Below are 71,031 nucleotides of genomic sequence, written 5' to 3'. Positions count from 1 at the left end.
ACTCGAAAAAAGGAATTTGGTAATTCAGGGTAAGGACCCGGAATTCAAGGTAGGAAATGATAATATCCTGCGGTGTAAGGATAGAGTTTGCGTACCTAACAACCCTGATTTGAGGAGGTTGATTATGGACGAAGGTCACAAGAGCAAGTTAAGCATTCATCCTGGAATGAAAAAGATGTACCAAGACTTGAAGATGAATTTTTGGTGGCCAGGAATGAAGAGACAAGTGGCTGAGTATGTAGCTGCGTGTTTAACATGTCAGAAGGCTAAAGTGGAACATCAGAAACCTTCGGGTATGTTACAAAGTTTGGATGTACCAGAATGGAAATGGGACAGCATATCGATGGATTTTGTCGTAGCTTTGCCCAGAACTAGGAAGGGTTATGATTCGATTTGGGTAATAGTGGATCGATTAACCAAGTCGGCTCATTTTATACCTGTGAGAACTACCTTCAACGTGGAGAAACTGTCGGAGATTTACATAGCTGAGATTGTACGCCTTCATGGGGTACCGACTAGTATTGTTTCTGACCGAGACCCAAAATTTACTTCACATTTTTGGGGAGCTCTTCAGGAGGCATTGGGAACGAGGCTGAGATTAAGTTCTGCTTATCACCCACAGACTGATGGACAGACTGAGAGAACTATCCAATCATTGGAAGACTTACTACGAGCTTGCGTTTTGGACAACAAGGGTAGTTGGGATAATCCATTGTCGTTGATTGAGTTCACTTACAACAACAGTTTTCATACGAGCATAGGTATGGCACCATATGAAGCTTTGTATGGCTGCAAGTGTTGAACACCTTTGTGTTGGTATCAAGATGGGGAGAATTTGTTAGTTGGACCAGAACTTCTGCAACAGACAACCGAGAAGATCAAACAGATCAGAGAGAAAATGAAGACTTCTCAAAGTAGACAGAAAAGTTATGTCGATCAGAGGCGCAGAACTCTAGAATTTGAAGAAGGAGATCATGTGTTTCTGCGAGTTACACAGACTACAGGAGTTGGACGAGCGATTAAGTCAAGGAAACTTACGCCAAAGTTTATTGGACCTTACCAGATTACTCGTCGTATAGGACCTGCTGCTTACCAGATTGCTCTACCACCATTTTTATCAAACATTCACGATGTGTTTCATGTGTCGCAACTGAGGAAGTATATTGCGGATCCGACCCATGTTTTCGAACTTGATGACATCGAGTTGAAGGATGACCTGTCATTTGAGACGCCGCCAATTAGCATTGGTGACACAAGGATAAAACAGTTGAGGGGAAAAGAGATTGTGTTGGTGAAAGTTATTTGGTACAAGGACACTGGTGATGCGACATGGGAGCTTAAGGAAAAGATCAAGGAACAATATCCGGAACTTTTTGCTGAACCTTAAGTTTCGAGGACGAAACTTTCTTTTTGGAGGGTAGTAATGTGAGACCCAAGTTTTTAAGTTTGGAAGAAACCGAATAAAATTCCTTTTCACAATTAATTTGATGTAACGTGGAGGAAAACCTGAACAAGTGTTTATTGAATGGAATAAATTTGTGAAGGAGAAAGTTCAGGAAAAAGCTAAGGATTGTATCAAAGTCGATAAAAGTTATAGCACGATTAGTATTCGCTTAAACCTAGGTCAAAAACGCTAGTAAATAGCTAATTTATATTTTAAGACACGATGGAAACTAATTCCAAAAATCTTCAGAGAAATGTTAGAACTTCACTTATTCGTCTATAAACAAGCGTTTCGATACGAAACCCTGGAATGTACGAACGTCAAATTTCAATACTCGGAAGTTTGCCGAAACTAAAACCCTGATAGTTCAAGAAGCCTAAAATCAATGGACGATGAAGACTTTTTATATTCGGAGCTTCAAAAGAAGATTCCACACGCGTTCGCCTATTTCTCTTGATATTTCTAATCTTTCTTCAGAACGAAGTTTTCTCATCCGACATCAACTGCAAAAAGTAACTTTTCGGGTAAAACCGATTTACACAGACTTTGGATCGTTTGATTAAATTCCAAGAAACCTGTTTTGAGTTCTGGAATTCTGTCGCCAGAACCTATCTTAGAATTCTCCGAGGAATACGCAGGAAAAATCGGAGTCGCGAAATTTTCATTTTTCCGCATTTTCCAAAACCTATAAATAGCAAGAAAATGAAAATTTTTCAAAAACTCACCCCATTTGAACCCAAAACCCGCGAGCATAGGAGGAAGAGGAGGAAGTGATTTTCGCCGTTTCTTGCCCGATTGCTGCACCGTTCGTTGCTAATCAAAGACTTCGAGGTATAGATACTATATCTCACTTCTGATCGTCAATTCTGTCGTCTTTCTCTATGTCTTTCTGTGCTCAAAGTTTTGAGCTTTTTGTAAAACTGTCCAAATAACTCGATTTCTCTGTCTAAACTTATTCCCTGCATGCCCATGAGCGTGTTTAGCGGATTACATTTTGCCGAATGTCGCTGAAATGCCGCCGGAATTCATTTCTGTTGTAAAAACCCATTTCTAGACAAAGTTTCGTTCTTTAAGCTGAAAATTCACGACTTAGCTTAGCGCTAGTAGGATTAGTCGTCATAAACGTCGTTGGTGACGTCCCCATCCAATTTGTTTTTCGAAAATCCAGTTTTGAAATTCTGAGCTGAAAATAATGACCAAAATACCCCTGCGACAGTTTTCGATCCGAAAATTTTTCTGAGCTTAGATTCGTCTTAGTTACGACTAATGATAACCTAGGAACCAAGTTTGATCGAAGAAAAATTGGCGCACACAATTATGATGTGTGGCCGAGAGCTCCTCATTAGGGGGGGAAATTTTCGTTTTCGAAAACTTGTCTTAACGCGTTAGATTATCGTACTTCGAAGTTTATAATGCTTCGTGTAACCCTAGTACGTATTGTTTGCTGAGTTTCTAACTCATTGTGACTGATTTCTTTGAATTTGCTCTAAGGTTCGTTTGAGGAACTTTGTGGAGTTGGAGAGGAAGATTGTGAAGGAAAATTTGAGGAGCGAGCTGGAGAACCTACAGGTGAGGGCTACTCACTAAATACTAGATAATGAATAAGGTGTCGACGATTTCGACTTGATTTACTGTTTATGCACTTGATTGTGTTTGACTGGGAAAAACGTTTTCTGAGGCTACGGCTGACAATTGATAATCATTTATCGCTTGAATTGTTTTTGAGATTGATTCACATGCTATGTGCTAAATGGTTAATCTAGGATGTGTGATATTTTCCCTATATGCTAAGTGCTACGTGGTTATCCTTCAATGTGTTGATATATGTGCCATGACTGTTGGATTGTATTGCTTTGATTATGCAAATACACATATATCTGTTGTTCGTCAGAGTGAGGATAACGGGCAGTTATGCCATAATTTATCGTGAGATTTTGAGAAAGTTTGACGGGACGAACAGAGGTTCGGGCCTTGTTGTTGTTTTGATGGATCGAGACCTTCTCCGGGAATTACTTGGGATTATGGGATCTTTTAAACTCATAAGTTTAGAGACAAAACTAAATGGAAACTATTTTACAAGAAAAATTCATAAGACATTAAACAACCTCTGAATCTTTAAATAATGATCACAATCGCAAATAAGAGCTTAGGACTTGAATAATAGTTTTGGAAAAATGAGAAGTGTCGCCGAGTCCAAGTTTTTGAGGAAACTAATGAGTTTCCGAGTATGTTGATACTCTTTGCTCGATGAGCAGTTTGTTGTTTGACTATCTAAAAGATAAGTCGGGAAAATTAATAAGTTTCCGAGTATGTTGATACTCTTTCGCTCGATGAGCAAATTTGTTGTTGGGCTATCTGAAAGATAAGCCGAGAAACGGGTAGTTTCCAAGTACCTTGGTACTTTTCGCTCGCTGAGCAGTTTTTGACCATCGGATGGAGATGAGTCGGATGATTCGAGAAATCATCATGAGATACTTTTTATAATTAATTGTCTTTTGTCGCAGAATCGACATTTACCTTAGGGTATTCTTTTTAGAGACAATGAGTTAGCTAGAACACGTGACGACGTGACGAGTGAGGTCGGAGATGTTGTTTGGCTAATCACTTTGCATTCATGCACTCATTTTGAGGTTAATACACAGTGGGATGCCGGACCTCGGTGGATTCTAAAATGGTCATAAGACCCAGATTTCCACATAAGAACACTGCGGTGATTCTTAGTAGCAGACGGAAATGGCAGGCCTGCGGGTTTACTGCTGATCTGACTACATTTTGTTTGGTGTAAGAGACGTCCGAGCATAAATGGTCCCACCGTGGCTGGTGTTAGGGCTGACTCGTTGGTGCCCATCCCTCCGGATTGCATCTTGTTCCTTTGCATTTGCATTTCATGCACCATTCATGCTGAATTAGTTGCTGATTGTATTTGTTACCTGTTAACACTGTTTGAGATATGTTAATTGCCAGCAAATGTTATTTATTCTTATTTGGCAGGATATACAATTTATAATGTGTCATTCATATCTAAGCCTATGTGGCTACTATTTAAACTTTGCCTATTGGATGTACTATTATGTAATTCTTTGAGTTGACCCTTGCGCGTGCTACCTGTGTATGGGGGGCTATGTATGCCCTTTTTGTCAGATGTCGATGGCCGATTGATTCGAGATGGTCGTCCCTTCGGGGAGGACCAGGTTTGAGTTGTTGGATACGGACACCCCGGGCTCTTGGGTGGTCGACCCCGCCGGTCACCGAGCTATTTACACGGGGCGAATAATGGAGGACCGCGTTGACAGAATGGGAAACCTGACGCACGGAGTCTTGAGACGCCACACCGTTAGCTTCAACCTACCATCGGGCGTGTACTGTGGCCTTGGAGTTGTAGTACCACCACCATCGCCTGAGGACGAGGAGGACCCTTCGGAGGAGTTGCCTGTAGGAGGGGTTTCATCTGATTCTAGCTCACCCACCGTCGCGGCTGCTGTTGATTTGGGATCGGGTACAGTACCCGTAGGACCCGCTGTGAGGACTGATGCAGTCATTGACCTGATCGTCTTGGATTCAGATTCAGACGACGATCATGGTGATGCGTAGCTGGGAGTGGTGTGTAGTACTCCTCTAGTCAGGATTAGGGTAGGAGTAGCGTCGTGGCTCTGATCTTCAGTTTTTCTCATTTTGGGGCAGGGTAGGTCCCCGACCTTTAGCTTTTTGTGTGGTTCTCTTTACGGGAGTCACAGGGAGTTGGTCGGACTAGGAGGTCTTCGAGCTGTTTTGAGCTGACCTACTTTCGTTTGGAGGACTGTATTCAGAATACTGACCTTATATTTTGTCTCTGTACATATTTGCCGACAGGCACTACTTTCCGTCACTGGAGGATTACTCGTGACGTAGCATGTTTACTGTGGGGATTGTATATATATTTGTATATTAGTCTTGGTTATCTTTCGTCGATACGTCTTTAAATTCGACAAGTCTTTTATTTACTTAAAACAAATATCGAAAAAAAAAATATTCACGTTTTTTCCGCCTTTATTTTCTTTATGGTTACTAAAGTGACGCCACCGAAATCGGGGTGTTACACTCCTCGCCAAGGGGCCATTTTCAGCCCGCATGGATTCTCAACAGAGATGCCTTGTCGCCTTTCAAATTTATTCGAGGGGGAAAGGAGACGTTATTCTTCTTCTTAAAGGCCGCCAAAAGCTCCCCTTCGGCGCGGTGAGTTTGTCCTAAAAATACACAAAAAAGGGTAAGCCGGCCGAAAATAAAAGAGCGAGAAGGGTGAAAGAGGAAGATTTACCAATCACTCGAGAGCAGTCTGAAACGTCAAGACGAGCCAGAAAGTCGATGACAGCTTTGTGTTCAGGAGTGAGGGAGTCCTCAGATGGGTTAACTATTTGGCGCGCGTTCTGAGTCCAGTAGAAAGGAAATCGAGCGGCGTCATCTCTGTGTGTAAAATATAACACCCCGATTTCGGTGGCGTCACTTTAGTAACCAAAAGTAAACTTAATGCGGAAAAACGTGAATATTTTTTTTTGATAATAACTAAGACGAGACTGAATTAAATAAAACCCAACAATAACAAAATCAGAACTAATATATAATACATAAACAGCCCCCGCTGTAGTACTAACCTCGTCACGAGTAAACCTCCAGTGACGGAAAGAAAAGTGTAGCGCCCGAAGGCAATATGTACAGACTGAAAATAAAGGTGAAGTGTCCGCAACACCATCCCTCAAAACTGAAAATCAGCTGGCCCATCGGCCTGAAGCAAGACCTCCTAAGTCCAACCAACTCTCTGTGATTCCTGTTAAGAAACCACACAAAAGCTATAGGTGGGAAGCTACCCTGTCCCAAAAGAAACAAATGATGTTCAGAGCTAAGACTCTACTCCTACACTAATCCCATCTTGAGGAGCTCACACCAGCACCAAAACCTACATGCTAGCGTGATCGTCGTCCGAATCTGAATCCAGAACGACCAAGTCTAGGTACATCCTCCGTCCTCCGCTCGCTATCGCGATGCGCTCCTGTTCCAGCATCCCAACTCTAGTTCTCCCCGAAGGGTAAACCATGGTGAACCAGTCCGCAATACTCATCTGACAAAAGGCGTTGTCCGCCAAAACACACACAGAAGACGCGAGGGTCAACTCTAAAGAACTATGTAGATAATAAACCCAATAGGTACAAATAATATATAGCCACTTAGGCTTATAACTAGAGATATCATTCCTAGGGTTGCATGTTCCACCAAATCATAATGACAATAATAACATTTAGCATGTTCCAAGTAAGTTTATCAAATAGCAACCACACTCATCAACTAAGTCAGTATGCATGTTGCGTGATATGTATGCAGGTTAACCCAGTCAACCAATATGCAATCCGGAAACGGATGGGCATCAAAACGGATCAATCCTAGCACCAGCAACGGTGGGACCATTTCTGCCCGCGTGCCTCTTACACCAAGCAAAGGTATGGACAACAACGAGTCAATCCTAGCACCAGCAACGGTGGGACCATTTCCGCTCGCGTGCCTCTGGGATGGACATCAACGGATCAATCCTAGCATCAGCAACGGTGGGACCATTTCCGCCCGCGTGTCTCTTACACCAAACCAAGGTAGCCAGATCAGCCGTAACCCGTAGGTCTGCCATTTCGGTCTGCTACAAGAGACGTCTACAAACGCTCTTTCACGGCATTCCGGGTCTTATGACCATTTTGGAAACCGACGAGGTCCAGAGTACGTCCTGTGTTAATACCTCATTAATGTTGCATGTATGCAAAATGATTAGTCAAACAACGTCTCCGTCCTCACTCGACACGTCGCCACGTGTTCTAGGGAAGTTAAAGTCTCTAAAATCTTACCCTAAGGCAAAGTCGATTCTGCGACAAAAGACACACTTCACAACACACATCGCTGCTCCAACAGCGCAAGAGTATTACATACTCGGGAACTAACGGTTCCCCGGACTTATCCCCAGGATAGCCCAACAACATCGCTGCTCCAACAGCACAAGAGTATCACGTACTCGGGAACTAACGGTTCCCCGGACTTATCCCCAGGATAGCCCAACAACATCGCTGCTCCAACAGCACAACAACCAACGCTGCTCCAACAGCACAACAACCAACGCTGCCCCAACAGCACAACAACAACAGACTCAACACTTCGATCCGACGACACTTCTCGTTTTCCATACTATGATTTTCATCCAAAGCCTCCTTTCGAGATTATTACCCTTACTTAAAGATTTAGAGGTTGTTTAATGTCTTATGAATTTTCTTTTCAAAATAATATCCTTTTTAGTCTTATCGCAATTCCTATAAGTTCTCGGGATCTTCGAATCCCCAAATGACTCCAGAGAATGTCTCGATCCATAAACCCTATACAAGGCCCGAACCTCGTTCGTCCTATCAAACTTTCTCAAAACTCTCAAAATAAAATCGGCATGACCTGCCCGCTATTCTCACCATTCAGAATCTCAGATTTTCAGTGTAAAGCATATTTAAATCATCACAATCAACAACATGTCATATATCAATAAATCGCATCATAAACACTTAGCACTTAGCATATAAAGCATGCACCACACATCCTAGATTACCCACATAGCACATAGCATGTAAGTCAATCTTCAAAAACATTCAGTAGATGAATCATCTACATTGTCAGCCGAAGCCTCAGAAAACATTTTCAATCACACACAATCTCAGTGCATAAACAGTAAACAATGTCGAAATATCGACCCTAAGCATTAACTAGAGATTCAGTGAGAAGCCCTCACTCGAAGGTTCTCCAGCAAAAACTTCAAACTCTTCTTCACAAGCAAGGTGTTGATCCTCAGGAAATTCCTCAAAATCACCTTTAGAACAAAACCACAAAAATCAATCAGAATCTATCGGAAACTAAGCTATCGATACTTACTAAGGTTACTCGAAGTAATCTATACTCTAAGGTACGATAATCTAGCGCGAAAAGACAAGTTTTCGGAAAAGGAAATTTCCTCCTCCCCCCTTATAGCTCTCGGCCACTATAGGTAATTGTAGGGTTCGATTTTTCTTCGATCAAACTTGGTTCCTATGCTTTCATAAGCCGTAACTAAGGGTATTCTGAACTCGGAAAAATTATCGGATCAAAAACTGTCGCAGGGGTATTTTGGTCATGATTTTTAACTTAGGATTTTCAAAACTGAAATCCCAAAAATAAAATTTTGCAGGGACGTCACCAACGACGTTTATGACAACTAATCCTACTAGCACTAAGCTAAGGCGATAGTTTTCAGCCTAGAGGTTGGAACTTTACTCAAAAACTACATAAAATGGGTATTTTAGGTTCAAATTGATTCCGGCGGAATTCCGGCGACATAACGGAAAATCTAATCCGGCAGAAGTGATCTTGGGCATACATAGAAGAGGTTTAGAATCAGAAATGAAAGATTCAGGATAGTTTTGCAAAAACCCATAAACTATCCGCTCAGAAAACTCTACAGAAAAGCTATGGAAAAAGCGATCGGAGGTAAGGATTAGCGACTATACCTCGAAACCTTGAAGTAGCAACTGATTGATCGACGATCAAGCAAACGATGAAGAAAAACTCTTCTTCCTTCTTCCTTGTTCTTGGCCGCGGTTTAGAGGAGAGAAAATGGAGGAAAATTGTGTTTTTTCTTCCTTTGTTTGCTATATATAGAAGGTGGAAATTCGCGGGAAAATGAAAGTTTCGCGAATCCGATTTTTCCGGCGTCATTCTCCATGAATTCTAAGATAGGTTTTGGCAAAGGAATTCCCAAGCTAAGAAGATGTCTCCTTGTATTTTTGGCAACTAATGCAAAGTCGGTGCAAAGTCGGTGTAAAACTATTTTACCCGATAAGTTGCTTTTTGCCTCGAATGTCGGAATGGAAAACTTCCTTCTGAAGAAAGATTGAAATCATCAAGAGAAATGGGTGTACGCGTGTGGAATATTCATTTGAAGCTCTGAATAGATAAAGTCCTCAAAGTCGGGAAATTCTAGGGTTTTGAAATACCAGGGATTCGGTTTCGGCAAACTTCCGATGATTGGAATCGGACGTTCGTAGATCCTAGAGTTTCGCCTCGAAACGATTGTTATATATGGAAGAAGAGAAATTCTAACATTTCTCTGAAGATTTTTGGAATTAACTGCCAGCGTGCCTAAAAGTGAAAATTAGCTATATACTAGGGTTTCTGACCTAGGTTTAAGCGTAAAACGTTCGTGCTATAACTTTTATCGATCATAATGAAATCCTTGAACTTTTCCTGAACTTTCTCCTTCATAAATATATTTCATTTAATAAACTTTCGTTCAGGTTTCCCTTCACATTACATCAACCCTAATCGTGAATAAAAAGTTTATTCACTTAACATAAGCCTAAAACTCGGGCCTTACATAAAAACCTCAGGGTATTCGTGGGACACCACAACCCTGAAGAATTTCCGGGCTAAATCGATGGAGATACTAGGCCAGATAGGGTTGAAGCGCTGACGATCAGGCCTGGCTTCTAGGGAAACCCAATTACGTTGCGGGGAGGGCTGGACAGATACGCGATAGAAATAAAAGAAGGTCGAAGGTTTAGGTTCCTGGTGAATCGCGTCGCACAGAATTTCGAAATACCGGAGGAAGGCCCAACTGTTGGGATGAAGTTGACTAGGAGCCACATTGATATTGTGAAGAACGGAGCAGATAAAAGGGGAAAAAGGAAATTTAATCTTCAAACTTGTGAAATATACCCATACACATAAAAGAAGTGAGGATCACCCACGGAGCCGTCTTTGGGGCGGAGCCAAGGGCGTTCAAGGGGTAAGCAGGCACGAACACACAGAAGCTCGTCAAGAGGTTTCTCATGACCAATTCCGCCGGATTCTGAGGAAATCTCCCAAATGGATGATTCCTTTTCCAAACTTGACCGTTGGTTAGGTATTGTCCCGGCGGGCAAAGCCCTCACGGTGGGAGTGAAGGTGTGAAAAACGACTAGAAGGGGGGGTTGAATAGCGTTTTCAATATAAAAACTTTCCCCTTAAGATTTAAAGTAAATCTTTTCGGTTTCTCTAAGATAGATGGTGCAGCGGATAAAGATAGAGAGAAGAAAGAAGCACACAAGTATTTTATCCTGGTTCACTTGATAAATCCCTCAAGCTAATCCAGTCCACCCGTTAAGGTGATTTCTTCCTTCTTAGAATGAAGGCAATCCACTAATCAGATAATTGTTACAACTGCACTTGAAACATACAAGTGACTAACAATACACTGACTTAGCTCACACTAAGATTCACTCTCTTAGTCTTCTCTAGGATCCGATCAACCTTGATCTCCTAAAGGAATCACCACTAAGATTCACTCTCTTAGTCTTCTTAAGGATACTGACCTACCCGGTCCCTTAAGGAAAATCAAACAACTGTTTGAGGTTGGTGTTTACAAAGGTTTGCTTCTAAATAAGCTGAGTGTAAACTAAATAAGAACAGATGAAGAAAGTAGAGGCTTGAATCTTTTCTTGTATTGCAGCTCTTGGTTTCTCTCTCTATTTGCTTTCTTCTTTTCTTCAGCCTTTTATAGTCCAAGGTGCAAAGGATATTTCTGTTGAGAGAATATGACCGTTGGAGGGCATTTCTGGAACTTCCAGAACCTGCTGTGGCTGAACCTTGGTAGGTAGGCTTGTCAGAATAGTACACTGCTCTTGTACTTCTTGATAGAGACATTTGCCTTTAACCAATGACATCTGATCAGAGTTATGCTTCGTGTTGGAACTTGTGAAGCTTGGTGATCAGAGTCAGAGGGATGCTTGGATCCTCTAACCTTCGTAACTTCTGCTTCTGGACCTTCAGAGCTTCTGGACCTTCAGAGCCTCTGGTCCCTCAGAGCTTCTGGTCTTCAGATCTTCTGATCCTCAGATCTTCTGATCCTCTGATATTCTGATCCTCTGATCCTCAGATCCTCTGATCTTCAGATCCTCTGATCCTCAGATCCTCTGATCCTCAGATCCTCTGATCTTCAGAACTTCTGACGAATATATCTTCTGGTGTCAGAATCAGAACCTGTTTGTCAAAACACTCAAGACAAACATTAGAGTATCATAGTTGTTCATCCACAAATAAATACTTGTTATCATCAAAACATAGAGTTGTACCACATGACCAAATCTTGATCTTACAGGGAGCACTCAAAGATTTCCAAGTCCTCGTTCGAAAGGCAATGACTTCTTTTTCTTCAAGAGGAACGCCTCCTGGAGGGGGCGGGGGAACGGGAGGAACACACCATAGAGGGGTGGCAGCGACGACATTATGTTTGGGATTTTTGGTCTGACGCTTTGGAGTCATTGTAGAGCGATTGCAAGGAACAAAGGTAATTCCGACACTAGACAAGTTTGCGCGAGAGTAAAGGAGCAAAGATTCGTAATCGCAAAGGAACATAAGGAATGAGTGGGACAATGTTGTTATAAGCGGGGAGCGACGTGTGGAGGAAAACGTGTAGGAAGAAGTTGTGGACGGTTACCGAGGGATGTGGAGGAAAAAGAGAGGTTGTGCCCCATGACGTCAGGAAATGACATGATTGCGGTTGCGAAATTCTGGGGAGTGAGAAAGACGCATTAAATGAAAAGCTGCAACGGTTGCTGCCGACTGGTTAAAATTCAAATTGTCAAAGATGTGATGTGACTGGAAGGGACATGTCAAAGGTAGCGATTGAGATTTTGTGGATTCACTGACCCCGGCGTCACTTCAAGGCTTGACACGTGGGATGGACACAACACGCAGCGGAGTATCACGATTCAAGGCACGTGCATAACTATGTTGAGGTGGACGGACTAGAAGCCTTCGCCACAAGCCTGCTTGTGAACTTGGATCACCCGGAAGAGGAGGGCACGGCTGGAGATCCAAAGTGTTGATTGTAAAGGCTTTATTTATCAGGCCATGTTGGCCATTGTTTTTCACTTCTAGATTCTTAAGGTTTTTAGGTCTTAGTCAGTATTCTTAGGGATGTCGCCTTGTTTTTTGCTTAAAGACACACTTAGCTCTCATGCTTCGAGCTCGGTGTCTTGTGGACTTGTGGACTGGGCGAGACCCCTGGGTCCCTCGCCCAAGAGACTTGACCTTGGGCGGGGGACGCACCATGACCTTGGGCCACCTTTCCCGAGGCCCAACCGGCCCATTTATGCAGGTTAAAGGCGTCAAAGCCCAACCCCACTTCTATAAATAGGGGGAATACCAATTGTAAGGGACTCTTAGCTCATTTGAGTAATAATAGCATTGAAATTCAGTTACATTTTCTCTCCCTAAGTGGTTAGAGCTTTTCTCTCTAAGCATTCTCCTCACCTTCCTCATACTTTGGGTACTACATTCCCTCTCTATGTTCTAGCACGGAACACCTTTGATGAAGATTATGAAGCATCTGGGGATGAGAAGGAATTTGATGCCATTAGCTTGGATGATAGTGACTATGATAAGAATTGGGATTGGACTGCTAGCCTACCATCTCAACCAAATGGATCTGTTGTAGTACAGGTTGTTCAGTGATGATTTAGAGACCCCACTCCGGCTGAATTTAATGATTTTGAGAATGAAGATGGTGACAGTGATGATTTAGAAACCCCACCTGGTAGTGATGATGATGATGATGATGATGAGGTTGAAAGGAGAAAATTTCCTAGATTTAAGCCTAGTGAAGATGACGTGGAGATAAAACTTGAGAAGGGGCAAATATTCACTGCTAAGAGTATCTTTATCACTGCTGTGAAGGAATATGCACTGCAGAATAAGAAGAGTATACATTTTGAGAAGAGTGATTCCAAGAGGGTTGTAGTTAAGTGCTTGAAAGGGTGTCCATTCTATATAAGGGCATCAAAGTACTCTGAGAAGACCTATTTCCAGATTGTGACACTGATGCCTGACCATACTTGCCACAGGACATCAAAAAATAGAAAATTCAGGACCAGTTACATTGCAAAAAAGTTTGTTGCTACCCTTAGGCATTCCCCCACACTAAGGTGAGAGCTTAGGCATTCCCGCATCATTACATAGCTTTTGTTCCTGGTGATTTTTACTTCATGAGATAATTCCATTAAAACAGTTTCAGCTTTGTGAATTGTATTCAATTGTATTCTGATTCAGTTTTGTGAACTGTATTCAAGCTTTGTTAGAGGCTTGACAGCTATATTTTCTTTCTGATAATTTATATGATTCCACACTGAAGGTGAGAGCTTTGGTTGAGGAGGCAAAGACAAGGTGGGGCAAAGGTCAGGGCACTTGAAATGATTCAAGCGGCAATCTCTGAGCAGTATTCCCATCTGAGGAGCTATGCAGATGAACTCCTAAGGAGTAACCAGGCAGCACAGTGATTATTAAAAGCACAGTTGGGGTACCTGGTCCAGTTTTTGAAAGGATCTATGTATGCTTTGCTGCTTGTAAAACTGCCTTTGCAACCACATGTAGACCCTTGATAGGATTGGATGGATGTTTCCTAAAGGGTGTATATGGTGGGCAGTTGCTTAGTGCTGTGGGAAAGGATGGCAACAACTAGATGATTCCCATAGCATTTGCTGTGGTAGAAGCTGAAACAAAAGAGTCATGGACTTGGTTTCTGGAACTTTTGTTGTCTGATTTGGACAGAATTCAGCGTAGACCCTGGTGTTTCATTTCAGATCAACAAAAAGTAAGTTGTCTTAAATACAACTCATTTTATATTTGCTGAAAGTTGCATACAATATTGTATTAAATGTACTTTATTGTTGTTGCTAGGGCTTGGTGCCTACTTTGCAGGAGATGATTCCCAATGTAGACCACAGGTTGTGTGTCAAGCATTTGTATGGTAACTGGAGGAAAAAGTATCCTGGTGAGGAGATGAAAGGAGCACTTTGGGTTGCAGCAAGAGCAAGCACGGAGCCAGAGTTTGATAGGGCCATGTAGAGGTTGAAGAAATTGAATGAAGAAACTTGGAAAGACATGTGTGAAATACCACCTAAGATGTGGAGTAGGCCCGCATTCAGCACCTATCCTCAATGTGATCTCCAAGTCAACAACATATGCGAGGCCTTCAATAGAGCCATCCTGGAATATAGAGACAAGCCTATAATCTCACTCATTGAAGGTCTGAAGTTTTATCTGAGCTACAGGATTGTGAGCAGAGAGATTTAATGTTGAGATATAGGGGTGACATTTGTCCAATGATACAACAAAAACTGGAGTTGGCTAAACAAGAGTATGATGGTTGGTTTCCTCACTGGAATGGAGATACAGACTATTCACTGTTTGAGGTGTCAAAGGGTAAGAACAAATATTTTGTGGTGCTGGCTAACAATAGTTGTTCATGCAGAAGGTGGGATTTATCAGGCATCCCTTGCTGTCATGCATTCACATGTATGTGGTTTAACAACCAAATACCAGAAACCTTTGTCAACATGTGTTACAGGTAAGCTAAAAACTGTTCTTTGTACTATATATTCCATTAGAAAGTGGTATTTTGTTAATTGATTGTTGTATTTTGTTATATTGTAGGAAAGATACTTTTCTGCAAACCTATGGGCATATAATATTACCATCTAATGGTCCAAAGCTGTGGCCAGTGAGTAACTCCATCCTCCATACATGAGAAGAGCTCCTGGGAGACCCAAGAAGGCAAGAAGGAAGGCTAATGATGAGCCTACAAATCCTTACAGAATAAGGCGACAATAATCAACTGTTAAATGTAGGAGATGTGGACAGTCTAGACACAATGTCAGGACCTGTGTCGGAAAGACTGTTGCGGATAGAGAGATTCCTAAAGGAGGGAACAAGGTAAAAGCAATAATTTTACCTTCATTAGTATACATAGTTACAATATTCTTTTTTGGTTTTTTAACATTTTGCAATTTACTTATAACTAGGACAATATACAGTTGCAACACCCTGAAGAGAGAGGCAAAGGAGCTGGGACGAAGGCAACTGCAAGTGGAACTAAGGCAACTGCAAATGGGGAAAAAGGAAAGGGAGTTGCAGCTGCAACTGTAGACAAAGGAAAAGGAATTGCAATTGGGAGTGGATCTAATGGAAAGGCAACTAAGAAAAAAGCTGCTCCAACTAAGACAAAACCTGCTACTGCTAAGAAAACCACAAGAACTGCTGCTACTCATACTAGGCAAACAGCCCAAGTTCAAGCACCCCAACCTCCACAAAGTTCTGCAATACCACCCCGACCTCCAGCAGCACTGAATCCTCAGCCTACTCCTACTCCATCCTCACAAATAGCAAGTTTTGTAACTGCTTCAGGTTCTGCTACAGATGGAGGGATGGGGATATCTAGGAAGAGACAGAAGTTATTGGGAACTCAAGAAAGCACCACTGGTTAGAGAAGGAAGGAAGAGACAAGAGACTGAATTTGAATTAAGTCTAGTTATTAGTACTATGTAATGAAGACCTATGTCATTTTGTGTGTGATAATCTCAGCGGTTGAGATATTCAGCTTATCTATGTTATTTTGTGTTTGTTAACCTTAATTTATGGATTGATGGTATGTATTTTGGTATGGAAGACTTTTTTGGACATGTTATTTATTTGTCTTAAGGGTCTGGCATTGTTTATTTTGAATGTTGATTTAGGTTGCATTTGGATGATTGCACTTAGTGCAACTATACAAATTGTTCATTTTACTGTGCCATTGGACTATCATAGAATGGACTAGCAGCCATTGCATTTATGTAAAACCATTGAAGATTCTCCATTAATATCTACATAATTTTCACAGTGGAGTATATGATAACATTATGATGATTATAAGCATTGCAGCATATGATTTTCACAATGGAGTATATGATGACATTAAGATTTTTTTTTTGATAAGCAAAGATGAAATATATAGGGGATACTAGGGGTAGCCCAACCCTGTACAAGGTATTCAAGCCAGAAAAAAGAAAGCAAATAGCCTAAATTGCTATTGCTGCAACAGACTAATGGACCCATAGACAGCAAAAATTCTCAAACCACGCCACAAGAGTATCCAATCAAACTTGGATAAAAAAAAACCACAATCAAATAATCCAATGCAGGTCCCAATTAACAGACGCAAGTGTAGTTATTAATGAATCTATAGCCAAGTTCCACAAACCAAAAAGATCCACAGCACAAAGTTTTACATCCAATGAATACTTCAAGATACCCAACCAGCCAAAGGAAATAAAGATCCACATGCTCTCAGCCACTTGAGAAATTTCCAATCAGCAAACAGAATGAATGTATCACACAAACACAACCAGAAGCACACTACCAGCCAGGAATTGTAACAAAAATTCCACAGATGCCAAGGTAAAATTTGCAAAGATTATGCAGTACCTTCTCGGATCCAAAAATAGCAAAAGACAGTACCTTCTCGCATCACAATGGAGTATATGATGACATTATGATGATGAGCCTATGATAATTATAAGATCAATGTAAGAAAGCTCTAGAGAGCATGCCAAGAACAAATGCCACGAACAACCTTGTGCATTTCATTGAATTTGAGTTACATACCCCATTGTGCATTACATTTTATCAAAATGGTGCATTACATGACAATTAAACACACTTTCTAGACTAATACTTCATATATAACATGCCAAGAACAAAGGCTAACACCACACTAATGACCCAAACAGTTATAGCAATCCTAACTAAGGATTTATCCTTCCTCTTCAATTCTTCCAATCAACCTAGCAAAAATCTTCTTGTCCCTTGTGTTACCTTCACCATCATACCAAACAAAATAGTTGCAGCAGTTTTTCCCCGTCACCTGAAAATACCCAATTTCAAAAATTGGGGTTCACCAAAATAGTTGCAGCACTTATATACATTCAATCTTCAAAAATTAATTAAAGGAGCTACTGGGAATTACCTTATACATTCCACAGCCAAAGAATCGCCTTCCCGGGTTGTCATCTGACCACGACGTCACCAATGGAGCTTTAACCCCACAGTCACAGAGTCTTCTCCTTCGCACACTAGCTTCGACGTCACCAATGGAGGTCGAAGATGAAGCTTGACAACCTCCACCATCGTGAGTTCAGATTGCGTAGTTGTGGGACGTCATGAAGCTTCTCTGGTTCGAGTTAATGGAAGAAGTGAACGATGGGGAAGAAGAGAATGATGGGGAAGAAGAGAACAATGCATCTGTTGAAGCAGCTTTCACGTGTGTTTTATTTAACATAGGTTAATTTCTTTTTTATTTTATTTGTCCGTGTAACACCCCGATTTCGGTGGCGTCACTTTAGTAACCAAAAATCAAATAAAGCGGAAAAGCAGGTATATTTTTTTTTCATTTTGTTTAAATAAAAAGACTTGTCGAATTAAAGACTCAACCCAATCGCGATTAACAGCGACTAACATACAATATAAGTACAGCCCTCGCTGCAACTAAAAACATCGTCACGAGTGTCCTCAAGTGATGGAAAGTAACTGAAAGTGGTGCCCGCAGGCATATAAGTGCGACCCATAGTCAGAGTCATAACCTTTATAAATACAGTCCTCCAAGAAAGTAAGTCAGCCCATAACGGCCTCCAAAAGACCTCCTACGTCCGACAAACTCCCTGTGATCCTCATGGAAAAGAACCACACAACAAGCTAATAGTCGGAAACCTACCCTACCCCAAAATAAGAAATGACAATCAGAGCTATGACAACGACACCCGATATACTACACCCCTAACATCGACCCTCATCCGATCCTGCATGAAGTCCGGGTCCACGTCGAAGGCTCAGTAGTAGTCATTTCGCTCCGGGTCCTCCCCGAACGACGAACCATCACGAATCAACTGTTGAACGTCTGGCCGCAGGCCGACCGCCCAAACACAAACATGAACACAAAGCCAAGGCGCGATGGTCAACTCACAGAATATGATAAATAATACAAGTAATCATAGGCTATGTGAAGAATAAGGGGGTATATATATATGTTGTATATATACATGTAAGTTCTGCATTGCCTACCCTAAGGTACATACATGGCTTGTTATCAAATCTTTAGTAACAACACAATATTCAATATCTCAACAATTCAACAAATAACATAACGATGTTCACCAATATCAAATCATCAAAATCTCAACATATGAAGTTAGGTGATAAGGTTAGTCAAACAATGTATCGTCCTCCCAACACACAAGTGTCTAACTAAACAAATTTTCCCTAAACAACGATGAAATCTCACGCTTCCATGAAGTCTCACGCTTCAATGGAGTCTTACGCCTTCACGAAGTCTCATGCTTCAGTGAAATCTCACACATTCACGAAGTCTCACGCTTCAGTGAAGTTTCACGCATTCACGAAGTCTCACGCTTCAGTGAGGTTTCGCGCCTTCATGAAGTCTCCCGCTTCAATGAAGTTTCACACCTTCACGAAGTCTCACGCTTCAGTGAAGTTTCACGCCTCCGCAAAGTCTCCCGCTTCAGCGAAGGTTTCCGTCTCCACAAGGTCTCCCGCCTCAGTGAAGTTTCTGCTTTCATGAAGTCTCACGCTTCAGTGAATTTGCACACTTTCACGAAGTCTCACGCTTTAGTGAAGTTCCATGCTTTCACGAAGTCTCACGCCTCAGTGAAGCTTCCCTGCTCATCCTTTGGATGGCTAAATAAACTGCTCAAAGAGCGAAGGAGTACCAATGTACTTGGAAACTTATTATTTTCCAGGCTTATCTTTTAGATAGCCAAACAATAAAACTGCTCATCGAGCAAAGAAGTATCAACGTACTTAGAAACTTATTAGTTTCCCCAAAACTTGGATTCGGCGACACTTCTCATTTTCCAAAACTAACATCCAAGCCCTAAGCTTTCATCTGACATTGTTATCATTATTTAAAGGGTTCAGAGGTTGTTTAGTGTATTATGAATTTTCCTTGTAAAATAGTTTCCATTTAGGTTTATCTCTAATCTTATAAGTTTAAAAGATCTCATCATCCCAAGTAACTCCCAGAAAAGGTCTCGATCCACTAAAACAATAACAAGGGCCCGAACCTCCGTTCGTCCCGTCGACCTTTCCCAAAGTCTCATCACGAGTATGGCATAACTACCCGTTTCCCCACACTCTGACGTTCCACAAATATCCGTATAATTGCACAGTATAATCAATATAATCCAGCAAATCATGTGCACAAGTATTCACATAGCCTATGATTATCCATTTAGCAAGTATAGCATATGAATCAATCAATGGTAAATCAAAGCGATAAATAAATCTCAATCACCAATGTCGGCCGAAGCCTCAGAAAAACATTTCCCAGTCAATCACAATCAAGTGCATAAACAATAAATCAAGTCGAATTGGTCGACGCCTAAAACATTAGCTAGAAAGGTAAGTTGCTCTCACCTCTAGTTCCTCCAGAATCACAGTGTAAGTCACACTCACAAGCTTGCTCCGTCAAGTCCAAGGTTTACACAAACGAACCTTAGAGCAAACAAAGCAAAAATCAATCAAAATAAGTCGGTACAATCGAAACAATACTAACTAACGTTAGACAAAGCTCAAGAAGCTTCAGAGTACAACATTTAGGCACGAATGGAAGGGCTTTCCCCGAATGGATGAGTTTTGACTCGATTCAAGTTTTGTACAAAAACACTTTATCCGCTAAAATGTCCATAACTCGAGCCACAGAATTCAAAATGACGCGAAACCAAAGCCAAAATTTCGACAACGGAGAGAGCTACGCTATAACTCAGATCATACAGACCCAAAAATTATTTTTGGACACGGTACCATCCAAAAAAGTCTCGGCCACTATCAAAATAGGGTTTCCCGAACTTTTTCTTCGATCTAATTTAACTCCTGGGTATTCTTAGGCGATATCTAGGCCAAGGAAACTCTCAGAAAAATTATCGGGTCGAAAACTAACACAGGGGTATTTTGGTCAGTGTCTTTAGCCCGAAAACTCAAAGTCGGAATTTTGAAAAATAAATTTGATGAGCGTGTTCCTAATGACATTTATAACAACTAATCCTACTGAAGCTAAACTCAGTCAGGAGTTTTTGATTCAAAAAGCGAAGCTTTTACCCAAAAATGGGTTTTTCCAGAAAATTGCATCTCTGTGATGTTTCGGCGAGACAGAAAACAACCAGATATTCATGCTCTTGGGCATGTAGGCAATGAGTTTAGACACTGAAATCAAGTTATTTGGACAGTTTTACAAAAAGCTCAAAACTTTGAGCATAGAAAGACATATAGAGAAAAGCGACAGAATTGACGATCAGAAGTAAGGAATAGCATCTATACCTCGAGGTCTACGTGTAGCAACGAACAGAGCGACGATCAGGCAAAAATCGGCGAAAAGCTCTCCTCCCCTCTCCTTCCTCAAGCTCGCGGCCTTGGTGCTTCAATGGTGAAGAATTTTTGATTCTTCACCTATTTATAGGAAGTGGAAAACACGGGAAAATGAAAATTTCGCGATTCCAATTTTTCCTATGCATTCTTCGGTGAATTCTAAGATAGGTTCTGGCGACAGAATTCCAGAACTCGAAACAGGTTTCTCATAATTAAGGCAATTGATCCAAAGTTGGTGTAAATCGATTTTACTCGAAAAATTACTTTTTGCAGTTGATGTCGGATGAGAAAACTTCTTTCTGAAGAAAGATTAGAAACATCGAAAGAAATCGGTACAAACGTGTGAAATCTTTTGTTTGAAGCTCCGAATAGAAAAAGTCTTCATCAACAGTTTAATTTAAGGTTCTTGAGCTATTAGAGATTCAGTTTCGGCAAATTTCCGAGAATTGGAATTAGACGTTCGTATATCTCTCTAAAGATTTTTGGAATTAGTTCCTATAGTGCTTTAAGAGTAAATTAGTCGTTTACTAACGCTCTTACCCTAGGCGTAAGTGAATAAGACTCGCGTTATAACTTATACCGATTATAATACTATTCTTAGTCTTTTCCTGAACTTTCTCCTTCATAAATTTATTCCATTCGGTAAACACTTGTTCAGGTTTCCTTCACGATACATCGAAACCTAATCGTTGATAGAAATTTAATTAATAAATTCTATAACTGAAATTTTGGGTCTCACAGTCCCTCCATGTAAGCTAAGTAATGCCAAGTAGATTAATGAGTTCCACGTCATTAAATTCCGTCAATGATTTGAACGAAAGGGTAACATTTTCACGTTTTGAAACGTTTAGGATGTAAATCGCTCGTTTTAAACATGGGGGACCCAAATCGCACAATAGTGATACTTAGGGGACCAAAAGTGCAATTAAGCCTTAAAGAAACAAATAAAGATTTTGTTTTTACAAATCCGTTCAATATATTAGGCTAAGGCTAAAAAGCACTTTTGGCCCCTGATGTTTTGAGTTTGTGCAAATTCTGCCCCTACTCTATTTTTGTTGATGTTTCTACCCCTCATGTTTTCAAACAGTGCATCATCTACCCCTCTATCAGTCAAATGTTAAAAAACTAACAGAATGAGCTGATGTGACCTTTTTTTTATATTTTTTTGGAACTGCCACGTGGAAATTACAAGTGAAATTGGAAAAAAGGGGCAAGGGAGATTCAAACTCAAGACCTATAAGTAGCAAAACATGCATTTAACCAGTTCAATTACATGCATAATTGATATATTCATCAAGCAAATTTAATTTATATCATTTCCTTGATCATCATCAACTTCATATACTCTTCTTCATCTCTCCAATCCACTCAGGAACCTCTCAAGAGAAAGCCTGACTGACGGAGGGGTAGACAGTGCACTGTTTGAAAACATGAGGGGTCGAAACGTCGACAAAAATAGAATAGGGGCAGAATTTGCACAAACTTAAAACATCAGAGGCAAAAAATGCTTTTTAGCCAATATATTAAATCTGCATTAAAAAAACAAATATTTTTTCTTATCTTTGAATACATAACAAATATTAAATCTAAACATAAATTTGGTTTTTCAATATTAAATCTGCATTTTTTTCAATATTAAATCTACATTAAAAAAATATAAAGATTAAATACTATTTTTAAAAAATAACCATCCGTAATTAACTTTGAATACATATTTTATATGTAGTTTTTTAAGAAATAAAAATAAAAACCTGCATTTAATTTTTGTATCTTAAAACTAAATATTGAACAAAAATCCATCGTATATAAAAAAGTGCAATATTTGTGAATATTTTATTTATATTTATTTCAAATTTGTTTTTCTTAACTTTGAAATACATTTTATTCACAACACTATTAAATCTGCATTTAATTTTTGTATCTTAAAACCAAATATTGAACAAAAACTCATCATATATATAAAAAAGTGCATCTGCATTAAAAAACAATATACTAAATGAAGATTTTTTTTAGAAGGTTTTGCCACGTGTCACCCCATATCATTCAATAAAAAATCCCAATATACTATCATGTTTTAATTAATATAAATAGAATGATAGTAATATCTTCTAATTTTACCGTTTTATGCATTAAAAATTTATTTTTTACCCCTAAAGAATTATTCGACAAATGAAAAATGAGGACTCTTTATCTATTAATAAATTATTAATCAATCTAGAAAAAAATGTTAAGCATCTTATCTCCCTTTCAAACAAAGAAAAAGAAAAGAATAAACTGAATTGTAATGACTAAACTACCCTTGATCTGGGTACAAACAACTATGAGTTCAATCTTTAAAACATTTTCCCCCATGTCAGTCTTGGCAATTCAGGCACACGATCGAAATCGAACCCACATTTAGGGTTTAATTCCTCTCTCAATTTCCTCTACAAAGGAAGCATCTTTGGGACCCTTTTTCATTGATCTCGAGAGTGGTTGGGCAATACTCCTATCAATTTTGGTAAGATCTTTTGCTGCTCGCAGTTCAATTGGGCTTTATTGCCCAGTGTGCGTTCAAATCCATGGTCGTCAGTTTACAATGTACCTCTCTCCTGTGCGCACCACTCCTCCAATTGAACCACAAGAAGATGAGTGGGGTATGCAATTTTTCTGTGATTTGATCTATTTCAGTGGGTGGTTATTGAAGGCAGAGCCTAGAACATAATAGAAGTTGTTTTTTGTTTTTGTTTAGGGAGATTTGAATGGATGATTGATTGATTAATTGCATTTAGGTGGAAATCAATTGAATCACAATGAACTTTTTTTTTTCTTTCAAAATTGGATCCGCTATTATTTATGAATTAGTTGTTCTAGCTAGCTGGTTTATAGTGATCGTGTTATCTGAATTTCAGTTTCTGTGGACATCCTATGGAATGCATATAGCTTTGAATTTTATTTGCTTGTGGTTTGTTCATATTTCTTTTAACAAGTTTTAACTTGATTAGCAATGATTCTCAAAATTTAGGGACATTTTGTTAGGGTTGGCATAATTATGGGTGCATTTGGGTAAACAGCTTAATTAAGCGCGCTAATCAAATAAGTGCTTATTCATAAGTTAATTTTGAGAAGCTTATATTGGTTGTAACTCATAAGTAGGCATCATCGCTTGTTCATAAGCTAATATGAACAACGATTGAAAATAAGTTCAAAATAACTTATAAGTATGTCATAAGTTATTTACATAAGCAAGCCCTCTCAAACACTTGGATAAGCGTTTATGCTATAAGATAAACTCAAGTAACCTCTTCCAAACAGGACCTATATCCTATTCCTATTCCTTGTTGTTTATATCTATATATTTTGGGATATGTTTGAGGTTTATAATTTACTATGGTATTTGTTGCTATGAAATTTTGCCAGTCTTTGCTGAGAGTGTTATACTCTACTATGAAGTAGCTTTTTTTTGGTTTTGCTTTCCCGTGAGATACATGCATTTTTCACTCTCTCTATTTTGCTTAGGGGTGTCTGCAATTTGACAGCATTTTACTTTTGATCTTGAATGTGTGGACTTTCTTTTGTTGCAGACACAGATGGATTTGTGATTCCGAGCTTGGGAATTGGAGAGTCTGATCAAAGCAAACCTAATGATCGTGACATAGAATCCCCAAATTCTGCAGCACAGGTAGGTCTGCTGAAAGAATTTTTTCGATTCGGAAGACTGGATAATGCATTGGCTTTTGATGTTGAACTTGTTTTTACTGTTTATTTAGGCTAAAAAGGAAGAAAACATCATTTATCTAGGACCTCACGGAGCGCCTCCTTCACAATCAAAGCAGCCAGAGTTAAACTCATCTAACCGGAAGCAGCGGTTCAAGCAAAAACTGAAAGAAGCTGATAAGAGAATTAGTGGAACAGGCAGGGAGAATAAATTGGATAACCTAAGGGAGCTTGTGGGTAGGGGGAAAGGGAGTGGGAACATGGCAAAGGGATCCCGCAAGGACTGGTTAGATCCACATTGCGATGAATCTCAGTTTGAGAGGAGGTAATTCCCGTATTGAAGAAAAACTCTTTGAGTTTTGAGTTTTGTCGAAAAACTCGTAACAAATAGCAGAACTCTTAAGCTATTTACTGAGGAACCTCATTTTCAGTTCCTTTTGTTTAGTTTGATGCATCTTCCAAGATACCAGCTTTGCAGGTTATGTACTCTGCCAAAAAAATCTTTTGATAATAAAGGTGTCTTATATTCAGTTAGCATTAAGTTCTTTGTGGAAAGTGGAAAGAATAGGATTGAAAGCTTGATTTCAATCAGCTACTAATATTGACAAAGAAAAAATATCAGGAGCTATGGAAATGATAAAGGAAGATAAATTGAAGATAGAAAATGAAATGGAAAGATAAATTGAACATGAAAAAAATGAAGGGAAAAATATGTAAATGGTCCCTAAACTTTGGTCACCGGACGTTTTTGGTCCCTCCCCGGAGGAACTTCCGGAAATAGTCCCTCCGGTGACTCTAACCACCGTGCCTGAGAAACTTTCCGGCCACCGTGCGAACATGGACATGCCACATCAATGATTGAGCTGACGTGGCATTTTATTTTATTTAATATTTAATTTTTTCTGTAATTAAAAAACATTTTAAAAAAAATTAAACCCTAATTAACTAAATTCCTATTAACTAAAGCCCTAATAACTAAATCCCACTAACCCTAAAACCTATTCCATTTCCAATACAATAAGATCTGAAACTAAGGATCCCCAAATCATGAGTTAGGGTTCTTGAGTTTCCCCCAAATTCAACCTTCCTCCTCAAATTTGACTTCATCCCCAAATTTGACCTTCCTCTTCATCATCGCAATCATCTCTCATCTCTCTCTGTTAGTAATCGAGTTAGCTTCTTCATCCTTGCATCATCTTCATCTTCGCATCATATTCATCGATCTCATCGGGCTTCATGGCAAGGACGACGACGTCTTGCAGTTCCTCGTCTCCGTCACTTGGTCGATCCACTGCTACTGCCGTCCTGCGTCGAGGCTTCTGTGACTGTGGAGAAAGGATCTTGTACCTGACCTCCCACAATGATGCCAATCCTGGAAGGAAGTTCTGGAGGTGCAAAAATTGGAAGGTATGCATCCTCATCCTTATTATGGTTCCTCTTCCTTATTATGCATCCTTATTCTGCATTGTCATCGTTTTTATGAATCTCCATTTTCATTTGCAGTCACCAACAGAGTGTGGCTTCTTCTTGTGGGACGATGAAACTGTGTTTGACGCAGCACATAGAAGAACTGCAATTGAACTCACCAAAACACTACATGAGCTGGGTGAGATGAAGAAGAAAGTGGATGATAGCAAGAAGGACTTGGACGAGATGAAGATTAAAGCAGAAGAATTTAAGATGAAGAATGATAAGGTTCATAGGAAGCTTGAGAAAGAAATTTGGAAGAAGAATATGGCCATTGTGTGTCTTGTTGTGTCTTGGTTTTGGTTTGTGGTTATGTCAGGAAAAGTAAATGTTTCTGTGTAAGGTAGATGAAAGGGGTATTGTTGTGTATGTAGATGAAAGGGATATGGATGAAATATTGATGGAGATTAAGTTTGGTTGTTGGATTGTACCTAAATGTATGACTGGTTTTCCCTTTAATTAATGTAGGTGGGTTCTGAATTCATTTGTTTATCATTCTTTCCCTGCCTTTCTTGCTTCTTTAGTTTCAGATCTTATTGTATTGGAAATGGAATAGGTTTTAGGGTTAATGGGATTTAGTTATTAGGGCTTTAGTTAATAGGGATTTAGTTAATTAGGGTTTAATTTTTTTTAAAATGTTTTTTAACTACAGAAAAAAAATTAAATATTAAATAAAATAAAATGCCACGTCAGCTCAATAATTGACGTGGCATGTCCATGTCTGCACGGTGGCCGGAAAGTTTCTCAGGCACGGTGGTTAGAGTCACCGGAGGGACTATTTCCGGAAGTTCCTCTGGGGAGGGACCAAAAACGTCTGGTGACCAAAGTTTAGGGACCATTTACATATTTTTCCCTTTTTCCCAAAAATGAATAAAATGTTCATAGCTCCACCCAAATAAGTTGTTGTGATGCAGTTACGAAATGAGAGTTTGATAAAATACTCGACATTTCGTGATAAAAATTAGGCTTAATCCTCATATTAGTCCCTGTCTTTGTGTCGCCGTCTGAACCAGGTCCCTGACCGGAAAAATTTGTGGATTAGATCCCTCTCTTTTAAAAATGTATGGAGCCAGTCCTCGCCGGAGCTCCGAGCTCCGGCGAGTGATGAAGTGTAACGCTGACTGTATTAAAAAAGCTGATGTGGAAAATAAAAAATCTACACATCAGCAAAATAAAGTTTTTGGATTTTTATTTTTTTCCAATTAAAATTAACAAAAAAAAGTTTAATTAATGAAAACTTAATTAAAATATTCATCTTCATCATCCAATTAAAACTCAGAAACCAAATTAATCAGTCTTTCATCTTTCATCTTCACCTTCAACAAACCCAGCCACTACCACCCAGAAACTCACCCCACATCCAGCAAGTTCAACAATCCAACAATCATTTTCTTCCCTTTCATACCACGTCCCATCACACCAGCATCAAGTCCCCTAAGTATCTGTCACCAGAACAAACTTGCAATTGGAACCAGAATGAAAAAGGGGAGAAAGAGAGATTGACAGAGAAAGGAGAAAAAGAGGCAAAACAAAAGAAAAGAACAATTAGGGGAATTTCTAGGGTTCACCTTCGTCCAGATCGAACCCCCACCTGTAACCAAATCTGTGAACCCCAACCCCACTCCCACCTGCAACCAGATCAATGAACCTCTACCCCAATAGGATAGCGGGGAAGACATTCTACGCTACCAGTAAAACAAACAGCAGAAACGAAAAAGGAAAAAAAGGAGAAGAATAAGAAGGCCCAAACAAGAGTCACGAAAGAACAACACAGAACAAATAGCTAGAAGGAAAAGGGGCAAGAAAAAACGATCTGGGGAAGCATGGGATTTCTCCTAAAACTCGTTTGATTTCCCTTGAAACTCCATTGTAACCTCTTCACACAAATCACCATTTTCATATCTGGTTCCTCTCATCTGCAACCATGACGGGCAGTCATCTCTTCAACAGCATCACCCTCGGAGGCTACGTCGCTGTCGAACGACGAGCCCCAGCCTTTCACCGTTGAAGATCCAGAAGAAGAAGACGGAGAAAACGAGGACTAAGGGTTTCGAATCTGGGTTTCCCCCTCTCAGTAGAAGTCTTCTCCCTCTCACAATCCCTTCCCCTCATCTCTTTACCTATCGCTATAGATCTCTTGAAAACTGAGCAAGGGATTCGGTTGTGTGGAGGAAGGAGGAAAAATGAAGGTGGTGGGAGAAAGGAATTAGGCTGCTGGTAGAGGAGATGAAGATGTTAGGGTTTAGAAGAAAGTTTATGATGTTTTAATTTAATTTATTTAGGGTTTTATTTTTAAAAAAAAGTTTGGGTTTTTTAAATTTAAGTTAATTATATTATGTGTAAATTAATTTTAAAAAAATTTTAGTGCCATGTCACCTTCATTTACGCAGTCAGCATGCCATTTCATCACTCGCCGGAGCTCCGAGCTCCGGCGAGGACCGGCTCCATACGTTTTTAAAAGAGAGGGATCTAATCCACAAATTTTTCCGGTCAGGGACCTAGTTCAGACGGCGACACAAAGACAGGGACTAATATGAGAATTAAGCCTAAAAATTAATTTCTTTCATGAAAAAATTGATATTTTAGGACCAAGTATGTAGAACTTTTGTAGTAGCAATCTTTTTGTTCCGTTATTGTATTTGTATCTTCCAAAAAAAAGAAAAACCATGAACGTTCTTTGGATATAAAAGATAGTAGTAAGATTCTTCCAATAAAAGTGTATCATATTTGAAACATATATAAACAAGTCTCAAGAAAAATTGAAAGAAAATCATGTTGCAATTTGGGTAAATTCAGCATACGTAAATTGAAAAAATATTTTCTTGCCATTATAAAACTAATCAGAAAAGGTTACATGTTTGTATTGCACGAGTCAGAAGTTTACTCCAGCAAGATTGGCAGGTTTGGTTACTCCTGATACCGCGTGAGAAGAACTCAGCAGCAGATTTGCTGGCTCGCCATGCTGTAAGGGAGGGTTCACCATAATGTGTTTGGGGACAACCTCCTTCTAGCCTGATTAATTTCCTTCTACAGGATTCTGTTAGTTAGTTTGTTTTTCTTGTACAAAAAAAAAGTATTCACTGCATTCAATATAGATTTAAGACATAAGGTTTTCCGATAAATAAATAAAAAAAATTTAAGACAACATTTCAGCTCGTGATCAATCTACAAATACTAATGGAAAATAAATAAGCATTCAAAACAAGTAATTCTAGCATCATTGGCCAATTCCTCAGCAATTTTACACATTTTAATAGGAATAACGATTTTTTTTTAAAGTGGTTCAAATATATTAAATCAAGCCGCCATAGAAGCTAAAGCATCAGAAGCAACAAAAGTGTCAAGACCAGGAGGGCCTTCCTCTAGCCAAACAGCAAAAGAGGAGGCTCCCCCGGCTAAAAAGTCAGCGGCAGTATTGCCGGAACGACGAACAAACAAAAGATCCATATGAGTAAAAGATGAAACTAAAGAACAACAATCAGAAATAATTAAATCTAGATAAGAGCATCCTCTGCTGCGGCGCCTCCATCACTGGAAAAGCTGAAGAGAATCCGTCTCAAAACAGACATTGAAGAAACCAAGCTCTAGAGCAAGACTCATCACCCATCGCAGACAAAGTGCCTCTGCCAAACCTGCTGATTACATCATCACAGGAGCTAAAGTCGCTGCTGCAAGAATCTAGCCCTCCTCATCCCGCGCCACCATACCAAACCCCGCCATGGAACGTCGAACGAAAGCGTCGAAATTCACCTTAATCCACCCAGCTGCTGGCCGGCTCCATGTAGCAACCCTGGTGTGCATGGACAAACGTGGAAGAACCGTTGGACGTGGCAGCGCCTCCAAAGCTCGCACACGGTCCATAATCGCACCAATGGACATCTCCCTATCCTAAAAAACGCAGGCGTTTCTGGCCTCCCAAATAGCATACACTGTCGTGAAGAACCTGGCCACCATCTCAGCTCCCACCCCCTCCAATATTTGCAACACCGATGCATGAAAAGATGCTGCCCCTGTCACATGAACACCCAAAACAGCAAACCAAACCCTCCTAATACGGAAGCACTCGAGCAGCACATGAGGAATTGATTCCTCCTCAATCCCACACCATGGGCATAATGGATCCACATCTAAACCTCTCTTGCGAAGCTCGGGTCGAACATGCATGAAACCCGAAACAGCCCTCCACACAACCTCTTTACAGCGAGGTAACGCACATGATTTCCAAATAAGCTTCCAAACCGAAGCCGGTAGAGCAGAAGCTCGTGAAGAAGATGCTTCCTCCTGAGTATTCAACCTCCTAATGAACTCATCCAGATTTCATAGAGTACCAACCATTCGATGACTCGGGCCAAAACAAAGATCCCCGGAGGGCTGAATAGGCAAAGGCATAGCAAGAATAGCTGTTGCTGTAGCTGGGTTAAAAACCAGCTCCACCAAGTTTACTCGCCACCTCCCATGGTCCAGCAAATCAGCCACAAATTTTAAATTTAACTCGTCAATTAGATCCTAGCGATACACCAAAGGAGAAACATTAGAGAGCCAAGCATCCCTCACAATATCCACAGACCTACCATCCCCTATTCACCATCTTCCGCCTCTTTCAAAGACCCAACGCGATTTCCAAATGCTTGACCAAGCATAACTAGGCTTATAACCTTTTCTTGCCCCCAAAAGATTACTACTTGGGAAGTAAACCGACTTAAACACACGACTGAAAAGAGAGTCAGGAAAAGTATTTATCCTCCACCAATTTTTAGCCACAAGGGCCAAATTAAACGATTTAAAATCTCGAAACCCAAGTCCACCTTCATCTTTTGGCCGACAAAGTTTATTCCACGAGGCCCAATGAAGGCTCCGCCTAGAGACATCTCCACCCCAATAGAACTTACTTATCATACCCTCAATCTGATCACAAAGGCCATCAGGGAGAACAAAGCAAGACATAACATAGGCCGGTATTGATTACGCCACAGCTTTGACAAGAACCTCTCTACCCGCTCGAGATAAGGATTTCTCCTTCCACCCCTTAAGCTTCTTCCGAACTCTTTCCTTAACAAAGTTAAATATTTGAGTCTTGAACTTTCCAATGATTGTCGGCAAACCCAAATACTTATCAAAACTTTCCACTGCCTTTACTCCTAAAAGCTGACAAAGCTCATGGAAACAATTTTGTGGCACAAATCGGCTAACTGAAAGCATTGACTTATCAAGGTTAATAGCTTGACCTGAAGCTCTCTCATAGGAAGTGAGAATCCCTTTAATACACTCCGCCTCTTGCACATCTACCCGAGAAAATATTACACTGTCATCTGCAAACAGTAAATGAGAAATAACAGGTGCAGAGCGCGAAATCTTAACCCCATGTAACGAGGAATCAAAACCAGCCTTATTAATCATAGCTGAAAAGACTTCTCCACATAAAATAAATAAATAAGGCGAAAGAGGGTCCCCTTGACGCATGTAAGACCCGTAATTAGAAAGGGAAATAAACTCGGTTAATTTCTCGGTTTAGTGCTTTAATGCTCGGTTAATGTGATCTTTATGGGTGTGACCTTGTTGATGAATTTTATCTAATGAAAGTAATATTTTGATTATTAATATCGAATTTACTTTTCCAAGTATTCTATTCTTCATTCATCGGAGGATTCGGCTGCACTACGGAAAACGGTCGAACCGACGCGTTTCGCCTAGAGCGCCCTTTTGTCATCAAATTATTATTCGAGTGTGAAATAAGTATTTTCCTTATCATTAGGACGATCTACGCGTAATTTTGAGAATTTTGACTGTAATATCGATATAAGGTCAAAAATCTCGCCCAGTAGTGTTTTCGGCTCGAAAACTAGGCAAGTTCGATTCGTAAACGGGCCAATCACGAAATTGGCCAGAAAATATCTGATCTTGGGGCTGAGTTTTCAGATGTTGAGTGTGGAGAGAAAGGCTATTAGGGTGGGCTCATGAACCAAGGTCAAAAGGTTAGTATCATGATTGCTTTGCCATAAGTAGTGTGCATGGGAAGATAAACCAAAGCCAAAAGTGCAAGCCACCTTTCACCTAGGGAAACGTCCATCACCTTATCATAGAAGCTTCCCATCAGATTTCTGAACCAAAGTAAAGGGAAATGAGAGGACTTTAGAGAGATAAGTGAGAGAGAGTGAACAACATCTTCATCTTATCTTCATCCTTCTTACCAGGGCCGGCCCTGAGCCTGTGCAAGCAGGTCCACAGCCCAGGGCCTCAAAATATCAGGGGCCCCAAATTTTTTTTTGTTACTTTGGCAAACTGCAGTCTGCAGACCCACACAAATTCTTTTTAAATTTCTTTTGTTTGGCACTTTGGGCCTTGTCCTTGTATTCCGTTTTGGGCTTGGCCCCATTCTCTTAATATATGAGAACATTTGTAAAAAAAAAACCCTAATACTATTTTAATTAGAAAGAGTGCAATTCTGAAAAATTAGAAACACGTAGAGCAGAAAGTCTGAAACGTGAAGAGCACACTGAAACGTCAAAAAGTTTGGCACCCATCGCCGGTCCGCCGCTGCTTCGTTTTTCTTTTAACTTCAAGGTAATTTATTCATCCCTCTTCAATTTCTTATTCTCTTTTTAAAGTCTGCATCTTGTGGTGGGGAATTGGGGATGAAAGGGATTGATCATTGATTGAAAATCGGTAATATAGACTTGAGTCTTTGGTAGAAAGCGTTAAACCTCACTCACCCAATAACCTTGGTTCTCTCAAGAAAACCCTCACTTTGATAAGTTAAATCATATCCCTTATCTGGCTTATCTATCATTTCATTTCAGTAATTTGCTTATTGCTAATTTCAGTAATTGATCAACATGTTATTAATTATCTCTTAATTTTTTATTTTCCAGTTCAACTTCAACGCTGCGGAATTGATCAAGAACAGCGAGAAAGTGAGAAATATCACTATTTCAGGTTCTAAATTTGTTTTCATTATTCCTCTATGCCTCCTAAATTGCCTCCTAAGATTAGAAAGTTTGATTCTGGATGTGAGAAACGTAAGAAAAAGAAAAGACTTGATGAGTTAACTCGATCTCAATCAGGAGCTCTTAATAAATTTATTATAAGAGAACCACAAATTCCCATTGAAAATCAAAATGTTGATGTTGGAATTATTGAAAAGATGGTTTCTATTGAAAATATGGAGGAAAATGATAATGTTAATGCTACCGAAAATGATAATTTAGATGCTGAAGATATGGAGAAAAATGCTAATGTTAATGCTACTGAAAATGTTAATTTAGATGCTGAAGATATGGAGGAAAATGCTAATGTTAATGCTACTGAAAATGTTAATTTAGATGCTGAAAATATGGAGGAAAATGCTAATGTTAATGCTACTGAAAATATGAATTTAGATGTTGATAATGCTAATGACAATGGTGATGATATAGACATATATGGGATACTCTTGAGTCTAGAATGATTGATTTATTAGCAACAAAAGGTCCTAAAAGAGATTTATCTATTCTGAAGGGTCCTAAAGATAAATCATCTAGACGTTTTACGGCTAATTTGTATACTAGAGTTTTACCAAATGGAGAGAAATGTGAAAGAGATTGGTTTGTTTATTCTAAAAAGCTTGATAAAGTATTTTGTTTTTGTTGTAAAATTTTTAAAAGAGGGATTGGTAAAGGTCAATTAGCAAATGAGGGTTTTTGTACTTGTTCACATGTTGGTGAAAGACTTAGAGAGCATGAGACAAGCATGGAACATGTTCACAATATGACTACTTGGTATGAGTTGCGTAAAAGAAAGCAAAATTTTCAAACTATTGATAAAACAACTCAAAGGTTGATTGAGAAAGAAAAGGAACACTGGAAAAATGTTTTAAAAAAAATTATTTCAATAGTGAAATTTCTTGCTAAACATAATTTGGCCTTTCGTGGTTCTAATGAGAGATTGTACCAAAATAGCAATGGAAATTTTTTAGGCTTAATTGAAATGTTAGCTGAATTTGACCCAATTGTCCAAGAACATGTTAGGCGTATTACAGATGCCAATATTCATGTTCACTTTCTTGGCATAAAATTCGAAATGAGTTAATACTTTTGCTTGCTTCTGCAATTAAAAATGAAATCATTAGAAAAATCAAACAAGCAAAATATTTCTCAGTGATACTTGATTGTACTCCTGATGTTAGTCACCAAGAACAGATCTCTTTGATAATTCGATATGTGGATATTTCGTCAAATTCTGTTAGTGTTGAAGACTCTTTTTTAGGATTTTTGAATGTCAATGATACAACTGGTCAAGGGCTTTTTGTTTTACAAGATGAATTGAAAAATCTTGATCTTGACATATTTGATGTGCGGGGAAAAGGTTATGATAATGGGTCTAATATGAAAGGCAAACATCAAGGTGTACAAAAGAAATTTTTAGACATAAATCCAAGAGCCTTTTATACTCCGTGTGCTTGTCATAGTCTTAATTTGACATTGTGTGATATGGCTAACTCTTGTGCTAAAGCTAAAGATTTTTTTGGCGTCGTTCAACGCATTTATACTATTTTTGCTAATTCTACTAAGAGATGACAAATTTTGAAAGATAATGTAAAATGTTTGACTCCAAAATCATTGTCATCCACTCGTTGGGAGAGTCATGTAGATAGTGTTAGAGCTATTAAAACTCAAATGTCAGATTTTAGAGAAGCTTTACTTGAAGTGTCAGATAAGGATCTTGATTCTAAAATAAGAAGTGAAGCTAAATCCTTAGCAACAAATGAACTTGGTGATTTTGAGTTTTTAATCGCTATAATTATTTGGCTTGAAATATTATCTGCAATTAATGTGGTTAGCAAGCTTTTACAATCAAGAGATATGGTTATTGATGTTGCTATCAAAAAAATAACGGGATTGATTGCATTTTTTAAGGAATATAGGGAAACCGGTTTTAAAAATGCCTTGAGTTTTGCTACGGAAATTGCCATTGAATTGAATATTGATCCAATATTTCCTCAAAGGCGTATAATCAAAAGAAAAAGACAGTTTGATGAGAATTTGAATACCCCATCAGTTGAGCTATCTGAAGAGGAATCATTTAGAGTTAATTTTTTTCTTTACCTTGTTGATTGTAAGACCCAAGTTTTTAAGCTTAGAATAAGTGGAAGAGATTTCCATTTACGATTAGGCTTGATGTATCGTGAAAGGAAACCTGAACAAGAGTTGACCAAATGAAATAAATTTATGAAGGAGAAAGTTCAGGAAAAGCCAAAGGATCGTATCGAAGTCGATAAAAGTTATAGCACGATCGTTATACGCTTAAACCTAGGTCAGAAACCCTAGTATATAGCTAATTTTCATTTATAGGCACGATGGAAGTTAATTCCAAAAATCTTCAGAGAAATGTTAGAACTTCTCTTTTTCCATATATAACAATCGTTTCGAGGCGAAACTCTAGAATCTACGAACGTCCGATTCCAATCATCGGAAGTTTGCCGAAACCGAATCCCTGGTATTTCAAAACCTAGAATTTCTCGACGATGAAGACTTTTTCTATTCAGAGCTTCAAATGAATATTCTACACGCGTACACCCATTTCTCTTGATGATTTCAATCTTTCTTCCGAAGGAAGTTTTCTATTCCGACATTCGATGCAAAAAGCAACTTATCGGGTAAAATAGTTTTATACCGACTATGCATTAGTTGCCAAAAATACAAGGAGACCTCTTTATAGTTTTGGAATTCTTTTGCCAAAACATATCTAATAAATCATGGAGAATGACGCCGGAAAAATCAGATTCGCGAAACTTTCATTTTCCCGCGAATTTCCACCTTCTATATATAGCAAAGAAAGGAAGAAAAAACCAAAAAAAACTACCCATTTCCCCACCCAAACCCGCGGCCACAAAGAGGAAGAAGGAGGAGAAGATTTTCTTCATCGTTTGCTTGATCGTCGATCAATCAGTTGCTGCTTCAAGGCTTCGAGGTATAGTCGCTAATCCTTACCTCTGATCGCTTTTTCCATAGCTTTTCTGTAGAGTTTTCTGAGCTGATAGTTTATGGGTTTTTGCAAAACTATCCTGAATCTTTCATTTCTGATTCTAAACCTCTTCTATATGTGCCCAAGATCACTTCTGCCGGATTAGATTTTCCGTTATGTCGCCGGAATTCCGCCGGAATCAATTTTAGCCTAAAATACCCATTTTTGGAGTTTTTGGTGTAAAGCTTCAACCTTTAGGCTGAAAACTATCGCCTTAGCTTAGTGTTAGTAGGATTAGTTAACATAAACGTCGTTAGTAACATCCCTGCAAAATTTGGTTTTTGGGATTTCAGTTTTGAAATTTCTAAGTTAAAAATCATGACCAAAATACCCCTGCGACAGTTTTTGATTCGATAATTTTTCCGAGTTCAGAATACCCTTAGTTACGGCTAATGAAAGCATAGGAACCAAGTTTGATCGAAGAAAAATCGAGCCCCACAATTGTGAAAAGTGGCCGAGCCCTATAGAGGAGGAGGGGGGAAAATTCCTTTTCCGAAAACTTGTCCTTTCGCGCTAGATTATCGTACCTTAGAGTATAGATTACTTCGAGTAACCTTATTAAGTATCGATAACTTAGTTTTCGATAGATTCTGATAGTATTTCTGTGGTTTTGCTCTAAAGGTGATTTTGAGGAATTCCCAGAGGAGCAAGCCTTTGATTGTGAACAAGTGTTAGGAGATCGTCCTGGAGAATCTACAGGTGAGGGCTTCTCACTGAATCTCTAGTTAATGCTTAGGGTCGATGTTTCGCATTGTTTACTGTTTATGCACTGGAATTGTGTGTGATTGGAAAATGTTTTCTGAGGCTTCGGCTGACAATGTAGATGATTCATCTACTGAATGTTTTTGAGATTGTCTTACATGCTATGTGCTATGTGGGTAATCTAGGATGTGTGGTGCATGCTTTATATGCTAAGTGCTAAGTGTTTATGATGCGATTTATTGATATATGACATGTTGTTGATTGTGATGATTTAAATATGCTCTGTACTGGAATCTGAGATTCTGAATGGTGAGAATAGCGGGCAGGTCATGTCGATTTTATTTTGAGAGTTTTGAGAAAGTTTGATAGGAAGAACGAGGTTCGGGCCTTAATTTTGTTTAGTGGATCGAGACATCCTCTGGAAGCGACTTGGGATTGGGAGATCCTGCAAATGTATAAGACTTGCGATAAGACAAAATGGAATCTATTTTATAAAGAAAATTCATAAGACCTTAAATAACCTCAAAATCTTTAAGTAATGATAACAACCTCGAAGGAAGGCATTGGAAGTCAAATCATAGTTTTGGAAAAGCGAGGAGTGTCGTCGGATCCAAGTGTTGAGGAGTTTGGTAAGTTCTGAGTATGTTGGTACTCCTTCGCTCGTTGAGCAGTTTGTTAGCCATCCAAGGGATGAGCCGAGAAGCTTCACTGAGGCGTGAGACCTTGTGAATGCGGGATACTCCACTGAGGCGTGAGACCTTGTGGAAAGCATGGAACTCCACTGAGGCGTGAGACCTTGTGAGAGCATGAAACTTCACTGAAGCGTGAGACTTCGTGAGAGCATTGATGACCCGAAGAGTCATCGTGAGTGGTTGCACTCATTTTATGATTATTGTATTTTGTCGCAGAATCGACTTTACCTTAGGGTAAGCTTTTAGAGACATTAATTTAGCTAGAACACGTGGCGACGTGTCGAGTGAGGTCGGAGACGTTGTTTGGCTAATCACTGCATTGCATGCACTCATTAAGTGGTTTAAACACGGCGAGATACCGGACCACGGCGGATTCCAAAATTGGTTATAAGACCAGGATTTCCGCGTAAGAGCGCTGCTAGGTGACTCTTAGTAGCAGACCGAAATGGCAGACCTACGGGTTACGGCTGATCTGACTACCTTTGTGTGGTGTAAGAGGCACGCGGGCCGAAATGGCACCACCGTGGCTGGTGAAGGGCTGATCCGTTGATGTCCATCCGTTCCGGATTGCATATTGGTTGACTGGGTTAACCTGCATATCATTTCATGCAACATGCATACTGACATAGTTGATGAGTGTGTTTGGTACTTGTTAATTCTATTTGAGGCATGTTAACTGTGATTTACTGTCGTTTATGTTCATTGAGAAATATGCAACCCTAGGATGTTATCCCTAGTTATAAGCCTAAGTGGCTATTATCTTATTTATATCTATTGGTGCTATTATTTACATAATTCTTTGGAGTTGACCCTCGCGTCTTCTGTGTGTGCTTTGGCGAACAAACGCCCTTTGTCAGATGTCTTTGGCGGGCTGATTCATGATGGCTCATCCTTCGGGAGGAACTAGGGTTGAGATGCGGGAACTGGAGCGTATCGCGGTAGCGAGAGGAGGACGGATGGTGTACATAGACTAGGTCGTTCCGGATTCAGATTCGGGCGACGATCATGCGAGCATGTAGGTTTTAGTGCTGGTGTGAGCTCCTCGAGATGGGATTAGTGTAGGAGTAGAGTCTTAGCTCTGAACATCATTTGTTTTCTTTGGGGACAGGGTAGTTTCCCACCTATAGCTTTTGTGTGGTTCTTTACGAGAATCACAGAGAGTTGGTTGGACTTAGGAGGTCTTGCTTCAGGCCGATGGGCCAGCTTATTCTCAGTTTTGAGGGATGGTGTTGCGGACACTTGACCTTTCTTGTGGATTGTACCTTTTGCCTTCGGGCGTTACACTTTTCTTTCCGTCACTAGAGGTTTACTCGTGACGAGGTTACTACTACAGCGGGGGCTGTTTATATATTGTATATTAGTTCTGATTATTGTTATTGTTGGGTTTTATTTAATTCAGTCTTGTCTTAGTTATTATCAAAAAAAAAAAAATATTCACGTTTTTCCGCATTAAGTTTATTTTAGTTACTAAAGTGACGCCACCGAAATCGGGGTGTTACATTGATCAAGCTATTGTATCTCTTAATAAGAGATTTGAGCAATATCAACAATACGAAAGTGTTTTTGGTTTCTTGTTTACTTCTCAAAATTTACATTGGATAATGCAACTTTAGAGTCTTGTTGTATTCATTTTGAAGAGACATTGAAACATAATGAGCAATGTGATATTGATGGGAAACAATTATGTATGGAGTTAAGGTTACTAAGAGATATGTTGCCTGCAGGTAATGTTGGACCTATTGATATATTGAGATTTTTGAAAGGCATGGATGTTTTCCCTAATACAATTATTGCATACAGAATTTTACTGACTATTCCGGTAACAGTTGCCTCTGCAGAAAGAAGTTTTTCAAAATTGAAGCTGTTGAAGTCTTACGTGCGGTCTACCATGATAGCAATTGAGAATAATCTGTTGGAGAATATACAATATGAAGACTTGATCGAAAATTTTGCTTCAAAAAATGCTAGGAGAGAGACTTTTTTTAAGTAGTTAATTTTTTTTTTGATTATATTGACTTGACGTTTTGTTATGTTAGTCACATACTTTTGAAGTTGTTGATGTTATTTACAATTTAAATAGATAATGTTCTTTAAAAAAAATTATTAGGGGTCCATTTTTATTATTTGCTCAGGGCCTCAAAAATGTCGGGACCGGCCCTGCTTCTTACCAAAAAACTGAAATCTTCATCATCTCTAAACACCACCAAGAAATCATCTTTTGTCTTCCATTCCTTCACAAAGGAGCTAGCATTCAAGGTGAGGATCATGGTGATGGTTTCCAAATTCAAAAAGGAGCTATCTTTCTCTTCATCTTTTCTAAAAACCAAGTTGTTGTTGTTGTGTGCTTGTGGTGAGTTTGTGATCCCCTTGGCTTCTTGTTTGTGGAAATAGTTTTGGAAAAAGGTGGAAGCTTGATTTTAAGGCTTCAATCTCTTGTGTTTTGAACCTTAGATTTCGAAAATGGAGAGCCAATGAAGAAAACTACTCATCATAACACCTTTTCTTGTTCAAAATGTTGAATCTTGATGTTTTAATGTTCTCATGAAGTAAAGACTTCAAGAGTAGGTTTCCAAGCTTGATTCTTAAAAGCCTTGAGGCTAAAAGTTCAGTTTTTAATCCTCAAAGATCATTCCAAGTGTTGTTTCAAACTCAAACCCTTGAGCTCTTAAGACTAAGTTCATTCATGAGAAGTGCTAGACTTAGTTAAGAGTGTGTGTGATTTCTATGTGATTTTGGTGATTGATGGTTGTGTGCACTGTGTGTTTGTGTGAAGGTGAAGAACACCTTGTTCATTTCATTACGAGGAGCTAAAGGCTAGGAAGGAAATCAGACTAGAGAAGTTAAGGAGAAAGCCAACGATCGAGGTAAGGGCACTTCGGGTCTTGGACTTTAGCGTGCACGAATTGTGTGTTAGGATTGCATGAACTTGTATGATGATTATGAACATGTTAAGACCTTGGAAGACTTATGTAAATGATCTTAGTATGCTGTATGATCCTTATAAACATGAATGGAAACTCAAAGGTTAAGCCTTGGGCTAAAAATCAAGTTAAAAGTGAGAAAAAGCATGAAACCCGGAAAAGGGACAGGGCTGCGACGCATGTGCGTGGGTGAGTGGCGCACATGCGTGGGAGACCTGCCCCTCTGGCGCATGTGCGTGGGGGAGGTGGCGCACATGCATGGAGTTGCTGCCTCTCCAGCGCCAAGTGACGTTTTTTGCTACTTTGAACTGTTTTGTATGCACTTATGGTTAAGGGTTGTATCATTGAATGTTATGCTACATGAAGTTTTTGAGTTAAGAATGCTTGATTAACATGAGAAATTGTTTAAGAACATGATGAATGATAACATGCTTAAGTGCCTTGATGTTTGAGAACATGATTACTTGTTGAGAACATGTTTACTTGTTGAGTACATGACTACTTGTTGAATATGATATGATGAACTCTTAGGATGTTATGATGAATGTAAGTCTTGAATTATGTTCCTACGATGCATGATATAGTATGCCTTGATATTTATCGAATAATATGCGTTGTATGGGCGATGTTGGTGACACCTATGAGTTGGTGACAACTCGGAGACGGATAGCTGGTGACACCTATGAGTTGGTGATCCCGATCACTCATGTTGAGGTGTGGTGAAGTCTTCATCGAACGAAAAAGGGCTATAACTACGTTGTATGACTAATCATGAAGCATATCATTGCATTGACCGAGGGTACCACTTGGATAGGGTACACCGAGGTGTTGGTTACTAATGATTGCTGGAATGGATCATTAGAATAAGTGGCAATTGACTGCTGGAATGGGTCTTTGTCCTGCCTGCCTGGTATGGAGTTGGCGTTTATCCGGATCATGGTGTGCATTGAGCATCAAGCATATTGCATATGCTAACAATATAGAGACACATAGGTTCCCTTGAACGTCGTTGACGTTAGAACATTGGTTGTTGTCTTGTGACCTGTGTTTCATGAATGGATGCCCTATAAGGTGTGTCGTGTGGTTGTGGGTCTTTTGCCTTGCTTGTTGATGTGTCTTCCTTATCCTATGTTACATCTAGAATTCCTTAGGGATGTATTAGTATATCGTTGGTAAGAATCTTGATAGGTGATTATATATGTGAATATGCATGCTCTTACTTGCTCGTATGTGTGCACGTCCTAATTATGGCATTGTGGTATAAGAAGTTGACCATTGCACCTTTTCTTTCTTATGAATGCTCGACGACGCCGCTCTAAAGGATGAGCAAGAGACCGTTAGATGCAGGAGCGGAGACGTTGCCGAGAAATGGTGTGACGACGAGCTACCGTTTCAGAGATTAGTCGCGTGGAGATTGCGGGGAACTCGATGGGCATATGAGGCTTTTAGTTTATATTCCTTTTGGAGTCTATGTTGTGATTATATTCGTTGATGTAAGGGTATTTATTATGATGGGTATTATGTATGCATTTGTTAGAGCATGTTTTGGAAAGTATTACAAGGTATTATGTTTCAAAAGAAAAAAAAATATACCTGCATTTTTATGATTTCGAAAGTTCATTAGCATGATTAATTTACTTTTGAATCACTAAGTAACCCTTGAAAATCAGGGCGTTACAACGCAACCCTCTATGAGGGGCAAAAGGGGCCTGCCTGTTGCCATTAAGCAAAATGGAGAAGCTAACAGAAGAGACACATCTCATCACCAAATTCACCCAACAAAGCGGGAATCCCATAGAAACCATAACTGACTGAAGGAAAGGCCACTCAACCCGGTCATATGCCTTAGACATATCCAGTTTGAGCGCCATAATGCTATTCCGGCTCTGAGATTTTTTCTTCATAAAATGAAAACATTCGAATGCAATTAACGCATTATCTGTAATGAGACGACTTGGTACAAATGCACTTTGTGTTTCACAAATTAAATTTGGCAAAATTAATTTCAATATGTTTGCAAGACACTTCGTAATAATCTTAAAGATTACATTACAAAGGCTAATTGGCCTAAACTGACTAGCATGCTCAGGAGATTTAACTTTAGGAATTAGAACCAGCAAAGTTTGATTTATCATACCTGGATCAGTGTTGCCTTGAAGGACTTGCAACCTGAACTGAGAGACCCCATCTTCAATAATGTTCCAAAAATTATGGTAGAACAAAGCCGGGAGACCATCTGCACCTGGTGCCTTGGTCGGATGCATCTGAAAGAGGGTCTCCTCCACATCCTCCTTAGAGAAGGGGGTCAAAAGAATTTCCTTCTGAACTGGTGTTACCCGGTTCGCCACTAGAGACACTGCCTCCTCTATCCCCGAAGGATTAGAACTATTAAACAAATCCAAAAAGTAAGTCATCAACACCTGTGAGATCTCCTCATCTGTCTCTACCTCTCTTCCATTAGCATCCCGAATGCACTCAATCATGGATTGGAACTAGAGTGTGCAAGAATCATGAAGAAAATAAAATGAAAACCACAAACCTTTTTTCTGTTATGCACCTACAAGTGGAGTACTGCTCTCTAAAAACTGGGCAATTCTATCTCTTTTATATTGGGTTGGGGCACCCATGTGCACCCTCTTAATCAAATTTGGTTATTAAAAATAATTAAGCAATTAAACGAAAATTTGAAAAATATAAACGTTCATTGATGTGACATTTTGAAATAATATAATATTTTGTGCTTAAGAACAACATATATGATTATTGTGACAACTGACAAGTATTTCCTCAGACTGTTACTTCAAAAGTTCAAATTTTTAATTTCTTGAATGATTATTTTATATTGTTTTTATATACGATAAAATGAATATAACCATGTAAGAATATCAATAGTTCTTTCAATAAATCGCTATATTTTAGTTTCCATAAAATAAATAGTTATGACGTTGATTACTCTGTCATTTCATTAATTTCAGGACAAACACCGCTAGTCTAATCCCCCTCCGTACCCAAATAGTTTGAGTTGAACATATTTTGTTGATGAATTATCATTCCCCACTTGAATAAATGGTGGTATACTAACGAATGATAGTCTATAATGTATCAAACAAATATAATGGACTTGTTGGAACCTTGATCGTGTATATGGAAAATGATTTGTTAGCAAAGGTAAAATCCACTTCGGTTGAGTCGAAACAAGGACAGAGGATTCCGATCCACTTCAGTGATCTCTACGCCACAAAGTAGGTTAGTCTCTGGCTATCTGCTATTGGAGACCCTTGGTTAAAAAAAGGTCTTGTAGGCATCTCAAAACTCTGAAGGAACATAACTCATTTGATAGCCAAGAACTCCAATCCAGTTGCTTTTGGTGTCAACCCAAGCTGGGACAAGTACTCAGCATTATAAAACTTGCTCAGGTGTCTCATTCCACTGTCGCAGAGAATGGTTACAATTGTGTGACCAGGGCCAAGTGTCTGTGCTACTCTAACAGCTCCAACACAGTTCATTGCAGAAGAACTCCCCAGGAATAGCCCATCATTCTTCAAGAGAAATCTAATACATTAAAAAAAAAGACAGTGAGAAAAAATTAATGTTGGCACTAGAGAAAACGAAAACAGACATTAGCATTCATTTCGAGATAAAAAGTGAAGAAACACTTCTTATGGATTGGAATGAAAGTCCGTCCACGTTAGAGTCAACTGGTATCCAAACAGACAATTCATGTAGGCTGTAGCACTTCTTCCAATTGACACACAAAATAGGACAAAGATGGAAAAAATAACCTTTAAGATGGCATAGAGAAGAGTAAGGGCTGACCTAGCCATTTCAACGGCTTCCATATCTGTGCCTCTAAAGGCCCCATCAAGTTTTGCCATTGCAAAATTCCTTGTTACCCTGTTAATTCCAATCCCTTCTGTTATGGTGTCGAATGGATTCTTGAGTCTTCGTCCTTCGGCCTCCTCTTTAGTGTACATCACTCCCCTTGTTACCTTGTTAAACAAGCCGGAACCAGGAGGATCGATGAGGTAGCACTTGATTTTTGGATTCTTATCCTGTTTAACATAAGACAAGAAATTCAGGCAACTTTCACAACCGAAATGACAATGTTTAAAATATGGAGGAAAGAGAGATGAACCTGAAGGAACCTAGAAACACCAGCCACAGTGCCACCAGTGCCTGCTGCTGCAATGAATGCATCTAGCTTTCCATTTGTCTGTTCCCAAATCTCAGGCCCTGTACCCTCGTAATGGGCCCTGAAGTTTGCCAAGTTCTCAAACTGATCAGCAAAACAGCCACCTTGACAATCAGTAGGAAATAGTGAACTGTGATTGTCTCCATCAGATTTATAACCATTTACTTGCTTTGAGTCCTTGCCATTCAATTGTGAATTTCTATGCTTCAATGCAAACTCATTTGCTTCAGATGCTCGTCTTCTTGCAATATTGACAAAATGGTTTTTGTGAGTAATTGACACCGGCCGTACTCTTTCAACAGTTGCTCCAAGAGCTTCAAGTATTTGAGACTGGAGGAAGGTTCCAATAGAATATCAAAATGCTTCAGTATATAAGCAATGAAAGTAGATAGACTGAGAAGGAAATAAGGCCACTTTCAAATCAACAGATAGACAAATAATGAATCAAAAATAAATCAGAAACTGTGCTTCTCATGACACATTCCCTAGGGTTCAACAACTCAGCTATAGCAGCAAATGTTTCAAATTTCAGCATGTAACGACATAGTTGTGTAAGCTGTAACTTGCTCTTGATTTATTCAATCATTTTTGTTCCACAAACAAATTACAACATGAAAAATAACCAGGGGACAAAAACGGCCTTACGGGTTTTTGGCTTGTGTTGAATCTTAATACATGTAATTATATTTAGGCTTTTAGACACGTGTGATTAAAATTAAGCACGTGGTTCAGTTAGTCAGTTAGCATTAGTTTTAGCTACAGTTAGTTAGTTAGAGAGTTTGTTATGAGTTAGTTGAGATTAGCTTAGCTGATTAGCATTTGTATATAAACACATTTCTGATCAATAAACAAACACTGATTCAGAATCTACAAATTTTCTCTCAATATGGGATCGTCCAATTTGCTCTCACTGTGGTATTCCTGGTCATACAGCAGCAAAGTGCTTTAAGCTCCATGGTTATCCTCCTGGAATGAAGCCAAAGTCTAAGCCTTCTACACATGCAGTAGCTGGTCAAGCCAGTGGCACATTTCAGAATGCTATTACTACTTTGTCACCAGCACAATGCAACCAGTTGATTCAACTACTTACAAGTTACAAATCAACTCACCACTACTTCTCCGGACTCAGTTGATGTTCCTGAATCCTCAGGCACCAAGTCAGGTATTGTTATGACAAACACCACTTCTATGATGCATTCTAGGTTAGGATATTTGTGGATAGTTGATTCGGGTGCCACACATCATATATGCTATGGTCAATCTTTGTTTTCCACATATGCTTTTGCACAATCAGCCACTGTTACTGATAGAAACCCAAATTCTATGATGGGCCTTGGCGGGCCCAAGGCTTGGAAAGTCTACACGAGGAGGAAGGGAAAAGATGCTGCATAATGCTGAGCTGTAGTTAGTTAGTATAAGGGAATATTGGAGTGTTTTCTAGAGGCACTCATGATTGTTATTTTTCTGTTATAGGAGAGAGAGTAAGATCTCTTTTGGGGAGAAAGCCATTGGTGCTCCTCTTTGGGATTGTTAGAGTTTTCTAGCAATATTTCTATCTTTCATTCTGTAATCATTTTCTGTTCTTCAATACAATCTTTACAGTACCATTTCATCTTATTATTCTTGCAATCCATTCTGTGACCCCATCAATTGGTCCGACCTACCGGATCATCCCATTCCAAGAGAACCAGTGTTGGTAGATGCCACCGAAGATGACTGATCGTATGGAAGCTCTGGAAAACCAAATGGGTACGGTGACCACGACGCTTCAAGAACTTGCTCTTCAACTGCAACAACAGAGTCTGGTGCTGACTGAACTGAGCAAGCAGATGGGGAAGAGAGTGGTTCACGAGGGTGAAACATCATCTGGGGATTCCAGTTCCGGAGAATCGCGCCTCGCCGGGAAGAAGGTGAAGCTGCCAGTGTTTGAAGGAGATGATCCAGTTGCTTGGATCACTCGAGCTGAGATTTATTTTGATGTACAGGGCACACCTGATGAGTTGAAGGTGAAACTGGCTCGCTTGAGCATGGAAGGATCGACGATCCATTGGTTCAATCTGTTGATGGAGACGGAAGACGAGTTATTCTGGGAAAAACTGAAACGAGCCTTGATTGCGCGTTATGGAGGCCGGCGCTTGGAGAATCCCTTTGAGGAACTATCGACGCTAAGGCAGAACGGTAGAGTTGAGGAGTTTGTGGAGGCTTTCGAGCTGTTATCCTCACAAGTGGGGAGGTTACCAGAGGATCAATACCTGGGCTATTTTATGAGTGGACTCAAGCCACCGATTCGACGACGGGTGCGAACACTGAATCCGAGTACTCGTATGGAGATGATGCGGATAGCGAAGGATGTGGAGGAAGAGTTGAGGGAAGAAGAAGAAGATGATGGTAAACGGGTTGTTAGGAAAAACGGGTTGGAGCGATCGGGTCAAATGAATTGGGCCGGCCCAACCGCAATTAGAAGCGGGTTTTCAAGTAAAGACACAACCCGATTCGTGAAATCAAGTGGGTCAAGTCCGAATCGATCTTCTAGCTCGTATGGGTCGAACGCGCAACCAGCTTCGTCGTTGTCGTCGACGGCGAGGAAAACTGGCGGCGACCATCGCACCGGCAACTCTGATCGGTGGAGAGGGGTCAGAAGCTTCCAAGTGGATGAGATAGAGAATCGGAGAGCGAAGGGACTATGCTTTAAGTGTGGGGGAAAATATCATCCCACGCTGCACAAGTGTCCTGAGCGAGCATTGCGAGTCTTAATTCTGGGTGAAGGAGAAACCATGGGTGAGGATGGTGAGATAGTGATGCTGGAAGGAGAACCTGAAGAGAGTGAAGAAGAAGAACCAGTGGAATGCAAGCTCATGGGTGTTCTGGGTTGTATGGGGGAGTACCAAACCATGAAACTCAAAGCGCAAGTCGATGGTGTGGCTTTGCTTATCTTAATTGACTGTGGAGCGAGTCACAATTTTATTTCTCCCAAGATTACCAAGGCTCTGGGACTAGAGGTTACCCCTATCTCCTCAAGGGGAATCAAGTTGGGGGATGGCCACAGGGTGACTACTACAGGATTATGTAGAGGAATTAAGGCTCAGTTAGGGAAGATTGAGATAGTCATTGATGCCTTGGTCTTAGACTTAGGGGGTTTGGACTTGGTGTTGGGAATTTCCTGGCTCAGTACACTAGGGAAAGTGGTGATGGATTGGAAACTTCTGACAATGCAATTTGTCCATGGGGAAGAGATGGTGACCCTGCAAGGAATGAAGGAAAAGGATAGCAACCAAAGTAACCTTCACTCCTTCCTAAAGGATACTCAAGGCAGAGAGAATTTGGAGGGGTGGTGGCCTCAATTACAATCTGCAGAAATCACCAGGAAAGTGGCTGAGATACCACTGCAACTCAGGGCTGTAATTGAAGAGTTCCCAGAAGTTTTCAGGAAGAAGATTCAATTGCCTCCTGAAAGAAGCAAGGTCCACCAAATTACTCTGAGTCTAGAACATGGTCCAATCAATGTGAGGCCATATAGATACCCACATCACCAGAAAGAGGAGATAGAAAAGCAAGTGGCAGAGCTAATGGAAGCAGGGGTCATCAGGCCTAGTAAGAGCGCATTTTCCAGTCCTGTCATCTTGGTGAAGAAAAAAGACAATACTTGGAGGATGTGTGTGGACTACAGAGCATTGAACAAAGCTACGGTACCAGATAAGTATCCAATCCCTATAGTAGATGAATTATTAGATGAGTTAAATGGTGCAAGCATGTTCTCAAAACTTGATTTAAAATCAGGCTATCATCAGATTAGGGTACATGAAGATGACATTCCTAAAACTGCTTTTAGAACTCACAATGGTCATTATGAGTATTTGGTCATGCCATTTGGCTTAATGAATGCTCCAGCTACTTTTCAAGCTATCATGAATGACATTTTCAGACCCTACCTTAGAAAATTTGTGTTAGTTTTCTTTGATGACATTTTGATTTATAGTAGAAATTTGTTAGAACACAAGGAGCATCTGCACCTAGTCTTAACTGTGCTGCTGGGAAATTGTTTTGTAGCCAATCAAGCCAAATGCAAATTTGGTTGTGCACAGATAGACTATCTTGGGCACATTATCTCAGGGAAGGGAGTAGCAGTGGATCCTGAGAAGGTCCAATGCATTATAGATTGGCCTGAGCCTAAAAATGTCAAAGGGGTGAGAGGATTTTTGGGTCTCACTGGATACTACAGAAAATTCATCAAGGACTATGGAAAAATTGCAAAACCTCTAACTGAGCTCACCAAGAAAGACAATTTTTCTTGGAATCCAGAAGCACTAAAAGCTTTCCAACAGCTCAAGCAGGTTATGACAAGTTCCCCAGTCTTGGCTCTGCCCAGTTTTGCCAAGCCCTTTGAAGTAGAGTGTGATGCAGCAGGGAGAGGGATAGGGGCTGTGTTAATGCAGCAAAGGCAACCAATTGCTTTTTTCAGCAAAGCTCTATCTAATGGCAACCTTGCAAAATCTGTTTATGAAAAAGAACTTATGGCCCTGGTTTTATGCATCCAGCATTGGAGGCATTACTTGTTAGGAAGAGCATTCACTGTCTACACTGACCACAAGAGCTTGAAACACTTCCTCCAACAGAAAGTCTCTTCACCAGACCAGCAATGTTGGTTAGCCAAGCTCTTAGGCTACCAATTTGAGGTAAAATATAAGCCAGGGCTGGAGAATAAGGCTGCAGATGCCTTGTCCAGGTGCTATGATGAGGGTGAATTCCACACTCTGGTGTCTTTTCCTTTGTGGAAAGATAGGAAGAAAATCCTGGAGGAGATTGCTAGTGATCCCTACATTCAGAACCTCACTCAGGAAGTTCTGAAATCTCCACAATCTAAGCCAGGGTTTACTGTCCAACAGGGAATTCTACTATACCAAGACAGATTGGTTTTAGCACCTACATCCCCATCAATTCCTTGGCTGTTACAGGAATTCCATGCTTCTCCTTCGGGGGGACACTCTGGATTTTTGAGGACCTATAGGAGGTTAGCTGACTCTTTATATTGGCCAGGAATGCAGAAAAGGGTTAGGGATTTTGTCAGGGAATGTGATGTGTGCCAACGACAAAAATACAGTGCAGTGTCACCAGGGGGTTTGCTACAGCCTCTACCTATTCCCAATGCGGTGTGGGAAGACTTATCTTTAGATTTCATCACTGGTTTACCAAAATCAAAAGGGTATGAAGCTGTCTTAGTGGTAGTGGACAGGTTATCTAAATACAGCCATTTTATTCTGTTGAAACATCCTTATTCTGCAAAATCCATTGCTGAGGTTTTTGCCAAAGAGATTGTAAGGCTACATGGGATTCCTAATTCAGTTATCAGTGATCGAGACCCTATATTTGTGAGTCATTTCTGGTCGGAGTTGTTCAAACTGCAGGGGACTAGATTGAAGATGAGTTCTTCTTATCATCCAGAAACTGATGGCCAAACAGAGGTCATTAATAGGTGTCTTGAGAGCTATTTGAGATGCTTTGCTTCTGATCACCCCAAAACCTGGTCCCATTGGGTTCCTTGGGCTGAATTCTGGTACAACTCTACTTTCCACAGTTCCATTGGACAAACACCTTTTGAGGTAGTATATGGTAGGAAGGCCCCTCCTGTGGTTAAGTTCCTCACCAATGAAACCAAAGTGGCTGCTGTTGCTGTGGAGTTGAGTGAGAGGGATGAAGCACTAAGGCAGCTCAGGGCACATTTGAAGAGAGCTCAGGAACAAATGGCTAGCTATGCAAATAAGAAGAGAAGGGATTTGAGTTTCATGGTAGGGGAATGGGTATTTCTCAAGCTCAGGCCCCATAGACAACACTCTGTGATTAAGAGAATTAATCAAAAGCTTGCTGCCAGGTTCTATGGTCCTTTTCAGATAGAAGCCAAAGTGGGTGCTGTGGCATATAGACTGAAGCTCCCAGCAGAGTCAAAGATCCATCCAGTTTTTCATGTGTCAGTGCTTAAAAAAGCCATTGGTGACTATCAAGTTCAAGGGGAACTACCTACAGATCTGGGCATAGAGGAATCTGATGATGTATACCCTGAATCAATCCTTGGGATCAGGACTGTTAGGCATGGAGACAGAGAGGTTCAGCAAAGCTTGATCAAATGGAAGCACAAATCTGTAGAAGAAGTCACTTGGGAAGATAATGAGACTCTTGCAGGCCAATTCCCTGAGTTCTGCCTTGAGGACAAGGCTGTTCTTAAGGGGGAAGGAGTTGATAGAAACCCAAATTCTATGATGGGCCTTGGCGGGCCCAAGGCTTGGAAAGTCTACACGAGGAGGAAGGGAAAAGATGCTGCATAATGCTGAGCTGTAGTTAGTTAGTATAAGGGAATATTGGAGTGTTTTCTAGAGGCACTCATGATTGTTATTTTTCTGTTATAGGAGAGAGAGTAAGATCTCTTTTGGGGAGAGAGCCATTGGTGCTCCTCTTTGGGATTGTTAGAGTTTTCTAGCAATATTTCTATCTTTCATTCTGTAATCGTTTTCTGTTCTTCAATACAATCTTTACAGTACCATTTCATCTTATTATTCTTGCAATCCATTCTGTGACCCCATCAGTTACTTTACCCAACAAGACTCACATCTCAGTTCAGGGCATTGGTACTGTTCATTTGACACCAAGTCTTGTCTTGCACAATGTTTTTCATGTCCCTTCTTTTCAATACAACTTGCTTTCTGTTTCAGCTCTGTTTGATATATATTCACACTATAAAATCATTTTGTTGAAACAATCTCTTGTCATACAGGACAGCCTCAAGTTGAGGATGATTGGGAAGGCTAAACCCAAATCTGGATTGTATTACCTAGACACTAGGACTTTGGATGAGACCTGCAAGTTGCAATTTCTTTCTTTTACTTCTGCTGTAAATAGTACCAAAGCTAGCTCTGTTGTTTCATCTTTTACACCTTGTACAAAGGTAGCCAAATGTCTATGGCACTATCGTTTAGGTCATTTGTCTTTACAATATCATGATATGTAACCTACCAATTGTAATATACCTGTTTCAATTTCAAGTGAAATAAAGTCTTGTCCTATTTGTCCATTGGCAAAGCAACATAGACTAGCTTTTCCTTCTAGTCAGCATATTTCTGCACATATTTTTTATCTTTTGCATGTTGATGTGTGGGGACCCTATAACACTGAAACATGTTCTGGCCACAAATATTTCTTGACCTTAGTTGATGATCATAGTAGATATACCTGGATTGTTCTTATGAAGCAGAAATCTGATCATTAAACACTTTTTCAAGTTTGTCAAGACACAATTTGATGTTTCTATTAAGGCTCTTAGATCTGATAATGCCAAGGAACTCAATTTGTCTTCCTTCTTGACTGAGATGGGAACTCAACATCAGTTCTCTTGTGTAGAGACACCACAACAAAATTCAGTTGTGGAACGAAAGCATCAACATTTGCTTAATGTCACTAGAAGTTTACTTTTTCAGTCAAGGGTACCTATCAGATTCTGGGGTGAATGCCTGCAAACTGCATGCTTTTTGATCAATCGAATTCCCACTGCCATCTTGCAAAGGAAGACCCCATATTACAAGTTATATCACAAACACCCTTCTTATGACTCTTTAAGAGTATTTGGATGTTTGTGCTATGTTTCTACTTTACCTTCAACCAGGGATAAGCTCACTCCTCGAGCAAGAGCTGCTGTTTTCATGGGATATCCACAAGGGTATAAGGGGTATAAGGTCTATGATCTCGAAACCAAATCTATGGTGATCTCTAGAAATGTTGTATTTCATGAGACAATCTTCCCCTTTCATCATTTACAACAAGACCAGTGTGCAGATCCCTTCCCTGAGGTAGTTCTACCCGTTCTTCTTCCTAATTCACTACCAGAGGCACGTCCAGCAACTATTCCTCAGAATGAGCCTACTCCTGCACCTCAACTCTCAGCAGATGCAGTTCCTGAACAAGGCACATCTTCAGTTGCATCACAGCAACCTTCAGCTTTGTCCAATTCTTCCTTACGAAGATCAACAAGGGTGACTAGAGCACCTGCCAGGTTACAGGATTACCAGTGCAACCAGTTGACTTCCACATGTGCATATCCTCTCCACAATTATGACACATGTTCCAGATTTGGTTCTTCATATAGAGCATACATTTCTCAAATCTCTGCTGATCCCGAACCTGTTTTTTATCATCAAGCAGTAGGATCTTTACCCTGGTGAAAAGCTATGCACGAAGAGTTACAAGCCATGGAAGATAACAAGACATGGACCATAGTTCCATTGCCTCCTCACAAGCATTCCATTGGATGCAAGTGGGTCTATAGGATCAAATATAAGTCTGATGGTACCGTGGAAAGATATAAAGCTCGCTTGGTGGCCAAGGGTTTCACACAACAAGCTGGCCTAGACTACATTGAAACTTTCTCACCAGTAGCAAAGCTTACAACTGTGAGATTGCTATTGAGCTTGGCTGCAACACAAGGCTGGACACTAGCACAACTGGACATCAACAATGCATTCTTAAATGGAAATTTACTCGAGGAAATTTATATGGATTTACCTCTTGGTTATCATATTCAGCGGCCATCCATTAAGGGGGAGCAAGAGGCTTCTAAGACCAAGCTGGTTTGCAAACTCAATAAATCCATTTATGGCTTGAAACAAGCCTCTAGGCAGTGGTTTACAACCTTTGCTAATGTCTTGTTACAACTTGGCTTCTCTCAGTCCAAGTCTGATTACTCTCTTTTTATCAAAGGAACTGGATCCTCATTCATTGCATTGTTGGTCTATGTCGATGACATAATCATAGCTAGTGCCAATACCTCACTGATTTATGCACTAAAGAAGGATCTTCAAGATAGTTTCAAGCTTAAAGACCTAGGCACCCTTCATTATTTCCTTGGGTTAGAGATTGCTAGATCTAAAGCAGGCATCTTCTTAAACCAGAGGAAATATACACTATCTCTTCTTGAGGATACTGGATTTCTAGGAGCACAACCCACAACCCTTCCTATGCAGCCTCATCTCAAGTTGAACTCCAATGATGGAGATCTTTTACCCGATGCCACACAATATCGACGACTTGTTGGCAGGTTGCTTTACTTGACATTATCACGCCCGGATATTACTTTTTGTGTTCATAAGCTTAGTCAATTCCTGTCCAAGCCAAGAACATCACACCTTGATGCAGTGCATTATCTTCTCCGCTACTTTAAAGGCACACCAGGACAAGGAGTTTTCTTTTCTTCTACTTCATCACTTAAGCTTCATGCTTTTTCTGATGCTGATTGGACCACATGCCCTAACACTCGCAGGTCAACCACAGGGTATTGTGTCTTCCTAGGTGATTCCCTTATCTCTTGGAAGTCCAAGAAGCAAACCACTGTCAGTAGGTCTTCTGCAGAATCTGAATATCGGGCTTTGGCAGCGGTGGCAGCTGAAATTACTTGGCTTCACTCCTTGCTAGCTGATTTACAACTGAATGCTGGTTCAACTGCTGTTTATTGCTACAATCTGGCAGCCATTCACATTGCTTCAAATCCGCAGTTTCATGAAAGGACAAAACACATCGAATTAGATTGTCATTTTATCCGAGAGAAGGTTGAGTCTGGTTTGATACGCTTGATTCCAGTTCGCACTCAACAACAACTTGCGGATATCTTCACCAAGGCATTACCATTACCTTCCTTTAAGAGTATCTTAAGCAAGATGAGCATCCAAAATATTTATGCTCCATCTTGAGGGGGAGTAATACATGTAATTATATTTAGGCTTTTAGACACGTGTGATTAAAATTAAGCACGTGGTTCAGTTAGTCAGTTAGAATAGTTTTAGCTACAGTTAGTTAGTTAGAGAGTTTGTTATGAGTTAGTTGAGATTAGCTTAGTTGATTAGCATTTGTATATAAACACATTTCTGATCAATAAACAAACACTGATTCAGAATTTACAAATTTTCTCTCAATAAATCTAGATGAATTTCAAGTTCAGCTTTCTTGAAAATATTCCCCAAGAAAGGCAATCATCTACAAAAACTTATGGTTGTGGCTAGAATAGTAGAATGTATCATAGACTTGCTTGATTAAAATTACAAAATACCTTCTCAATGGCAGCATCATCCGGTATAACGACGTGGCTTTTGCATCCATAGGCAGGAGCAACAGTTGCAATGCTAATGGCAGTACTTCCAGCACTCCCTTCAGTAACTATTCCACCTGGACGTAGCTGGCCAGATTCTAAAGCCTGCATGAGAAAATCATATGGAAAATAAAACAAAAGCCAAAAGAGTAGTAAGTCTGAACTCTGAAGCTAGTTATTGACAAAATGACAGAGGACAACAATAAAAACAAAAAACCTTATCCCACTAAATGAGATCAGTTATATGGATCACACTACGCCATTGAGCTCAATAAAAAACCAGATTTTGGGAGATATAATTGATAATGAGGTCATTTTTAACAACATCTTCTAATGTTCTTTTTGGCCTCTCTCTACCCCTCTTCAGTCTTCACAAGACTATAAAGACCATATTATCAACCCTTCTACTGGTGACTCCAAAAGTCTTCTTTGTACATGTCCATACTACCTTAACCGATTTTCTGTCAGCTTCTCTTTGATGGGTGCTACCCCAATATCTCCTCTAATACGATCATTGCGTATCTTGTTCTTTTGAATGCCAAATTATTCCTAAATGACCAATCCCTAAAATACTATATGCAGAGCTTAGTTGACTAACAAAGTACACAATGTAGGCACAAATTCATGAGGACTAATTTGCTTTTTACTCAACAAATTAAAAAAAAAAACAGAAATTTTGTTTACCTCTTGAATAATATGAAGTGCAACACGATCTTTGACACTACCTCCAGGGTTCAAAAACTCGCACTTGCCAAGAATCTAAACAACACACACAGAAGAGTTGTAAGGAGAAAACAGAAGAAGTAAAAGACAAGGTGAAAAGGGAGGGAGGTTTGTTAGTTTACTTACTTGGCAACCAGTGGCATCGGAGAGGCTGTTGATTCGAATCAAAGGGGAGTTACCAATGGCTTCAACGATTCCCTTCTTCTTCTTCTTCTTCGTTTGAGATTTCTTCTTCGAGATGAAATAGGCCACCACCAACGACACGATCAAGATGGCACCAACAGCGCCTGCGCTTCTCGCTGCTGACACCATTTTTGGACTGTGTTGTCAAGTGTTGGACAAGATGGCGGGTTTTACTTAATGGGCTTTTCTCATGTCGTTTGGGCTTCGTTTCTACTGGTCCACTTTTAATTAGGTTAGTTCTTCCCAATTCTCATTAAAATTAGAGAAAATGATATGCATCGAATCTCTCTTTTTATTTAATTTCATTAATTGACATAACACTTTCTTAAAATTTGATATGTTGATTTTTCACTGTCAGTGTATAGAAATTAATGTCTTAAAATTAGGCTTAAGAGGCTTAAAAATGTTTATTCTTTACAAAAAAAAAAAGAAAAAGTTTTAATCTCTTATTTACAATCATATTTTGCAGAAAATCTTACTGACCGCTATATAATATTTCATTATTAAATGTGATGTGGTAACAAAGGAAATGATCATATGAGGATTGTCATGTATTTACATGTGGAATATTTTGCTTCCATATTAGATCAATGACTACCTCTTTTTAAGATTATTGTTTCTTTGATCTTTAATTTTTTTTTGTTATTAAGAGTGCTACCTATCAGATCTAAATTGGAAGAAAAATATGTTGAGTGAGATTACTCTGAACACGTGGCCACAATGACATGACATTTTATTAGTTACATCACCTGCTAATAGTGAGATATTGACCAATTTTTCATAAAAATATAATTATAAAAGTTATATGGTAGGCAAGTGAATGGTTCCCACTAGGGTGCACAATTTATTTTTTGGTCCACCCATGGACCATGGGTGTTTTAAGTAATTTACTGTAGAAAAATATTAAAAAAAGTTAAATCGTAAACATTTCAGATCTGGATCTTCTTCACCAGATCAGATCCAACCCTCAAAGATTTCTCTCTTTCTCCCCCCACAGCATCTTCTTCTTCTCTTTTTACCTCCTGCAACTCATCACTCATCACCTCACCATGTCTACTTCTTCTTCTTCTTCTTCAATCAACGAAGTCAGCCACCACCACCTTGGCTCTTCCTTCTCCTCCCACGCGCGCACCACCATGGAAACACAACCACCATCACCTTCTTCCTCACGAGTCATCACCACCGTTGCCTCTCCTCCTTTCTCTGGCAAGCATGGCAGTCATAGCTGCCATCACCCACGCCCGGGACCATGAACGACACCACCAACGCAAGGGACAGGGAAAACGAAACCCTAACCACTGCTACCTTCTCCTCCTGATCTCCGGCAAACCACTCATCATTTGGAGGAACCAACACCACCATCGTACTCCCCTCATCATCCGCAACGAAACCCCTCAACAAATTTTCTGTTCTGCCGCCCTCCATCGTGAGCCGCCGCCGGAAGCGATTTCTGGCGAGCCAGCAACTGGCTCTTCTGAACACATGGCTGTGATTTTGAAGAAACGGACGCCACGATCGTGTTCCTGGCCTCGAGAGGAACAAGACCCCCTTTCACCTCCGGCGACAGCGCCGCCGCGCACCACCGTCTTCTCCGGCGAGACCTCACAAGTGCTACCCTCACCCACCCAGGATTTATTTTTGTTTTGGTTAGGAAATCTCAGAAATTATATTTTTGTTTTATCCTTTAATTAATAAAAGAAAGAATATTACATTTTCACCCTTTTATCATCCTTTTGATCCTAGCCATCCATTTAAAAAATATTTCTAGATTCCAAGATCTAACGGTAATTAACAATAGACCACCGGTGGACCAAAAAATAAATTGTGCACCCCCTAGTGGGAACCCAAGTGAATACAGCCCGGGCCTTTTACACTGCAAGAGGGGATGCGGAGGGCAGTGATTGGAGTGAAAGTGTAAAATGGGGAGACTTAAAAACTTAAATCACGAAATTATCTTTAAAAATAATTGTCTTGTATAAAACAAAATATAAAGATAAGTGTAGAATTGATTTGATAATGTTGATTGCGGCATTGTGTTATAAAGAGAAATAATTTCTCTTGAATGAGGAAGTAATTTCAGAAAGGGAAGTTTGCTAATTTTATGGAAACAAATAATCTGGTGAAAGCAATTCAAAATCTGGTAACAAAATAAACACAAGATGCAAAAAGGGTTATGATATGCATATAAAAAAACCAGATATCTATTGATATTATCCTCAATCTCTCAGCCTTTCTTACTCACTAGTGCAAAAGGATTTGACTTTTGTTGCAGTGTAAATTTTATAGGTTATGGATTCAGAACAATAAACCTAAAGATGGCACTGTTTTGATGTTTTTTCTCTGAAACCGATTTCTGAAGGACTTGTGCAATGGAATACTCTTCCGCTGAAATGGTAATACATATTCATTTTTCATGGTTTTCTTTTAATCTTGTTTGGCGCACCTTGTAATTGTAATGGCTTCTTTGTTCTGCTCTTTTCAGGTTTGTATTCTAAAAGTAAATACCAAGTGTGAGGGATGTAAAGTGAAAGTGATGCAGATCTTGCAGAGTGTTCATGGTATTTTCTATATCCTGATCTCAATGATTTAAACTCAGAACATGGCTTTTGTTTTCATATTGAAAATTGTTGCAAATAGTCTAAGATATGGTCAATCCCAGGGACGAAACCAGAAAAAATGGGTAAGAGGATGGAGAAATTTAACACATTAAGCAGAATTAGCCATATCCTATTAGAAAAATAATGATAATAACATTTGAATACTATTCTATTAAGGAAGTTTTACCTCTTGGGGGAGTGACCGCCCAATTTTAAACAACCAAAATAGTATCGATATCCGCATACATTTCATTTTTCTATCTGTTTTCCGGTCAAATCATATCATATATCATACTTTTCTCAACATTTTGGTTACATGCTATCAATTTCTAAATTGGAAAATTCATTTTCAGGGGTCTACAACATCACACTTGATGGGGATCAAGATACAGTGAAAGTTACTAGCAGAGTGAACCCAAATACATTGTTGAGTGTGCTAGAGAGACATGGGAAACATGCAGAGATCAAGTATATCAAGTTTAATGGTGAGGTTATGGACAGGGGTTCTTATTATAATTATGGGGATTATGGATATGCTCCTCTTTATGGTATGGAATGTTCACCATATCCCTCATTGCCATATCCTCAACACCAATTTTATCCACCTCCAATGCCGCCAGCACCACCTCCACCACAACCACCACCATATTGGGCAGCACCGCCACCTCGTCCTCTTGGACCTCCTCTTTTTACATCAACCTTGCCGCCGCGGCCACCTAAACCTACCCCCCCCAAAGAATGTGGTGAAGGAACGGAGCCATTGTGCAATGATGTAGGAATTATTATTGCAATTATTCGTTTTGCTTGAATTATTTAATTCATTTTGAACTCTCATAAGGAAATAATAATACGCATAGTTATTGCGGAACAATTTTGCATGATACTACTTCACATATTTGGTTGGAAATAATGACCATGAGCTGTTTGTAAAAGAGAATTGTGAAGAAACGGAAGGTAAACTTGTTGAATTTTCGTTTTCTTTAATTTCAATTTTTTCATATTGTCTCAATATATAGTGGCAATATGTAGAAGTCGTACACTTTTTTTTTAAGCAGAAGTAGTACACCTTGTATGTTCACACAATTGATAAATAGTTGAACTCTTTATGTATTTAGTTCAGAGTTTAATTCTTACAATATGTATGGAGAAAGATTTGTTAAAACCTATAGTGCAATCTAACAATTCATGTGATTGACAAATCTTAACCAATCCAATAAGTTGGACAAATCTTAACCAATCCAATGCAAGTTATCCTAATTGCATAGCAACTAGTTGAACTACATGTTGTGTTGACTTGCTGGCCATAGAGATGACAATTTTGCCCAAACCTATGGGTATCCACCCGAACCCGATTTGAGGGACAAAACCTGAGTTGACTGAATTTGGGTTTGGATTTTGCCCGTTACTGTAGTATTTTATGGGTTTGGGTTTTGTATTAGTTAAATCCGTGCTCATATCCATCCGAACCCAAAGATACACAAAACATTAAATTACAAAAAAACTCTCGTACATATATATTTATAAACTTTGTTCTTAGTGTTTGATGATTAATTGTACTTTTATATGTTTGAGAAAGTAAACTCTAAACTATTGTTATCTCACTTTGGTGATGGATGAGGATGATATTTGTTTTTTTTTCTTTCTATGAATTTCACTTTTTTTTAATGAAAGTAGGTTCTGGATCGAGTTTTGGGATAAGGTTGTTATTTCACGTAAGTAATGAGTTTGGGTTTGGGTTTCGGGTAAATCCGAAACTCAATGAATTTGGGCATGAATTTCATTTTATCGCCCTTAAGGGTTTGTGTTTGGGTTTGAGTTTGGATTCTGGGATTTGAATATGGGTTTGGTAATTGTAAAATCCGTGCCCGATCCTACCCATTGTCATCCCGACCGTAACTATTTTCTTTCTCGTTGTGTAGATGGAAATTAAGTAATTTATTTTCTAAAAAAGAAAAAATTCATTGATGATGTGACCGAGTCAATGATGTGTTGGCTGAGTTTCTACCTAGTCATGGCCAAGTTGGCTGAGTCAATGAGACAATGACGTTAATGATCTAAATTAAAGTTCGGACCAAAAGGACCACATGTCTGGTTTTCAGTTAAACTGGTCCAACCGGCGCTTAGTTTTTTTTTACGCTGAGGTAGTAAATTAGTACTATTAGTTAAGAAGGAACATTGTACCAAAAAAAAAAGTTAAGAAGGAACAAAAAATGTTTCTTGAAAAGATCGTGTCTAGTTTTTTTTCCCTCCCCCAAGCCAAAACACATTCTTACAAATGGTGCAATGAGCCACTGGTTTGCTTGGGTGATCTTTAATGTGGGAGAAATTGACAGTATGCAGAAATGATTTCTTTTCTGTTAAGTTTGGCTGGAGATTTTATTTCTGTATAGCCAATGGAATGAAAGCAATTTACTACGTCAAGTTTAAATGTCTGATGTCTCTTATTATTGCTGTAATACATTTTCATTTTAGTTGGTGCAAGGTAATTCACATGGCTAGTCTTGTATATGGAATTGGATGGTTTGGCTCCTTTTTCAAGTGGGTGGTGGTAGCCTTGATATGTGTACACGTAAAAGTTGGTCCATCCAAATGTTTGGCATTTTGGGTTACTTCTTGCTGGAGGCTACTAGAAGTTCACTTGCTGTTATTGAGGAATGGATGGCATTTGAAGGGCAGCATTAGTGGAGGATGCGTCACACTTGGAACATACTACATTGTTTTGAAGACATTGGATTTTGTTCACGAAGAACTTTGAGTTAGTCGAATAGAGATAAAAAGACTAGTATATTTCTCAAGTGTGAAAATGATGAATCTAGGCATACAAAAGCCCCCATTTTATAGTGGGTGAGTCTCTAACCCTAACTCCCCTACCTATTACACACTCGGTTGACTAAAACGGCTAGGTCGCGCTAATCAGGGTGGACTCCTTGACTTCCCCGTGATTGCAGCCTATCTGACTGTTATGTTGACTCTCGCGTGATTACGGCTGGATCCATCACCACTGAGTTGACTCCGGAGTGATTGTGGAAGATGAGCCTATATGGTGATTGCGGATGGTTGGGTCTCCGGAGCAACCCGCCCGCCTTTATGGGGAGTGCAGATGGCTGGGTCTCTAGAGCAACCCGACTGTCTTTATGGTTGGGTCTCTAGAGCAACCCGACCGTCTTTACGGGGAGTGCGGATGGTTGAGTCTCTAGAGCAACCCAACTATCTTTATGGTTGAGTCTCTGGAGCAACCCGACAGTCTTTATGATTGGGTCTTTGGAGCAACCCGACCGTCTTTATTGTTGGGTCATGTCCACGCGGCCCAAGTCGAAAAACGGTCCGGATGTGTCTCTTGGATTAGCTTGACTAGCCCAGTGATGGTAATGGTCGGGGTGTGTTCCTTGGAGTAGCTTGACCAGCCTAGTGATGGTAACATGTCCGGTCCAAATCGCGGAGCGGTCCAGATTGAACTGCAGGAATTTTGCTATTTTATTTTGTGTTTCTTTTATATAGTCCTTCTTGGAGATTACCTATTGATTATTGAAATCATGTACTCTTTTTCCTTCACCAGGTTTTTCCCAACGGGGTTTTTCCTGGTAAGGTTTTAATGAGGCATGATTTTTTTAATCGGTCTCCTTGGAGGTGGTGGGTGGTGGGCTTTCTACTAGTAAGATGATCTTTGTTGCTATCTTGTAAAAGTTACTACTTTTAGTTTTCATTTCTCCTATTTTCATACTTGTATTAGGTTGAAATACCCCTTGTACTTCACTTCAATATATTTCATTTGGCTTATAAAAGAAAAATCTCCTCTCTATCCTATGCCAACATCTTCATCATTATTGATAATCAAATTTTGAGAGCATCTTGTTTTTCTTTGATAAAATATTAAAATTTTTGCGGGTAACAAGTTAATTGAAGATTTGGACAGCAATAGCATCGCATATGGGATTTGATTACCGTCTTAATTTATTACTAGTCCTTTTATATTTCATTTCAAAAATATGAAATACATTCCATCAATTTATATATATTGAATCTGGAGCATAAATTAAGATCTCAATATTTATTTCAGTAATTATATATAATTAGGCCTAAATGTGTTTCTAATCCATATATTTGAACCAACTTTTGATTGCCTAAATGTGTTTATAATCAATATATACAAGATATAATACTCGTGCGTTGCACGGGTTTACTTACAATATAAATATATTATAATGTCATTTTGAAATTTAAACTATTTATCTAAATCATCTATTGATAAATTTATTTTATTATTAATCAAGTTTATTTTACTTACATTTGTTCTCTTTCAGAGACAATCATACTCGAATCGAGAACTTTCACATCGTGGTGGAGTGAACTCTCCCAGCGAAGTTTTTTTCATCCACAAAACTCGAACATAAGACATTACTTAAGGAGAATCAAGCATACAAATTTTTTAAAAGCAATGTTTTATTAAGATATTTATTTATATAAATTATTTTCAATATTTTCTATCATTATATAACTAAAATTGTTCACATGTAAATTATGGGTACTTTTCTCATTGTAATTTTATGGTTGATAGACAATAGTGTAATTTTTTTATTAGAGTGTCTTGTTTCATACTTTTCTGTTTCCCCTTTTTCGAGAGTTAAAGTGTTTTGTTCTTGGAGCCTCTTGTCATGTTCTGTTCTACCTTATACAACAAACATGAAAATTAGTTGGTAGTTGATTAACTTGTTGCGTTGGAAATTTTAGTTTAATGCATATAATACAAAGAGAATTTTTATTTCTTGATGTATTTATAACAAAATTTCAAGTGAGCTTTACATTTTAGTAGGTAGTTTTTTTTTTTGGTACACATTTTACTATTTTAGTAGGTAGTTGAATAGCTAATGACTTAGGAAATTTTATTCATTTTTAATATTTCAATTTAATGTATTTAATACAAAGAATTTTTTTAATACAAATGTTCAAAGTGATTTTATATTTTATTTACTTTTAAATTTTATTATTAAATGTATTAATGCAAATGAAATGTTTTAATATTTAATACATTTAATGTAAAGGAGTGCAAAAACTCAATTATCTTTTAGATATAAATATATATAGATTTGTGTTATGAATAAAGAGTAAGCAAGTAAATATGTGCAGACTCCCTTGTATTTATATTATTAGGTTTGGAGTGTTGGACAAGTATACATGTGGGCCTGGCCCATGGACTCTAAACTCTGATGAGCATCCATATATTTCATAACACTCCCCCTTGGATGACCATCCCTTAAGAATGTGCCTCATTAAAACCTTACTAGGAAAAACTCAGTGTGAGATAAAAACCTAGTGAAGGCAAAAGAGTACATCATTCTATAGTTCGTCTTTATACATTGCCTCGTTAAAAACCCTACCATGAAAAACCCAATGGGAAAAAAAAAACATTATTAAAGAAAAAAGAGTACAATGCATTTTAATTGAGAACTTTGAGCCGACGAACTCTCATATTCCGCACAAGCTTTTCAAATGTTGTTGTTGGAAGAGTCTTCGTAAATAAGTCTGCCAAATTATCACTTGAACGAATTTGTTGGATGTCTATGCCACAATTCTTTGGTAGATCATGAGTGAAGAAGAGCTTCGGTGATATGTGCATTGTCCTATCTCCCTTGATGTATTCTTCTTTTGATTGAGCAGTGCATGTAGTATTATCTTCATATATAGTTGTTGGAGGCATTGTTTCAGAGGACAGACCACAAACATCAAGTACGCATTAAATGACGGATCTCAGCCAAACATATTCTTGTCTTGCCTCATGTAATGCTAATATTCCTGCATGGTTAGCTAAGGTGGCTATCATAGTTTGTTTCACAGATCTCCATGAAATGGTTGTTCCTCCACATGTAAACAAGTAACCTGTTTGCGATATGTAGACAAATATACAACATTTGCATAACCAATTAGATCAAGCTTGGACATATAGGGGAAAAATAAACTCATATCCATTCTGTCTTTAAGAAAGACTATTTTATGTATGACTAGAAATATACATTAATGCTCTGATTGATAATTCATGATCAAGTAAAAATTCATCCTCTTCATACCTGTCTTGCATGAGTATCTTGGAACATAAATACCTCATCATTTGGATACTCAATTGGTAAGGCTAGACAAAAGTTTCATTCCTAACTCTTTTATCTCAAATTCTTTCTTTAGCAAATCTACAGCTTTTGTGAGCTCTTCTAGAGTCCCAATAAATCATTGTCATAAACATTAATTATGACATAAACAATCTCATATCTCATCATAAATATGCATGAGTTTTTTGGGTCATTTTGTGACCGTCCTTAAGCAAATAATCATCTAGATTGCCTCAATCTAGTAATTTGTTCATTGTTGAGAACATGAATTTTGTGCTTTGAGCATCTTACAATCTTCGAGGAGTTTTATCGAGATATCAATCTCAAGTGAGCCATACCAATAAGTTGTAACTCCAAGTATCCACCACAATTGTCACCTGTATCTTAAATATGACATTATTTCATTTTACTACAAAGACTCTTTAAGCCTTATTGTCTTTATACCTTTAGATATAGACATGAGGTCCAAAGACCCTTAAATTAAGCAAATGAATTGCTTCTTTCTATTTTTGGCCAATCACACCCATACATTTTCGGGTTCAAGATTCTCGTACATATTTCTAATATTGAGCGATACTTCATCATGTCGACAATTTTTCATATTCTTGGTTCCTTGTTTTAACTTGTAGAGACATAATCTATTGAGATCTCTTTGATCAATATTTACAGGTACCTGAACCTCTCCGGGAGGTATAAACATTTTTGTAGTCTCTATGCTTTTCAAGATAGTTTGCCTCCTCAACAAGACCATCTTCCTTCTTTATGATATATCTCTTTGAACCAAGTTTTAGGCATGCCTTAGTCTAATAATACTGACAAAATTTCCAACTGAGATATTAAGTTAGAGAAGGGTATTTGCAGCATATAAGGAATTTAATAATTCCTTTTAGGTCAGAGAATGCATCTTTTGAACTTTTGGTTCATAGTGCGAGTATACATATGCATTCTTTACAAATTTTCAGAACTGCTTAATTTTCTCTCCCCCTAATGCTGAAAAACAACAAGTAAGATATGAAATATCTATCGGTAATGGCTCAAATTGATTACATAATCTCAGCTTTCCTTGTGGTCCCACGTTAGTGCGTTGCGGTGGAGCAATTGAAAACATATAACGCACATTGAAAATTCTTAGATGAGAGATATTAGGTTCCTGACCATGAACCAATTGCAATGAGGAGAATTCTAATGACTTGTTGGCTTAATGCGTGTCAATGCTGCTACTTGCAAAATCACATGTCCATAAATAAGGACATTTGTTCTCATATGTAATTGTCTAGCTATAAATAGGAGGTGATTTAATTAAATAACTCAGCTAGATCATTTGACTACGAACATGTGCAACTAAATATTCAAAATCATGTCATTTACCAACTTGATCAAGGTTGGAATTTTCACTCTATCAATATCGATAGCTGATGACATATATTTGGCCATTTAGTCGATGCATCAATAAATTTATGAAATACTTAAATGACCCATAAAAAGAGTGAATACGTGCACATGTATCGCATCAAATATACTCAAGAGTATGCGGGATTCAAACCCATATATTTTACCAATTATTAATTGGTAATGAGAACAAGATATAAGAATTCATTATATTGAAGAATCTTCAGGTTCTTCGATGGGTGCTCATATGAATTCATATACTTTCGCATCATAAGACTCGGGATGGTCTAACCGGTCATGCCAATCACATTCAATTTGTTCCATATATAGAACTTTCTCATTCAAAATAATACTTCAATGTTTGAAGTAAAATTTTCTGGCGTTTTAAAACCTTCAAGGATTTTGATATTTTCAACCCATAGTTTATCGTTACATCAATTAGATGTAAATGAATTCCTTCAAAACTTTCAAATTAATATGGAATATGTGTACATGACAGTCGTGTCACAAGATGAGTATTGCATCTCATAATTTCTTTAACTTGTATCAGTTGCATGGAAAAACTCAAAAGGGGGGACATCTTCACATGTCTGGATTACTACTGATCCAAGCAATATCTAACAACAGTGTTTATACTTGGACCGGGCGGGGAATAAAGACCTCCATGCCCGCCCAAAACAAGCAATCAGCCGGACGAAGGAAGACATGGCGGGAACTGGTGGAACACCAAGGATTCTCGCCCTCCCCTTTAAGCGGACCCGCAAGCCAGCTGGAAGATTCTTTTGGATTTGTCTTATGTGCATAGGGATTCGGGCCCTAGTTGTCAGGCCCAAATGTAGGAAAAATCCATATCATGACCATACCCTCTATAAAAGGGAAGGTCATCACCTTGTACTAAGAACTTTTTGACAATTAATGAGAATATACCCTTTTTATTACATCTTGACTATTTTAGTGCTCTGCTAGGGTTTGCTTTTTATTCCTCTTCTCACGTAAGCTTACCCTATGACAGAACATTATTGATCTATGGATCTGTTCAAGAGTGTCAATGATCCATTTTAAAATATTGCTTTGAAATTTCACAGGCTTCTTCTAGAGAGCCACCACAAAGTTTCATTTCATGAAACAAATGAAACGATATCAAATATACCATTTGATGTCCTTCAGGGACAATTACCCATGCCTTAAAAGGATCACAACTTTTGTCATGTTTGTTAAAATATTCACTTCAGGGAATATCTCAATCATTCCTTAATATAGCTACTTCAGTAGCTTACATAATAGATACATTTGTTTCAATCAACTTAATCATTTATAATGGTAACGATATAGTTCTTCAGGAACTATAATGTAGATATTTACAAAAGACTATAGAGTCTTCTTCTTTTGTTTATTTCAAATAGTTAAGTTTGTTTAAATATTCTTTTATGATACAATAAGGAAATTTAAATACATGCAAATAAATTTATTTATCATAAATAACTAAAAGAATTTTATGACAAACTCATAGAATTATTTCAAAATATATTCTCTTTATGATCTCATAAATATTTACATGAATGTAAAAATATTTCTTTAAGATTTACATACTAACTGAAATAGAGCATATCCACATACAAATGTTACTGCATGTATTAAAAAATAATTACATTTTAATTCTAATTTTATGCTACAAAATCAATTGATATCATATAACTATTTCCCATAATATCTAGACACAAAATAAAACACTAACTATAAATGATAATTGAAATTACGTTTAACAAGTACAAGATCAAAATGATTTTCAAGTTAATACAAGATATTCAAAAATACACGTATATTTTAACCGTGATAGTATTAATTTAGCAATTTGATTTTATTTTAACGACACTTAAAAAAGTTGATCGCACTGTAGTTGTGAAAATATTGTATTTAATTCAATATACATAAGTCAATCAATATATTCATTGGGGTGAATCAATTTACATGTAATCAATTCAGGAAGAAAAAAATAGCATATCAAAAAATAATCAATCAATTTAATAAAGAGATCAATTCAATTTAAATAATTTAAATATAGTTTATTTTATGACTCTTTTCTTGATCTCTTCCCATTATTTTAATATGACATATCTCATGAGCTTTCTTTATCTCTTCCACATCTGGTGAGATGATTCAATAATATTCCATTCACGTCAAGGAAGAAATGAAGAATGATCAAATCAACTAAATGATATGTATAGAGATATAGAGTAATTTCTCTCATACATTCAAGTATCCAATAAATCTATTGAATCTTTTTGAGATTTAATATTCATATAATTTTCTAGTTCTTCATGAGTTGTTCTTTGTGTATTCATGCTATGGTACTCCTGGACTCATAGCTCAAAGAGAATATATCTCAATACCTCGGATATGATCTTCAGGAATCATATTAAAAAAAAGTTCTACTACGGTACTTCTGAACTTGTAGGTTATGAATCTTCAGGATTCATATTTTAGATAATCAACTACGGTACTTCCAGACTCGTAGGTTATGAATTTTCAGGATTCATCTATTTTTCCAATGAATCTTCATGATTCATTCAAAATAGTTCAATTACAGTGCTGCTGGACTGTAAGGCTATGAATCTTTCTGATTCATGCAAAAATAATTCAATTACAGTGCTTAATGCTATGAATCTTCAGGATTCATGCAAAAATTGATACTTTTAGATTCATAGTTATGAATCACTATAAAAGAAAAATAAATGATTTGAAGAAGAAGAAAGAAGAGAGAAGATAAAAATAAAAATTATAACCTTCTACATGGATGTGGTACTTACTCGCTTGAAAGAGAATTTGAAGAACTTAGGAATTCTGGAGAGACAATCGTGCTGATAACGTGTTGTGAATAAAGAGTAAGCAAGTAAATAAAAGAGGAGAAGAGAGGAACAAGAGATAGATAAATAGTGTGATGGGGATGCTCTGCTATGTGCAGACTCCCTTGTATTTATATTATTAGGTTTGGAGTGTTTGACAAGTATACATGTGGGCCTGGCCCATGGACGGACATCCATATATTTCATAACAATTTGAACCAACTTTTGATTTCGTAGGAACAATTCATTGTCTAGGAAGTTGGTTGATTTTAATCATGTAAGGAAAAATAAGGAAAGCAATCAAAACATATTAAGAGACCGGATTAGAGAAATCTCCTGGTAGTGAAAGTAATAAGCCAACTTATGGTTTAAATTAATTAAATAGTTTAAATTAATTGAATCAGATTTTCCAAATTTATATATTCTACTTAGGGTTTCTAACTTTGTATGCAAGCGACTACACTTCTTAAATTATTAATAAGTCGTCAGGCTCAATTAACTACCTCTAGCAGCAACAGATATGCAGATGGGAGTTAGTTTTAACACCTCATCTATTAATTCCACACCCTTCGTTTTGCACCAAAATTACTTAAATACCCTTAAAATTTAATTTCATTCCAAACATATCCCTTTTCCTACCTTGTCACCACCATCCTCTTTGTTTGTCACACCACCCTTTACTTTCACACTCATCACATGGTTTTCTTTGTTGCTACGTTTCACACTTAATATGTGTGAAACATTTCACACTTTGTAAGTGTGAACCGAGGTATGTCCATTCTCTCTTTACCTTCTTCCTTTTGTTTTAAGCGTTTCACAGCTAGTAAGTGTGAAAATTTCATTTTATCACTGTTGTTCGTATTTCACACTTTAGAGTGCGAATTTGGTTCGTGTTTCACACTTTGGAGTGTGAAATTGTTGTTCTGTTCACACTCTAAAGTGTGAAATTTACCTGTTTGCGAATTTTTCTTTTTTGATTTTTACTCTTTTCCATTCCAGGATAGCTAATCATGTCTCCTATGCTCATTGAGGAAGTCGATAATGTGGCTGAAGGGGTTCATATCAAGGTGGATAATGTGAAAGAAGTAGATAATGAAGTGGATGCCATGAAAGAATGAGGTCACATCTTGAAGGAGGATGAATTATAAGTGATTTACAGAAGGTCAAGTTCTACTTTCCTGGACACAAAAGCAACTGGGCAACAGTTTCACACTCTTGAGTGAGAAACTCAATTGTGTTTCACACCCTAGAGTCGGCGGCGTGGTGGGTGGCTGCGTTGCTCTTGAGTGGTGGCAGTGGGTGAGAGAGATTAGACTTTGTGAGAGAAGGAGTGAGTTTGGTATCTAGGAGTGAGAGAAGGAGTGAATGAGAGAGACAGATCTGATTATTAGGGTTATGATTATTGGTTTATAAGAGAGGATATTCAGGGAATTTGGAAAAAGGGAGAGTGTAAGGGAGTGTTAAAACTAATGTCTTATGCAAACGTGATTGCCTGATAGGGATGAAGTACAAAGGAGTTATTTAGGGGACGTTTTAGGTTTCACTAACCTAAACGAGTTGAAAGTATAAAAAACTAGTCCCAAAGTAAAGTCTCTGAAACATAAATTAAGACTCTCCGTCAATAGTGAACTAGCCACTTATTATACAGTTAATTATGTTTCTATTCACATTTTTTCGTTCGACCACATTATTGATGCAAATTTTGTGATGTATATCATTTGCAAGTATACAGCTCCTGTTCCTCATTATCTACGTGAAACTCTCTACCTGTATTTCCGGGGGGACTATGCCACGAGATTAAATTCCCCCACTTCATTATTGAGTATAGAAAGGTATTACTGGAATGGAAAATCTTATTCTTATCAACTGTCATCATCGATGTAATTCATGCATATACAATACACCTTCACACGCTTAGTTTCACATCAAAAGTGACCTACCTTTTTCTAAGCCATGGCAATCAATAATTTATCTATCATAGACACCCTTGCCGCATGATATTAACACTCACGTGGGAACTCATGCATCTTCCCTTTTTATATGTAGCTTTCCTCATTCTTCATCTTGGATTTGCTTTCTTTGTATTATTGCTTTATAGTAATGCATGAATTCAGTACCTTGCAGGACACAAGGACAATCGCTTGTTCCAGGAAAGATATCTCAAGCTTGGACTTCATGACTATAATCATGTAGTTTTATGTGTGTGTTTGAATGAACGTTAGTAAAATTGATTCTAGACATAATGGATTTCACTAAAATTGCATATGATAAACGTGTTGGGTTAATAGATTTTGCAGGGTAATGTTAGCGAATTTAGTTTTAAATTTCAGAATCAATTTAGTGCAAAAGCAACTATTTATTGTGACAAGTGAACTTGGGTTAATGGTCAAATTAGTCCCTGAATTTGTAAGTGAGTTTGATTTCAGTCACTCTGAAAAAAAATGACATTTAGTGGCAGTCATTTTTATAATTACTGGCGGTTTTTGACCACTACTAAACGTCATTTTTCCTCAGATGGACTAAAATCTAACTCACTTACAAACTCAGGGACTAATTTGACCATTAACCCAATGAAATTGATTATGTTTTTAGTGATGCACCCAAACATTATTTCAACAATTGATTTTTACCAAGTAGAATTAATTCTATAAAATTTTCTCTTCAGTTAGTCCCACCAAATTTGGAGGGTCCTATACAAAAGGGAAAGATCA

The 71,031-nt window shown here is 38.7% G+C and overlaps 6 protein-coding genes and 2 long non-coding RNA genes across 9 annotated transcripts; 6 read left to right on the top strand and 2 right to left on the bottom strand.

Annotated features, from left to right (window-relative positions):
• The first annotated feature begins 13,115 nt into the window (after positions 1-13,115).
• On the top strand, positions 13,116-16,162 carry LOC130726234 (uncharacterized). Its single transcript, XR_009014749.1, has 5 exons — positions 13,116-13,431; positions 13,638-14,096; positions 14,183-14,852; positions 14,939-15,217; positions 15,307-16,162. It is a non-coding gene; the product is annotated as an uncharacterized LOC130726234 (long non-coding RNA).
• Positions 16,163-16,882: 720 nt separating this feature from the next.
• On the bottom strand, positions 16,883-17,625 carry LOC130726233 (uncharacterized). The gene is made up of 2 exons (XR_009014748.1): positions 17,289-17,625; positions 16,883-17,186 (listed from the first exon to the last, which is right to left on the bottom strand). It is a non-coding gene; the product is annotated as an uncharacterized LOC130726233 (long non-coding RNA).
• A 5,410-nt stretch (positions 17,626-23,035) lies between these two features.
• Positions 23,036-24,935, top strand: LOC130726619 (uncharacterized). The gene is made up of 3 exons (XM_057577924.1): positions 23,036-23,334; positions 24,262-24,359; positions 24,448-24,935. The coding sequence occupies exons 1-3, from the start codon at positions 23,277-23,279 to the stop codon at positions 24,721-24,723; spliced, it is 432 nt and encodes a 143-aa protein (XP_057433907.1). The 5' UTR covers positions 23,036-23,276; the 3' UTR covers positions 24,724-24,935.
• Positions 24,936-25,057: 122 nt separating this feature from the next.
• LOC130726618 (uncharacterized) lies at positions 25,058-26,335 on the top strand. The gene is made up of 2 exons (XM_057577923.1): positions 25,058-25,801; positions 25,898-26,335. The coding sequence occupies exons 1-2, from the start codon at positions 25,631-25,633 to the stop codon at positions 26,201-26,203; spliced, it is 477 nt and encodes a 158-aa protein (XP_057433906.1). The 5' UTR covers positions 25,058-25,630; the 3' UTR covers positions 26,204-26,335.
• Positions 26,336-32,822: 6,487 nt separating this feature from the next.
• Positions 32,823-33,305, top strand: LOC130725206 (uncharacterized). The gene has a single exon (XM_057576454.1). The coding sequence runs from the start codon at positions 32,823-32,825 to the stop codon at positions 33,303-33,305; it is 483 nt and encodes a 160-aa protein (XP_057432437.1).
• Positions 33,302-39,244, top strand: LOC130725205 (uncharacterized). Its single transcript, XM_057576453.1, has 4 exons — positions 33,302-33,441; positions 34,023-34,228; positions 34,427-34,843; positions 38,892-39,244. The coding sequence occupies exons 1-4, from the start codon at positions 33,302-33,304 to the stop codon at positions 39,242-39,244; spliced, it is 1,116 nt and encodes a 371-aa protein (XP_057432436.1).
• A 3,865-nt stretch (positions 39,245-43,109) lies between these two features.
• Positions 43,110-55,551, bottom strand: LOC130723467 (cysteine synthase 2). 2 transcript variants are annotated; one of them, XM_057574538.1, is made up of 6 exons: positions 55,337-55,547; positions 55,172-55,246; positions 54,449-54,592; positions 44,311-44,697; positions 43,992-44,227; positions 43,110-43,727 (listed from the first exon to the last, which is right to left on the bottom strand). In XM_057574538.1, the coding sequence occupies exons 1-6, from the start codon at positions 55,520-55,522 to the stop codon at positions 43,505-43,507; spliced, it is 1,251 nt and encodes a 416-aa protein (XP_057430521.1). In that variant the 5' UTR covers positions 55,523-55,547; the 3' UTR covers positions 43,110-43,504. The 2 variants fall into 2 exon arrangements, with proteins under 2 accessions (XP_057430521.1, XP_057430522.1); XM_057574539.1 differs by having other exon boundaries at positions 43,560-43,727; positions 43,958-44,227; positions 55,337-55,551.
• A 2,106-nt stretch (positions 55,552-57,657) lies between these two features.
• LOC130725204 (uncharacterized) lies at positions 57,658-58,798 on the top strand. Its single transcript, XM_057576451.1, has 3 exons — positions 57,658-57,786; positions 57,876-57,951; positions 58,344-58,798. The coding sequence occupies exons 1-3, from the start codon at positions 57,763-57,765 to the stop codon at positions 58,796-58,798; spliced, it is 555 nt and encodes a 184-aa protein (XP_057432434.1). The 5' UTR covers positions 57,658-57,762.
• The last annotated feature ends 12,233 nt before the right edge of the window (positions 58,799-71,031 follow it).

This window comes from Lotus japonicus, chromosome 6 (genome assembly GCF_012489685.1).
Source record: "Lotus japonicus ecotype B-129 chromosome 6, LjGifu_v1.2".
Classification (NCBI taxonomy): Eukaryota; Viridiplantae; Streptophyta; class Magnoliopsida; order Fabales; family Fabaceae; genus Lotus; species Lotus japonicus.
The sequence above is the reverse complement of the archived record's forward strand: the minus strand, read 5'-3'. Positions and strand labels throughout refer to the sequence as shown.

Coding starts and splice junctions, on each gene's coding strand:
- LOC130725204 (XM_057576451.1), top strand. CDS start 57,763: ATGGAATACTCTTCCGCTGAAATG. Junction 57,787..57,875: donor AATACTCTTCCGCTGAAATG/GTAATACATATT, acceptor TGCTCTTTTCAG/GTTTGTATTCTAAAAGTAAA. Junction 57,952..58,343: donor GATCTTGCAGAGTGTTCATG/GTATTTTCTATA, acceptor ATTCATTTTCAG/GGGTCTACAACATCACACTT.
- LOC130725205 (XM_057576453.1), top strand. CDS start 33,302: ATGATTGATTTATTAGCAACAAAAGGTCCTAAAAGAGATTTATCTATT. Junction 33,442..34,022: donor GAGAAATGTGAAAGAGATTG/GTTTGTTTATTC, acceptor TCCTGATGTTAG/TCACCAAGAACAGATCTCTT. Junction 34,844..38,891: donor TCCAATATTTCCTCAAAGGC/GTATAATCAAAA, acceptor TTCATTTTGAAG/AGACATTGAAACATAATGAG.
- LOC130723467 (XM_057574538.1), bottom strand. CDS start 55,522: ATGGTGTCAGCAGCGAGAAGCGCAGGCGCTGTTGGTGCCATCTTGATC. Junction 54,593..55,171: donor CACTTCATATTATTCAAGAG/GTAAACAAAATT, acceptor TTTCTCATGCAG/GCTTTAGAATCTGGCCAGCT. Junction 43,728..43,991: donor GAAGCCGTTGAAATGGCTAG/GTCAGCCCTTAC, acceptor TTAATGTATTAG/ATTTCTCTTGAAGAATGATG.
- LOC130725206 (XM_057576454.1), top strand. CDS start 32,823: ATGCCTCCTAAATTGCCTCCTAAGATTAGAAAGTTTGATTCTGGATGT.
- LOC130726619 (XM_057577924.1), top strand. CDS start 23,277: ATGTACCTCTCTCCTGTGCGCACCACTCCTCCAATTGAACCACAAGAA. Junction 23,335..24,261: donor ACCACAAGAAGATGAGTGGG/GTATGCAATTTT, acceptor CTTTTGTTGCAG/ACACAGATGGATTTGTGATT. Junction 24,360..24,447: donor CCCCAAATTCTGCAGCACAG/GTAGGTCTGCTG, acceptor CTGTTTATTTAG/GCTAAAAAGGAAGAAAACAT.
- LOC130726618 (XM_057577923.1), top strand. CDS start 25,631: ATGGCAAGGACGACGACGTCTTGCAGTTCCTCGTCTCCGTCACTTGGT. Junction 25,802..25,897: donor GGAGGTGCAAAAATTGGAAG/GTATGCATCCTC, acceptor TTTCATTTGCAG/TCACCAACAGAGTGTGGCTT.